General features: G+C 43.4%; 2 protein-coding genes across 3 annotated transcripts in view; both read right to left on the bottom strand.

Annotated features, from left to right (window-relative positions):
- Window positions 1–12,020, bottom strand: part of XG (Xg glycoprotein (Xg blood group)) — a 26,055-nt gene extending 14,035 nt beyond the window's left edge. Inside the window, exon 1 of the mRNA XM_075441184.1 lies at window positions 11,960–12,020. Coding sequence (XP_075297299.1) covers window positions 11,960–12,020 — 61 coding nt within the window. The remainder of the gene's footprint in view (window positions 1–11,959) is intronic.
- A 4,728-nt stretch (window positions 12,021–16,748) lies between these two features.
- On the bottom strand, window positions 16,749–52,178 carry LOC104326407 (CD99 antigen). Of its 2 annotated transcripts, none has more exons than XM_075427828.1 (11): window positions 52,003–52,178; window positions 27,491–27,526; window positions 27,077–27,127; window positions 26,558–26,590; window positions 24,915–24,956; window positions 24,718–24,759; window positions 23,562–23,633; window positions 22,169–22,210; window positions 21,485–21,595; window positions 20,604–20,660; window positions 16,749–18,640 (listed from the first exon to the last, which is right to left on the bottom strand). In XM_075427828.1, exons 1-11 carry the CDS (start codon window positions 52,061–52,063, stop codon window positions 18,615–18,617), a joined length of 573 nt encoding a protein of 190 aa, XP_075283943.1. In that variant the 5' UTR covers window positions 52,064–52,178; the 3' UTR covers window positions 16,749–18,614. The 2 variants fall into 2 exon arrangements, with proteins under 2 accessions (XP_075283943.1, XP_075283953.1); XM_075427838.1 differs by having other exon boundaries at window positions 20,604–20,657; window positions 52,003–52,177.
- Between the last annotated feature and the right edge of the window lie 19,911 nt (window positions 52,179–72,089).

Here is a 72,089-nt window from a genome sequence, read left to right as displayed (position 1 = left end):
GTCATTCGTGTGAGTTTTACTTTCCACTCTCTATAGTCTGCCTCTTTCCTTTCAGTATGCAGCCTTCATGAGACACCTCTTTGCAGAGTATGTATCCATTAGTCTTCATCCGAACTGAAACTTCGCTGTCCTTGTGTTTGCACACCAAATACAAGATCAGCCTGCACAAACCCGCAAACAGTCACAACGTGCCGTGGCTTCCCTAAGCAGAAACGTTTTACTGTGCTCTATCGAGTAAGCCTCTTGGTCTGCATCTGTTTCTTATCCTGTCTAAAAGCCTTAACATCTAACTCTTCGATGAATTGTTTTTCTTGGTAAGTCTTGAACACTTCCCGGCAAGAAAGGCGTCATTGTTCAGGTGGGGAAACTGAGGAACGGAGAGGGGTGGTCAGAAGTTCTCCAGCGCGGCAACGCTCTGCGTTCAGCTCAGACCTCTCTTCCTGGCAGGTACTGTCTGTCTTCATGGCATTTGTCACATTAATCACTGTTCCTGAATAATAGCTCTCGCCTGTGTCGGAGAGCTCCTGGAGAGATTAATTATCAGTGGTAAAGCACTGTGTGATCCTCAGATAAAAATCAGCACAGGGGCATAAAGTAGAAACGTTTTGATTCCCGCGAGGATTTTTACGTAAGTCTGTGAACTTAATTACAGCCGGTGTCTGACGGGAAAGATAAAGCGAGGCTGGAATGCAAAATAGGGGATGGCTTCTGAAGCAAACTGTCCCTATAAAATAGCATGACAAACCCGTGTTTGGAAAGGAAAAGCAGATAACAGCGTCAGGCTTTCCCGGCAATGTTATTAGAGCAGCATTTTGTCTCTTGTTATTTGAACTGACCTTGGAGTGTCACCTCATCCGACCACCTCTCCTGCGCCTGCCTGGGCCACTCTGCCAACCCAGCCAAGTCCAGTAGCCTTTGGACTGGGTCCTTAGATGGATAATATTCCAAGACCCTGACAGGTTATTTTTTCTGTATGAATCCATTAAAATACATAAATATGTAAAACTGACAAGATATTCCCTGCTTGAGCCCCGAGGGGACCACTGGCCCTTGCTGGCCCTGAGCCCCTGCCTGTGGGCCGCCACAGCCCTGCTCCTGCCCAGCCATGGGACCGTTCGATCCCAATGCAGATCCCCACCTTCAGGCTGACATCCTGGCATTGCCTCAGCTTATATGGTCAAATTATATTTTTCTGAAGCATTTCTTCAGTGCCAGCAATATGAGCAACTGAAGTTTGACTGTCCTTTGATTTTGTCCTCTGGATAAATCTTCACTTTTGATTGGCATCCTGAGTGCTGAAGGAGGCTGTCTGATCCGAGCCCTGCTGCTGCAGGATACTGCTGGCAGGATTCAAACCCTTTCATATCAGGGTGAGTCATCAGAAATAATTTTGCAACCTTGAAGAGCTGTTGGCCAAACCAGGTCCTTTGTTGCGGGTTCTGGCACTCAGGAACTAACAATATGGAAAGCAGCTACCAAGGTCCTAAGGCTGTAAAGAGAATGTGGCAAAATCATCTTGTGAAGGAAGACTCTGAAAAACTTTCAGGTACAATATTTCTTTGAAGTTAGGGAAAAGAAAAGAATAGGAGGAGGAATCTAATACAAAGAGATTATGGACTTTAAACAAGATGGTGCAGTGTTATGGGTTTGCGTGGCAAGGTTTTGGTAGCAGGGGTGCTATAGGGGTGGCTTCTGTGAGAAGCTGCGAGAAGCTTCCCCCTTGTCTGATAGAGCCAATACCAGGTGGCTCTAAGACGGACCCACCACTGCCCAAGGCCAAGCCAATCAGCGACGGTGGTAGCACCTCTGGGATAACATATTTAAGCAGAGGAAGAAAAACGTCTGCAGGAGAGACAGCGGTTGAGAGAGAGGAGTGAGACTATGTGAGAGAAACAACTCTGCAGACACCAAGGTCACTGAAGAAGGAGGGGGAGGAGGTGCTCCAGACGCCGGAGCAGAGAGCCTTCCCTTGCAACTCATGATGAAGACCATGGTGAGGCAGGTTGTTCCCCTGCAGTCCGTGGATGTCCACGGTGGAGCAGATATCCACCTGCAGCCTGTGGAAGGGACCCCATGCCAGAGCAGGTGGATGCCTGCAGGAAGCTGTGACCCCATGGGGGACCAGCGCTAGAGCAGCCTGTTCCTGAAGGACTGCACCCTGTGGGAAGGACCCACACTGGGGCAGTTTGGGAAGAGCTGCAGCCCGTGGGAAGGAGTCACGTTGGAGAAGTTTGTGGAGAACTGTCTCACATGAAAGGGACCTCACGCTGGAGCAGGGGAAGAGTGTGAGGAGTCCTCCCCCTGAGGAGTAAGAAGTGGCAGAGACAGGAGAAGTTTGTGGAGAACTGTCTCACATGAGAGGGACCTCACGCTGGAGCAGGGGAAGAGTGTGAGGAGTCCTCCCCCTGAGGAGTAAGAAGTGGCAGAGACAACCTGTGACAAACTGACCATAACCCCCATTCCCTGTCCCCCTGTGCTGCTGAGGGGGAGGAGGGAGAGAAACGGGAGTGAAGCTGAGCCCAGGAAGAAGGGAGGGGTGGGGGGAAGGTGTTTTAAGATCTAGTTTTATTTCTCACTATCCTACTCTGATTTGATTGGTGATGAATTAAACTCCCTTTTCTCCCCAAGTTCAGTCTGTTTTGTCCGTGACTGTAATTGGTGAGTGATCTCTCCCTGTCCTTATCTCAACCCCTGAGCCTTTCATCATATTCCCTCTCCCCTGTCCAGCTGAGGAGGGGGAATGATAGAGCAGTTTTGGTGGGCACCTGGCATTTATCCAGGCCAAACCAAAACATGCAGACACTTCCAACTGCATGAGAACCAAAGCAAAACACCATACCGAAACAGTTACTAACATCTGCCCTTCGCCTGGATGATACCGACGTTTCCCTCTCCTGTTGTCTCCTCTGTTATTGAAAAAGTGGGAAAAGACAAGAGGTGTTCTTTTGAGACAACAAGGGAGCAACAGAAGACAACTACAGAAATTTTAAGATGACAAAAGAGAAGCCTGAAAATCCCCTGCAGAAATTACTCACATTGATTTTTTAAATAGTACTTCTCATGATAAACCAAGTAATAAAATAAACAAACACCAACACAGAATGACTGATTGGGAATAAAACAGGAATCTACAGTGCAATCTCTTTGACTGTGTCAGTATAAACCTTGACAGATGGGCAGATTGTATGTGGACAGCTGTACAGCATGGTAAATGATATTCCAATAAACCAAAGATTGCTTGGGCTTCCATCCCGACTTCCTCCAGTAATAACATCAAATGGCCGCAAGGAGCAAGATTTTGTGGAGCAGAATTTTAAACGCTCATTACCATTTCTGAGATTGCACCTAGACCATTTAAGAATCTAATCTGGGAAGGTAACAGATGGTTAAATAGCTGAACAGCCCAGATTTCATCCACAAAATGGTGGGTCTAAAAACAAAAACACATTAGAGACTCAGAGAATGTTTAGTTCAGTAGGAACTGCAGTCACTTCAGGGAACTCTGAAGATAAATGACAACAGAAACAAATTATTCAAGCTTCTTCACAGAACAAACAGACTGAAAGAAATTAATTTTCCACATATAAAAATGGTCTTTTTTTTGGAACCAGCTTCCATAATAGAAACAGCTGGAAATCTACTGATGAAAATGAGAATGAAAGAAATTTTAGTAGGAAAAGAACAGATTTGTTCCTTTGGGTTTTTTTGTGTGTGGTTTTCATTGTGTGTGTGTGCTTTTAATTTGGATAAAGTTACGAAGAGATTTAGCTGTGCAGGAGGTATTATCTCAGAGTTATCTCTGTTATTACTGCTTTGGGCTAGTATGCTATTTCTTGGCATCACTTCTAGCCTTTCTTCTGTGAGTATCCTGTTTTTACATAGAAAAAAAATTATTGTAATAGTGTTTCTTGGGTGGTCGACAATGATTCATAACAGAGAATTTGAGAAAATGCTAATAGGCTCCTGCCTGACACCACAGAACAGCCTTAATCTGCAAGTGAGGAAATGCTAAGCTAAGAAAGCAAGCCTTCCAGGTGGATATACAGTTTGTATCGCAAAAGGACCTGTTTTAATGATGTTTTTACTAGCTGCTCAAACACAATGAACTATACTATCAGCAGGAATTTCACTGGCACTGCCAGCCTTATTTGGGATGTAATTCCCTCATCTCCACCCAACTCATGTAGCTGTGCCTACAAAAATCTGAAGTGTAGACCTGGCCTAAACAGCTAACAGGAGACTTCTCTGTAGCAGACAGACAGGGGAGAATAGACTCCATAAAGCCAAGCATCAAAATATATTAGCTTAAATTTCCAAGTTACTATAGTTATGTTTACAGTCATGATTCTTTTGGGTAGGCCACTGCCTTTCACTAATGCCCATACTTCCTATGAGCCTGTTAAATATAATGTGTGGAAGACTGGTGATATAAAATCCTTATTAGTCCCTTGCTCTGCTATGGAGACTGTTACGGTTGCTGTTTGCCACAGAGATGCTGAGCCAGGTTTTAGTATGTTCCCTTGAATATAAGAAACATCCTGCTGAAGCATCACGGAGCTGAGGCTATCTTACCCCACCCAGGCAGTGCTCTCCAAAGTTGTGTCTTCAGGCACATGCACATTTAACGTTCACAAACTTTTGCCCATATTAGTTTTCTGAAAATGTGACCCAAATATCCAGGCCCTAAAATGCAGACAGCAGCGTCCTTTGCCTGTGGTTGAATTTGTGACCTAGATGTTAAAGGGATCCATCACCCTTTAACTGTGAGCTGATTGATCACAAAGGTCTGAGGTCCCACAGTTTCTGAGGAGGATTTCCGAGGAGCAAGGCTGGATTCTGCAGGTGGATGTTGCCTATTTGTCATTACCACCGTACTCGGAAGTTTTCGGACAAAAGGCTACAATGGCATCACTCTGCAGTTTTTAGTCTCTGTAAGTAGGCTCAGTCCTGCATCGGATCCACATGAACAAAGCTTGTAGCTATTAAAATGACACACATTTAAATAAGACAGTATGAATATTGCTCAATGAGAGTCAGGTTATGCAGCAAATGAAATTAACTTCTCAGGCATTCAATATGCATAGTCTACTGTTAAAAACGAAGCTAAGATCCATGAGAAAATATTCCTATATGTGTATACACATTTGTGTGGACATACATCTTAAATGAATACATGGACATGAGTGCTAGATAAATCCTTTTGTCATTAATATGATTAAATTAATGGGCTTTGAGTGCATTGCTAACAGTCATATGATCGGGATGAGATTACCTGTGTTACAAACAAATTAGAAGCAACTAACTTAGAAATGTGAGCTAAATTGAAAGGGAAAATAAGTCAGTTTTACATTATCTAAAAACAAGAACAAAAATCACTTCTTCAGTGTAATTAAGTAAGAATTGTTTTGTGAATACAATGAGCTTAAAATTTTATGAAGCTGGCAGAGACTGAGGAAGAAGGGGGTGACTCACAAATGAGAACAAAAATTTTCTAAAAAGGAACAATACATTACAAAAATCTCTCATGGGACTCATTTTATGTTCTTTTAAGCTGAAATGGTATGTTATTCTTTGTATACACAATTTCTAATTATTGTACAGTCATGAGACATATTTCCCCTGTAACGAGAAAGTAAGATGTATTCTCCCAGGTATGTGATTCAGAACATACCTGTTTACTGGTCCAACCTTATTCAGGAAGTAATTATGTTTGTTTAAAGGAAATCACTCATGTAAGAAAAGTTTGGGGAGAACTTAAAGGTTTACGCCCCAGAGTGGACACTTTGGACAAAATCTCAACAAGCAGGTACTATGTCTTTGATGTAATACTCTCATGATCCATATTTCCTGATGAGGTTACTGCAGATATTTTTTTTCATCACGGCCCTTCCATTCCGTAAACAATTATTGTCATTACAGCCCCTTGATGTTGGGGTAGAAAACGAGTATTCTTTAAAATCTGTAATTAAGATCTAGGTTCCAGTCCATAGACCACAGCATATGGACCTGCTTATTGACTTCATTTTTTTTTCTAGGCCACTTCTGTTTACAGTTTGAATTCAAGGGAAATGAAAAGGTCTCTCTCACTTAATCATACAAGAACACATTTAAATAATTACCAGCAAATAAGATGCACTATTAAAACAAGAGTGTCAGTACTGCATTAGGTCTGTGCAGTATGGGCTCATCAAACATGAAAGAAAATCTTCTGGTTCGACGGCGTTTGCTTTGCTGTGGACAAACAACAGCTGTTCAAAGGTAGCTGCTGTTCTCTATGATGTGATATACCCTGCACACATAAAAAAAATGTATAATTTTCTAAATTTTACTTCAGAATGAGTGCAGAGGAAGCTGGTGTGTGCTGTAAAATTACAGGCTGAGCAAAGGAGTTGGAATCTCCAACGAAGCAGCACCATATGTCTGCACATCTTACCAAAACTCAGACTTTCAGCTTAGCGTCATGAGGAAGCAGAGCTTAGGCTACAGCATGGACTGTTCAGCCAAAGCCTCCCCCTGTTCCTGTGTGGTTCCTGAAGCTGTCAGTGCTGGGCTGAGAGTGCCAGGCTCAATGACCATCACATTACGTGTACACGTAGATAGGGTCAAATGTGAGACCTGTACGAGTGTTCTTACCGAAATCCTGTAGTGTGGCACAAGCAACAGCTGTCCTGGGCTTTCTGAGTGACCACTCACTGCCTAAGTGCCAGCTGGCTAATCCACACTTTCCCCAGCTGGTAGTTTAGACACAGCACAGGGAGATGAAGATAATGCGGGAGGTGAGGGAGATGCCAGGCTTTGTTGCTTCTGTTACTCACAGAGTGCCTTTGAATGTTCCTGATGCCACCTTCATCCCCAGTACGCTGGTAAAATGCACACAGAATATGTTTAGCTCTTCAATAAGGGTAGCGCAGATCTCAGTGTTTCAGAAGTTCTGTTTTACAACTAATCCTGTGCCCCCTGAGGTCACAGTAGTCCATTGGTATAATTATTTATCTTGCTTCCGAGGGGGTTAGCAATACTGCCAAGTCAAAGTGGGTGATCAGGGCATTTCGTACATGTTTGCTGTGTGGCTAAGATGCAAGATAGCAAAGAAGCGACGCCTGCATCTTCTCTGTTTCATGCCATTAAGAATGAGTTTTCTGGAAAAGAAGAATGCTGGAAAGAGTTGGTGGATGTCAGCAAGCAGGTCTGTTCAGCATCAACGTCTCTGCGGAGTCTTGGGAGCCACCTCTCATCTCATTTGGACTCAAAGAGCAGTGAGCAATTAGGCTCACTGTGCAGAGCTGCGGAAGCCTCTGCACAGGCCACTGGAGTGCACGGCGAAGCCTCTGCATGACCCTGGGCAAAGGGTGATGGAGCATCGGCTGGTACCTGAACTTCAAAAGCAGGTGACTCAGAAGAGGATCTGTCGGCTTAGCCTTCGGAGGGAACAGAGATCAAGAGTCTTGGCATGCAGAATGCTCTGCAGATCTGGGTTGGATTTCCAAATAAAGAGCCAGCCTTCTTTTTGTTACCATTACGCTCAAGAAACAAAACGTTCTGTGCGATCTTGGTGAATAGAAATATCTGGCTCATATCTCAATGGTAACCTGTAAGGTAGAGTTGCAGATTTGATGCAATACAGATTGTGATCCGGGAGGCTTTGTTGCTGTTCATTCCTGGTGTGGAGTGTGTGCTCCTGGGTCCTCCACGACTGAAGTTATGAGATCTAAGACATAAGGAGGGACTTTGCTTGAAATCGTTTTCTAATCTTAGTGCTTACTGTGGGCTTTGTTTTCATTTAATCAGGAGCACTGTTGCCCTTTCAAAATATTTTGCTGCAATTTAGCTTTGTAAATAAATTACTCAGCAATTAAAAAATTCATTGATGACAAGCAAAGCTTATACAGTGGAAGTGGGACTCTTCTATTTTCCTAACCCTCTCAGGCCCTTTCTTTCAATTGTGATGGCCTATTTGCCTTCAGGACATACTGTAAGGCAGATCAGGTTTTAGATAGTATTTTGCTGTAACATTCATGGATGTCAGCTGCCCTGTGGAAAAGGAGGAGGACTCTGATCAAAACAATCTGAATCACTCTCCTGCTAACCATGAGGCAAAATGCCACCGAAAGGCATATCTTTACTGATTTTTAATTTGGAAAGAATTATGACATTTATTTGTTTATTTATTACCCTGAATGGGATGGAAAGGGATTGACAGTCGCTGATGCAAATGAGGGAAAAATCTGTAGTGAAAACAGGCAGTTTGAGCACTGCTACCAGGCTTGCAGTGTGGCAGCAACATCTGAAAAGTGAACCCAAGAAGCTGAGTAACCAGACCGGTTTCTGGCTTTTCCCAAGCTCTGGTGTTGCAACAGCTCTGCTGTTGTTAGTGTGCCAACCAGTTCAGGTATGTCTATTTATCAGACTGCGATCACAGCCTGGGATGATAGCGCGGAGATGCCTACAGATGAGAGCAGCTCTGGTATTGGGAGTGGAATATCTTTGGCACCCAGTAACAAGAGAATTCATTGTCTGGTGTACCCCTGCTGATACCGCGAGTGCTTCGGCACGTACACAGGGACCTCACACGGAGAGACAGCGAGGCCTGGAGCTTGATGGAGGAGTAGAAGAAAAACAGGACTGTCTTTTTCATCTCTCCCATTCTGTCTTTTAACTCCAGTGAAAACTACATTATTCATAAAACGAAGTCACATAGTGTCTCAAATCCAAACAGGCCTGTAATTTTCTCCCCACAAGGTGCCTAGCAAATTAACTGAGAATACAATTAGTTTTGAGTCAGCATCTTTGTAAGCCTTAGCTGGACAGTGGTACATGGTTTACTGGCTAGCAATAAGTGCTGTTCCTTTTATCTGCATAGCATGCAATACTTGATGCAGTAAAGTTAGTCCCTCTTAAACATCATCAACCTTTGTGCTGTCTTTGTTACTGACTAAACGTGCCGCCGATCAGTTGGTCTTAAAGACCATGGATATGTAGATTATATCTATATCGGGAACCTGAGGAGCATTTCTGAGCAATCAGGTCAGAGTGCGAGTCTCACCTGCTTTACAGCTCCACACAGGAGAGAGCCCTCGAGTTGCACTGCTTTCCCACCACACACCAGCACCCACACCGGTGTACGGCCCAGACGGGACCCGTGGCGTGTTTCAAAATAGAGGTGTATGGCCCAAATGGCACTGCAGCGTGCTTCAAACAGGTGCGTGATCTCAGCTACCAGGGGACTCGGACCCAAGCTGTGTCTTACCACACCCTAAGTGAGCCGTGCAGACCCAGCCAAAGCTGAGTTAGCACAGGTTACCCCAGCTGCAGGAACCCACGGGGGATGTTAGCATGAACTTCCGTGCAAGAAGTTTCTATGTTGTTCTTTCATTCTGGCTGGGCTAACGGCCACTCAGACAATTCATAGTTGCAGCTCAACTTCTATGGGAGACCTCAAGTCTCATGCTGTGCTGGTTTTGGCTGGGGTAGAGTTAATTTTCTTCATAGTAGCTAGTATGAGGCTATGTTTTGGATTTGTGCTGGAAACAGCGTTGATAACACAGGGATGTTTTAGCTCTTTCTGAGCAGTGCTTGCACAGGGTCCAGGCCTTTTCTGCTTCTCACACCACCCCACCAGCAAGGAGGCTGGGGTGCACAAGGAGTTGGGAGGGGACACAGCCAGGACAGCTGACCCCAGCTGACCAAAGGAATATTCCATACCATATGACATAACGTTCAAACATATAAAGCTGGTGGGAGGAAGAAGGAAGAGGGGGAAGTTTGGAGTTACGACATTTTATCTTCCCAAGTAAAGTTTACGTGTGATGGAGCCCTGCTTTCCTGGAGATGGCTGAACACCTGGCTGCTGATGGGAAGCAGTGAATGAATTCCTTGTTTTGCTTTGCTTGTGTGCGCAGCTTTTGCTTTACCTGTTAAACTGTCTGTATCTCAACCCACGAGTTTTCTCACTTTTACCCTTCTGATTCTCTCCCCCATCCCACTGGGGGGACTGAGCAAGTGGCTGGCTGGTGCTCAGTTGCTGGCTGGAATTAAAGCATGACACCTGCATAAGTTTGGAAATAACAAAAGCCAGAGTGTAGATAAAGGTATGGAAGACTGAAGTGAGCGTGTAAGATTCTGAACTACATCAGGTTTCACTTTCCTTGTGCAATGTGGTCCTTGGTTATGCCACACTTCTGTTCAGATGTATCCATCAAGGTAGTGTAGCCAACTGACTGATGATAGCCGGACATAAAGGAAATGCAAGATGGTAACGGGAATGATGTGGTCTGGCCTGGCCGTGGTGGCACAGTAGTTTCTAGAAGCTATCACAGATGGTTACAGCTTAGATAAGTTGTATTAAGAATTAAGGCTGCATATAAAAAAGGTGAATCGTGCCATAGACATTCCTATCACCAGGACTTTGACCAGCTTTTCACCAGCATGGCCAAGCCTTTCTCATATTGTGTACTGATTAGAACTGAGAAGTCGTTCCTGTATATGTCCCCTGAAACATGGCAAATACTTTGATGATACAATTCAGTGGCTGTTGCCATAGACCTAAAATAATTAATTTTGCTTTTCAAAGTGGATTAAACAGTTTCCACCGTCATAAGACTGTGCCTAAAGCCCACAGCAACTTTCAGCAATGACTTCTTCCCCAAAGCAGAGCCTGAAATGGCTCTAAGTTAGCACACGTGCAAAGCAAGAACGGTTAGGCTGGCTATCCTTGTAATTACTGTGATAGAGCATATGGAAATTGTGTTGCCCACGCTCACATTGTTTGAACAGAAATACTCAATGTAAAAGAACAAGAAAGTCTGCATGCCAGTGATGAGAGACCGTGTGAATCATCGCTGTTCGCAACATAGTACGGGGCAGGCTAGCACAGTCCTACTGCTCTGCTGTTCCCATGCCATGTTACTTGCTGAAGACCACCAAATAATTCCTCATCTCATGTTAAAATGCAACTATGGCAATAAATTAAGGCAAGTTTTTTTTGCTGCCCATCACTGCCAGGTCTCCTAAGGACTCCATTTAAAGCAGGGGTGGTGGGAGGATCAGCAGCAGCAACTATTTTGGAACTAGTGGTTGATGACTGATTTCTTCCTGCAGTCAAACACTGTGCTACAAGTTTTTGAAGTAACGCTAATATACAAAAAAGAAAAGGTTACAAGTACACTACATGGCAGATGCACACGAGGATGATCTTCTTTGGGTTGACATAAAAAAAAGTTTTACACAATGTTTTGTAAAGGGAAAATTATGTTAGAATGTAGAAAAACCACTCGATATGAAAGGACTACATTTTTCCAACTGCTATTCATTTGTCAAAAAAAAGAAGTACAAAATATATTCAATTTTTCATTAATCCTGCATTAAAAAAAATAGAATGCTCGTGTGTGGATTTTATATATTCAGGAACATGTTAGCTAAGGTTAATGAATTATTAATTTAGAATTATTAGAGCACGAGAACCAGTGTGAAAGCATGACAATCCTTAAAGTGAATCAGAATTTATTTTTAGAATATAACTAGTATGTTTCAAAATATCAATAACCAAGAAAAGCTCTGAAAACATGAAGTTAGCATTTGACTAAGGATCTCTTTGCAAACTTTAAGTTCCCCTGGAAGCTCTCATTTTACAGCTTCCATTTCAAAAGTTGATACTCAAGTCCAAGCTTGAGAACAATTTTAGAAGAGCAACACTAAGGAGAAAATAAGAAATAACAAACAAACTCAAAGTAGTGTGGCTATTATGAGCAATCATCCAAAAGATATGTATCTCTTTAGAAACTGCAGAAATACTTATCTAAACACTCTTGAATACTTCTCACAAAACAGTAGCAGCAAAAATTAACACCAGCAAGCATTTTAAAATAAATAAACATCTTTTTTTCAGGGTTGGGGTTCAGGGTTTTTTTTTTTATTTTTAATAATCTCGCCCTTGAAATAAGCCAAGGCAAAGGACGCTTACCTCTTACATGGACTAGAAGAAAGCCAAGGCACAGAAGAAGAATACTTCTGAATTTCCCCATGGTTTTCTCTGCAGCGCCTTGATTGCACCGGTTATTTTTTTGCAAGAGATGATGGTAGATGTTGCAACCACAGTGCCAAGATTTGGGGGATTTTTTGCTTGGAATCAGCAGCTCTGTCCAAAGAGTTCCCTCACCATCACACTCAAGCACTGAGGAAGCGAGAGAACTCCCTAAAAACCTCTTCTGGAAGGAGATCAGTAACGAAAGGCGATGACCTCTCTACGGTCAAGCCGTGAGCAGCACCGTAGGTGCCACTCGCCCCCTAAGAAATCTATTTATCGCCCAGACAGGGAGCGTGGAGAGCCGGGGAACCAGCAGCAGCACCCAATGAAGAGGGAGCCAGCACTGTGGATCCACCTCCCTCCCGGAGGGAAAGCCAACCTGTTTGACTTCCTCGCCTTCAAAGCAGGGCGTGGTGCTGCGGGAGCTCAAGCAGCTTGCGAGAGGAGACCTGCCTTCTCTGCAGCACGCTTGAAAAAAATCTCTCAGGTACACTCTGTCCTCCAAGCGCTGCTTCCCTGCTCAGTTTTTGGCTGATAAAGGCAACCCTGTCAGAGTCCTCACCGCTAACTCCAGCTGCTGAGCGGGGGAAATGGAGGCCAAGAATATGCTTTGCAGAGACTCAGGAATTGTCTACAGAGGGATGACAAAACCCCCTGATTTTATAAACTTAAAATGGGATGCTGGACTACTGAACTGAAGCGTGCTCAGCCCCCTGGCGGACACTTGCCTGTCCTAATTTTTTTCCATTGATCTAGATATATTTTTAAATATAAATATCTGTGCATATCCCACATGGAGAGAGAGCTCAAACAGTGCTGAGTGTGAGAACACAGAGCTTTCGACAGCGCACAAAAATCACGCATCCATCCACACATGAACACTATTACAGTCACTGTTGTGATTTAAATCCAGTTTTGTCGAAGCCTGTCTCTAGCCAACGCGTATGCCCGCGCGCCTGTCAGCTGCGCTGGGCTGGCACCCGGCGCCAGCAAGGGGACGGGCGTGCGTCCTCCCTCCCGCCGGGAGTGAGCTGCGGGTACTCTTCTCCGCGCTGTTTTGACGAGGGCAGCAAATACGGACTCTGCTACCTTGTATGGCCCTTCTGTGTGCTCGCGGTGCTGCTGGGTGATTCAGTCCGACGCGGGGCGCAGGCTGGCCCCCAGCGCATTGCTGTTGAGTTACCCAGAACACGCGGCACAGTGAGTGCACGCAACTCCGGCTTTTACGGTAATGACAAAAAACTGACGCGACAACGTGAACTGGACTGACGGAACCCAGTGATGTTGGATCTTCAAGAAGTCTGATGTTCAAGTAGGTCAGCTTCACTCCCCCCTGCCAAATTTGAGCCAGCAGAACGGTTTAGAAAGGCCTGGCTTATTGTGTCACATGGCTGAACTATTTTTAAGCTAGTAATAGAAGCTCCAAAGCTCAGCTGATGCATCATTCTTCTCCTTGTCAGGGCCAATTGCTCAATCTCAGAAGAGTTAAGGACATTTAGGTTTAAGAGGTGACTTTGGCAGCCATTTAAAACAAGAATTATACCATGACATGAGCAATCCCATAAGTCCACTGTTTATTTTTCCCAGAATAACAAAAGCAGGCACACATCCTAATCTTCATTTTCAGTGACGAATTTGCCTGAAGGGAACAGGAAAGTTAGCGAGGCTACGTACTAGTCCCAGGCAAATCCAAGCAGCTCACAAACATTCAGTAGCTTTACTTCAACACAGTTGTTCTTGTACATGAAGTGTTCCCAAAATGCGTTATCTACCTATCATCTCACCTGTCTGCTGATATCAGTTCACCGAGATACTGAACATTCCTAAATTAAGTTTGAAGATGATGCACCCCTTGTCGAGTTCTTCTGATGCCAGCTACTGCTCTGTCTAGCTAAATAAAAAAAATCAGGCGTTGGCACAGGAAGGAGCAGACCCAGCGTTGGAGTTGGGATGTCTCAAATACCTATCCCACTTCTGTTCTTGGGGGCATTGCAGGAACCTCTGAACCTCAGCTCCTTCTGTCAAAGCTGTGCAACTGCTTGCCCAAGATATCCAGTAAATGATATTACCTATTAAACACAAATGTAAGGCCTTACACCTGACCATAAATCACGGTTTTATCACTCTGAGAAATCATTGACCCTTCTTTTTATTTTTAAAGGGAAAACAAAGTTCTACCTAATATTCACCTTACAAGGTGGATGACTTGCCTATTTTTATATATATATATATATGAAAAATATCAATAATTTTTCATATATATGAAAAATAGCAAATGGGTGGAGAAAAGGAGAAACAGAGCCAGTGTGTCTGTCTGTTCTCTACACCATACACTTTTAGCCCATCAGGCCTCTCTTAGATGAGACAAGCTGAAAGAGGACAGTCACAGCTCTCCACAGTTGCAGCCCCATCCTTCCTGTGGGCAGAGGTTAGACATTGCTCTCTCTGGCACGCGTGACCTGCTGTGTGAGTCTATCGGAGATGAAAGAACCAAATTATACACTAGTACTACTGGGGAAAGCCACTAATATCCTACAGTATTCATCTTTTGTCACAAAAATGGAAGTATTTTAATTCAAATACTGAAACATCCGGTAATATAGACATTAATTTAAATGTAAGCCAAATACACAAGTGAATCAGTGATACAATTTCTTGGTAATGGAAGAATACAATTACTACATGCTAGCTAGAATGTAAGTGGTTTTGCACAAGCAGATGGTGCAACATGCATTTTAACATCTTATTTTTGTGGTTCTTCAGGTACCCCAAATGCAGGTGCTTGAAAAAAACTGCGGTTTTTTTCTGCATTCAAGTCCCTTTCCTATTCCTAATCATCTCTTCACTTTCTTTCAAATGTGTCTTTCGCATCTGAGTAACAGAAAAGAGCAAGAAGAAAATAATCTTTTCAGTTTATGAAAAGGGTAAGGTTTGTTTCATAACCTTGTCAAGTGAGAAACAGAGAACAGTACTGTCTAGATAGTGGCCTCAGATAATTCGTGAGAAAACCACTGAAATGCACAATTGGGAGTGTAATTCAGCCCAAGGTACACTGAAAACTGAGTGCATTTAAAGTTTTTCTTAGCATGCAAGATTTGGCACAGATCTTGAAATGAGCATGAATAGGAGCTACAGTAAAAAGCTGCCAGATTTTATGCTTGAGACTGGCCTGCTCCCATTTCCACAGCCCGATGAATGCGCTTGGGTAAGGCTGGGCAAGTATTTGAAATCGACATCACATTTGAAAACCGACAAAACTTTTTTCACCCAGTCCTTTCGCTGATGGTTAGGACGAACTGAGCTGCCACCTCAGCTCCCTTGTAGAAGCTGAAGTGACATGATACTCTACAAGAAGATCCTGCTTTGCTTTTTTTCCACCTATTACTGAAGGTGGCTCCTCCTCCTCCTCAAAGGAGGGAGGAGACTGGAGAAAAACCAGAACGGAAGAGGGTGTGCCACAGGACGGGCACAGAGCTCTTTGTGGCCATCCATTTAAACCCAGCTTAATGGTGAAGGCACCTCACCAGGAGTGAACTTGCAGTTTGGGCCCGCACAGGACAGTAGTTTTTCATCCCACTGCAGAGCCTGGTCGAAACCCATATGGAAACTAGAACGTTAATTCCCAAATTAGGATCTGAAAGCCACTGACAGTATGTAAGGCCATGATGGGCAGCAGCTGATTCCTGGGAGATAACCATAAAAATACTTCAGTGGGGTGAAGAACAATTGTTAACCGATAGTGTTTCTTGACCCAATGAATGTGAGAAATCACGATTTCGTATATTTAGTTACGCAATGCAAGAGCATTTAAGCTAGGAAGGCACAAGATCAAAATGTCAGTGGGTAGTGAGGCAAATTGCAGTGTAGAAATTAATACCCTGATAACTGAAAAAATAAGTGAACTGCTACATTTTATCCACAGATAAGTAACAGAAACCCATAAATTGGCAGTTTCTTGTTCACCGAAAGAGAACAGCCTCAAATTTCAAGCCTTCTCTTTAACCTTTTCTTCCTAGGTGGCAGCAGCCAGTCTTTCCTCCTTCTCTCACCACCCCAGCCTGTGAAGCCACAAATGGACAAAGCCAGGGGAGATGAGAGCTGCTGAAATCAGCATTACAACTGCCATTCCCTCCCAGCATCCTCTTTATCTTTACCGCTCTGGGGAGTATAGCTCTGTCCAAATTTCATGCAGCAATCTATGCCTGTTTAGACCGAAAAAAAAGTCAGTAAATTTGTTACTATTTAGTTATTTGGCAACTCCTGCATTGCCACCTCATTTAGTTATGGTCCCCTCATATCCGAAGGTAAGACAATGACACACGGCCCCGCAAAAGTGTCTACTCCTAAAGGCTGTGATGATGGCTGGGCGAGGAACACTCAAGGCAAACATCGTTATGTTTGCCCATACCAAGCCTTCTGTTGCTGTGCATCTCTTCAGTAGGTTCTGTGTTACCAAATCCAGGGGTTCTTCACCGAAAGCCATGCCCGTCCTTCACACAGATAAACGTCTTCTCTGCACTTCGCACTGGTAAGCACCCTGTGAAGGCAGCTCACAGCTTTGTTGCTACTGGCCAACTTCCTTCTGAGGTGATGAAAACACCTGTAAGAAATAAACCCAAATTGCTGATGGAGCAGGAAGACAAACTCCCTTTGAAGACCTCTTCTCTGGTAAAGCACCAAAATTTTTGTATTTCTAGAGCTACTAAGAAGGAAAATACATAGACACTTTCTTCTTTTTTTAAATTTATTTTTAGAAAAATCACAATGTTGACAGGAGTTTTTAATAAGTAATTTTTAGGCTTGCAAAAGCTGAAGAAGGATTCAAGAGTCTGGTTAGCTAAAGGTAGTTTGCCCTTCCCCCACCATTCTATCCCTAACAAACACTGGCTTATTTCTGTTTTCTCTACACTTAGCATTGATATGAGACACCTGTTTATTCATGCAGGTAAGCAGTACATTTCATTTCTTTGTATTTACATAGATGAAATGCTTATACAGAAATCACTTTTCCACCCTCAGACACACTTCAAGGTTTTAGCACTTTTAAACTAAAAGCAGAAGTGGGGCAAAAAAGAGGTTTACAAATTAATTCCATAACAAAATACTAAAATCTGTGTAAAGCTTTGTTGCAAGCTAAGAAACATATACAAGAAATTCTTAAATGAATTATCCTTGGCATACATTCCTATTTGAATGCACAGATATATTTACATGTTTAATATCCACATTCATAACAACTTCTAAGATGTTTCATGAAATGTCATCTTTTTGTAGAACTTTGCCAGGTGGCTGAAGCACATTCATAAGACAGATATTGTAAAATTGCATGAAAATTGGAAACATTTAGAATGAAAGCCAAAAGAACTGGTCAGACTATTCCTTCCAGACAGAACTAGTTATTATTCCAGACTTCGTCTTTTAACTGCCACGATTTGCAGTTTTCCACTTTTCCACAGATCCTTGAAACCTCCCTGTGGCTTTGAAGAGCCACAGCAAAGCCGACAAGTGCTGTCAGTTGAGGATGCAATCGCAGGTCCTCATCCCGATGGCAACCCTTCACACGTCCAACAGCCTTCTTCACACGTGTGCCATTTGTACGCTTCAATGGATGCTTGTGGACTGACGCCGGGTTGTTCTGGTCGGTCTTGCTATTCTGTCCTTCGGAGCTGCGGTACTGTTTCTGTCTTTTAAGTACGTATGATAAGCCTTCTGAATTCAAAGCATCACATTATTTTCTGTTAAGTATTTGGTTATGGAAGCCTGAAGATGTTAACCCCCACTGCCCACTACTTCATCCACAACTGTTCAGACAACTGCCAAACAGCAGTCTCACCAGATGTACAAAATCCAGTTATGGTTCTGATTTGCACATCAGGCTTTTCCACGTCTGACCAGCTCAGTACTTGCTAAGCAGGAAGAGCCAGAAAGGATGAAGGGTCTGTGTGCACTAGTTTGAGTGCTCTGAATCTGTACCAGACAGATGCAACGAAATAAATGCAAAAAACAAAACTGAATTTTTGTCTCTTGGATGCTCAAGAGCAAGTATCTCTTCCCTCGTGGCTGACCCAGGCAGCTACACAGATTATATCAGCAGCACCCAGCCCCAGACCCATGACCCACACACAGTGAGCCATGTGCACTCAGGTGCCCACAACATACACCAAGTTGTTTGACTGCGTTCAGGATATTAAAAAAATGTTTGCACTGCCTGAAAGCAATGGCACAACAAAACATTAACTGCTTATTGTTTTTGGAGAGGTAAGGAAATGTTAAACATACTGAATGCACTTGAGACACACCCATTTGTCACAGGAGTAAAGGAAAGAATGTAAAGGCACAACATACTTCTACGCTCCTGTCATTAAGGCCATATATTGGTGTGCAACAATGCTTCACAGGGCTAACCATACAGAAGTACTCAGGTATAAGTCACACTCCCAGAGGTGTTTCAGACAAGAACGGTTTTCTCATGCAACTTCAGACTCTGCTGTTTACACTACGCTTTTTTTGTTTCCTTTTTTTTTTTCCCCAGGCAGAATGCAGGCTCTCTATCCAGTTTCAATCATCTGTTCTTCATCATGTTTTCTTTAAGTTAGTTCTCCAGAAGTGTGCGCTGAACTGAAAAGTGAAAAACAACTCAAGATTAGGACACTAAGTTAGTATACATCATAAGTTATGTATTACTATGTAACAGTATGTGTTGCCAACAGACTTCTTCAGTAGGCATTTGAAACTGTGGGATGAATTCAGGTAAGCAGAGGCTTAATTCTGTGAAGCCAGTACCCGGCATACCAAGGCATGTTACATCCCAGATTTCTCACTCAAACAGTCACATCCTACTAGATCTGTGCAGCTATCTACACTTGCAGTGCAACCCAACAGGCAGTTTCAGACTTGCAGTTTTGCGGATGTAAAAATGCAATGGAGCCTGCGTAACTAACAGAAAAAGCGGGCTACTGAAAGAGAGCGCTTGCCTAGGTTATCTACGTTTTCAAGTCAAAGATAAGTCTACACAAAATTTTAGAAACGCAAACCTATTCTGCCATGCCATCTGACCTGGCTTAATGTGAGACGGCTTCTAACCAGAAACTGTGTAGGTACATCAACACTATACTGCCAAAAGCAGAGCTAATGTCTGCTGACTCCCTGAACTTAGATCAGGAGTAGCATCATGCTGACCGTGGTTGTCCAGTTTCTTGGCCCAAAACATGCTCACACTTGCCTGCAAAATATAACAGAGGTATGAAATTTGGGATGTAACATGAGAGGAGTAATCATGTATGATAACATCCCAACTTTGGCTTTATCAGTTAAAATAAACTATGTATCATCTGATGCATTTCACATCTGAGTTCTGGTGAATCTTGGTCAAAATTTCAGAATATCCTGACTCCAACGCATATGTCAACTGCCTTTGGTGGAGGGCTTTGAATAATATTGCTTGCTTCACTAATGCATATCTCAGCTGAGGATACCTATCTATCTCCAGTCCTGATTTCAACAGCCAGTTACAAGAAAATGCTTTTTCCTTGAGAGTTTTATATATTTAATAGCTTAAAGGAAAAAAGTTTATGAAGAGGATCATAAGCCAAATGGAAGTTTTTAGCAAACTGATAAAATACCTGAGAGAAACAAGTTTTTTTAATTACAAAAAAACAAACCAGTTCTGCAGGTTTAGATTAAACCCAGCGAAGAATACGTTGCAAATCTATACCACTTCGAGATTTTTAATATTCAGTGTTTCAAAGACACCCAACAAACTTCAGCATGTACTGCTTCTTCCTTTGTTGACCAGTCACCAGGGCCAGAAGGCCAAGTTTTCACCTACACTGTTTCCTCCAGATCTATCTACAGCTTTCCTGGAGTTAATCACCTGTTCCATCAGCCAAGTATCCTAGACAACCACACCTGGAAGGGTGAGGCTGTTAGGGTTTTTGCTGCTTTAAAAGAGATCCTTCCACAGCTGTCACCATTGCAGAAAGATCTATTATTTGTTGATTTTTTCATAAAAGAATCCTTCTCTGTTCACAACAGAGAATGTTTTAGTTACAACAACATGCTAGTAAATTCAGTCCTCCTCGCCTCCAGTGCAGTTTCATCTCTGCCCAAACACTATTAACATTTTTTAATACAAATTCTTGCAGAGTTCTTTATGGGCTTACAATCAAAGAAGTATCAGATTCCAATCAGACACAACACACACAAATAAAACACCTGTCAGCTAATTGCAGTTATGTATCACACTGAAGGAATAGGCTTGTGTTTTCATAAGTGTCTTTAATAATACTTTTGCAGAGAAAATTCAATTCTTTACTTTCTCCAAGCTCCTGTATTTCAAAGACTCCTCAAGGCAATAAATCAATCTGTTCAAAGAATAAAAAACTAGAGAAGAAAGGCCATATTATGAGAACTGAAATCTTGATTCAGTTCTAGGTTAATTGTCACGGTAGTTATAAACACTTTTTTTAAAACAAAACAAAACGGTGTAAGTAATTTTCTCCACTATGTTAGATGTCAATGAAGTGCATTTAATAGGATCCCCACCAAAAAAGTTGATCTTCCATCTAGATTCTTCTCTTACCAGGTGGCTCAGATTGCGCTCCCCGATGACTTTCCATATTCACATTCTCTTCATCTGCTGGGAAACAAACAGATGTTTAGCATTCAAGTTCTCTTATCTTCAAAGTTGTTGATTAATAGAGATAATTCGAGAGAAGAAACAGCACCAAAGAAACTGGGCTACTGATAGCTGAGTTGCCCTTACATTGCCTGCATGTTCATCTTAACATTCATGGCAGATGTTTACACAGTTGCCAGACTTCCCCAATTAGAAAGCAGCAGTGCCTGGCTGGATGGCTGCTCTATCATCTCCCTTCACCAACCAGTCAGGAAGACCAGAAAGGACAAAACCAAAGCTTTTGCCCCACCTATCACCCACAGGACTCACAAAGTTCTCTGATCCAAGTTATATCTTATTTAAGTGGAAAGGAGTAGACAGCAAGCAACAGAAATAATCATTTGGGGATTAACATTCAAGTAGTTGTCTGAAATTTTGTACGTAGGCAAGCATCTTGTGAAGACACAAAGGCAAGATTTATAAAATCAGAAATGACAAGGTATGTTCCAGCATGAAAATAGTCTCTAATCCCCAACTCCCACTCAACTTTCATTAAAGAAATGTTTTCTTGCAGTGTCTCTTGCTCACTCTTTAGCAGGAAGTGTTTTTATTTTAAGAAATGCAAAGCCGTAAGTCTGTCTGCTTCTGAAAGTCTAAATTTTGGGTGAGGCATTCTTCAGATGTCCTGTCTTAGATGACTAGTAAGAGAGGTTACTCGCTCAGAACACAAATTCTCTGTGCTATTAAAACTACCTTATGCATAAGATCAATTTCTAGCCCCAGTATAAAACACAAAAAAGCATATCTTTAGACAGTAGCAAACAAAACTAATTTCAAATTCTTACCGCTTTGTTTGAAACAGAGTTTCTTCTTCTGGTAAGCAATGAAACTAGATACTGCTCCAATTACAGTAGCAACCACAGCACTTACAATTCCAGCTATTGCTCCCTGAGAAGCTAGAAAGAAAAACAAAAAAAGACAAACAAAACCCCCACAAAACCCAGAAGTTTGTATACATTTTTCAGAATTGAAAGCAATGTCAAACTTGTATTGTCTCAAAGTAAACCCAGTGAGCACTTCCAAAAAAACAATAAACTGAAATGACATCAAACCATACTAATCAATGTGATCAACTCTTTCTGTCTTTGTGAGCAATGAAAAGTGAATCCTAATTTTATAACCATTGATTTCTTAGCAATGTCTACTGTTAAGCAACTTAAGCATGACTGTTGTTAAGATCCACTAATTAAAAAAAACTACCCTTGCATAGCCAAATCTAAGTTGGATGCATGCAATCACTGCACCAGCGTCTCTGAGACCCTACCACTTTCGAATCATTTGCAACACAGAGATTTTAAAGCGTTATGAAAGCAGAGCTTTAAAGTAAGAATTCCAGATTCCACAAAAGTTTTTAAGCTGAAACCCACCACCACAGCTGCCCATTCTAACACAGTATTATCAATACATAAAAAGTGAGAAAACTAGCTTCAGACATGCAGACACCATCATATATAAATTTATGAATTTACCTTCAGCTTCTTCACCACTATTTGGACTTGGGCCCTTTCGTTCTGTAAAAATGAACAAAAGGTTTAGATTCTACATGTCTAAAGAACAGTCACATCATCGACAACCTTTTGCCAATTAATCACGCAAAATTACAAGCCATTCATACAGCTATAAAATAGATATAGTTACATCCACACAGTGCTAAGCTCTCTGGCACTCAAACTTTGTATTTTCAAAGCACAGCTCATGATGATGCCAACTTCAGGCTTGAGAGCTCAGCACTTCTACAAAATGAGTGCAGCACACCTGTGAAATCTGGTTTAATCAACTCGCCCACCACCACAGAATACTCAGTGGAGGGGAACAGCACAGAATTTCAGCATAGCATTCGACTGTATTTCCATGGAACCAATCACCTTTTCCTAAAATCCCAGCCTCATTTACTAAATATTTTTGCAGTTCTCTTAGGAAACAGGACAGAAGTTCTGTAAATACCATTATTATTTGGCACTATGCAATTTGCACCACTGAAGCAGTTGCACCACTCAAGCAGGAACCTGTGCAGATGAAAACACCACACAAGTCTCAACAAATGCTCCTCGTCCCTGCCAGTTTTCACATTACTGCCCCAAAGGAAACTTGGAAGGTGAAAGCTTCCCAAAAAATCAGCATCAGTAATCTCTATCAGGGACAAGTCTCTGAAGAACTCAGTAACCAGTAGCATGTCTCAACACCACATCAAGGCACTGAATCTAACTCTGACCTGGAAATAGTAAAGTTACAGTAACACAGAGGGATGACTAATGCCATCCTAACGGTGCCTGTTACTACAATGCGATCCCAGTGACCACCTCTGTACTGAGCTGTGCCGTAACAATTGGACATGGCAGGTTACTCAAAACAAGTCTGGCTTTTGTACTGCTCAGAGTAGATATAACCTACGTCACTTGGAAGTCTTAAGGATCAATTCATCCTGTGGGACAGATGAAATCTCTGAGAACACAGGTGGGCCCTCTTCTGGCCCACCTCTAGGGTTCCTAGCCATGAGAAGTAAAAGAAACTGAGAGTATGTCACAGAAGATCTTAAGATAACACCTGGATGCCTTGAAGTACTACATTCATGGTGAATTTTGACATAAGTACCACATTCACATCTCAGTTTTAAGCTCCATCTTTCCTAGGATAACAGTAAAAATCATTGAAGCTTCCTAGACCAGTTTTACCTCTTAATTATCTGGGGGTTTTGGCAGAGACAGAACACATCGCTTTTGAAGTGGAAGGTATGCTCTTAAGTTTCAGATACCAGAATCAAAGGTGTTACAAGTTAGACCATGTTAACCAGCTTCTGAGCAAGCTTTTATCAAAATCTCATGTAGCCATAGGATCAATACGAAGCACAACCAACTGTCTTACCATTGCTGCCACCAGCATCGCCTCCTCCTTTTGGTAAACTGCCACCAGTTAGATCTGAATCATCAAAGTTGCCTATAAAAAATAAAAATAATATTATCTTACATGTTTTAAGTTCAGTGAAAAGATACCTCAAAGCACATAATGACATGGAAGTTTTCTCTAGATCATACAGCTGAGTTCATGGTGGGTTTAGGCTCAGCATGGTAGTCACGACATGTTCACATTTCAAAAGATCCACATGTAATTCCCTGCTCTGACCTGTTGCAGGACACTCAATCAGTCCCTCTCCATTTCCACTGGACCCTACCTCATGGGGCCTGAATTCTCCTCCTTCCCTCTGCTGCCAAATGAATCTTTAATTTATGCAATGCAAATCTGTTTCACTAAAAGCATTGCATCAGAGGATGTTATAGTTGGGTTGCAAAAGCGCTGTACTGAGGCATGCAAGACCTGAATTCAGGTATCAGCTGCAAATCTGGTAGGAGAAGGAATAATAACCAGGGCCTGCATTCCAGGAAAGGACTCTTTACCACTATATTCCTGGATAATGGCATCATCACAGCTGCATCCATCTGAATCTGTTTTGTTCTGAGTTAGGCAACAACAGAGAAGACCTCTAAAGCAGAACAGGCAGGGAAAGACGTGTATTTTAAGCCTACCTTTCAAATACAAAATAATTTTATTTCTTAACTGGGGCTTTTAAAAAAGTCTAAAAAAAATCCTTTGACTTTGAGCTTTACCTTTAATTTAGATGCTTGAAGAATACAGATCACAGGTAGTTCCTACTTACTTTTTAGCATGACTAGCAGGGATTCAGTTTGTAAAGATGAAAGGACTCAGTCCAACACACTGGTGCTGCACCGTAGGCACCCAAGAACAGCACTGCCCCAAGCACACACGCTCTTGTCCCATCCTTCCTCCTCCCCACACCTTCCAGGTTTTAAGTGAAAGTGACGTGACTCAACAGGTTTGTTATGGAATTTCAAGACTGCTGCAAAGCTTATTTGCAAGACAATTTTTCCTCAGTCCTCAGTGTTTATCCAGTGCAACATCTAATATACAGAGCAGCAGCCAATTAACCATGAATAATTATTATAAGTTTAATTGAGATGGCAACACCACGTCATGATTCAGGAGTTTGCGCTGGAAGCCTTACCAGTGTCTTTACGATCTGCAGGTGGACCTTGCTTGGGGTTATCTACACACAAAAGGGAGATTTAGGAAAAAAAAAAAAAAAGATTAAGAGATCAAAAGGATCAAAAGCAGACTACAAAATGGTAACTTTGAAAGGGACTAGGAAAGATTATCGAATACTTTTCTACTGTTCAGAAACATGTGTTAGGTCAGTCTTACCAGTGTCTCTAGGCTTTGCAGGCGGACCAGGCTTGGGGTCATCTGTAGACAAATAGAGTTAGAATAAAGTGGCCAAAGTTACTAGTGTGAAAAGACCAAAAGCAGAGCATATAGTGACCTTGAAAGACTTCTCTTCCCCATGTCATTTTCCTTTCCTTTCCTTAGCTAATGCTGTATTTGTTTGGTTATTTTAGGTTAAACGCTGTACTGTAACACAATGAAGTGTTTCTGCTACTTTAGCCTGCATGTCAGACCCTTGCTATAGCTGAACGTATACAGAAGAACCCACTAAGTGTTATGCAGCATTTCAGTTTGCAAATCTGATTTCAAACACTGAATTTCTTTAAATTTTTCTACCAGGTATAGATTACTTGTCTGCTTCCTCTTTTAAAACTACCAGTTTTTAACCAATAATAAAGGTTGGTACCTCACTTTAAAAAAAAAAAAAAAAAGAAAAAGACAAGATACACAGAATAGAACTATAAATATGGTCCCCACAATGACACTTCATTTAGTTCGCCACAAAACAGGAGACTAAGAGATCTTAATAATTATCTCTGTACTGTTTGGTCACAGTCTTTGTTGCCTACATCAAATTAACACACCAGCAGTGGTTTTCTAAAACTGTGTTTTCACCAACAGCTGAACCAACCCAGCGGCCCATTTCTCCTGGGTGCTACTTCCTCTTATAGAACCATAGAATGCTTTGGGTTGGAAGGGAACTTTAGAAGTCATCTAGCCCAAACCCCCTGCAGTGAGCAGGGACATCTTTGACTAGATCAGGTTAAACGTTCTTGATGTTGCAGTTGTTCTCTTGCCTCCTCCCAACTCTAGCACACGTTAGATCAGGACTCCTTGGGCTCTCTGAACATTCAGAGTAAAGAGGCAGGCACCTCCGGAGCACAGCTCCCAACGTAGTCTTGCTGTCCTATAAAGGATCCTGCCTCTTCACATACCTGAACCATCTGATTCATTCAGCCAACTGTTTCTCAATTAGCCAACTCTGTTTTCAAAAATGTCAGCGACTGGAAACAGACTGCTTTAAGAGAGGCAAAACTTCAAAGGGCTAATGCAAACAGAGCTGCTGTACTACAGCTGAATGCCCTATGTTAGGAACGCTGTCTATACTGCAACAGGTCTAGTGGTGGTACTTGAAAAGCTGCTGTGCATTATCTGCCTAACTGGATGCACCTTTTCCTGGCTGAGTGAAAACAATACTGCAATTTCTGCTGCTGCCCACACTGCAGAACTGCAAGGCATTAGACAGAGTACCTTCCCTCACATTATCTCAAACAGATTTATGTTTCCTTGTGCTACTAAAAGTGCATGCTGGAAAGGAAGAGAGTATTTCAGATTTTAAAAATACTTCCATAAGTAATAGTTTATGGAATTAGTGCCATCTAGTGAAGACAGAGCAATGAAACAAGTAGGACTTGGCTAAGAAATGAGTGAAATAATACATAGTTTTTGTGATCCAGACCCTTAAAAATGAAGGTAAACAAACACTACTAGACTGAAATTATTTTTCTGTGGAGTCTGTTACCTCAGTCGACTCAGTGCCCTTATTACATATAGGTAACGATGGATGGACAGACACTGCACCAAGTACCACTGAGCAGTATCCAGGAAAACATGATACTTACCAGGGTGAAGAGCATGTTCCAAGTCAAAATCATCTACAAAGAAAGAAGGGAAGTTTTAAATGTAATGCAAAAACTGAACTACTTTTAAACTATTTTTACACAAAAGGCACCTCACAATGTTTTCACCAAGACTATAACGGCATACTCATTCAACAGTGGCACACAGAGGAACACCACAGAATTACGAGGCATTATCTGCCAAGCTACACGCTGCTTTTGGTGACTGTGGTACATGCCAAAGGCCAGCTCAAGGTGAGCAAGCTCAAAACGTGCAGATTGAAAGCCAAGAAGAGATTCTCACAGGGTCTTTAAGCTTGGGAAAACCCAAAATAAATTTGTGACAGCACTAGCAGAAGACTCTGAAATGCGGAAATTCTTTTACTACCAGTGAATTGCTTTCTTTTATAGAAATATCACACCTCTGTGTGCCACTAATTGAAAAATTCAGGCTCTCAAATTAGTACGTACAACCATACTTGACTTTACAGTAAAAGGCATTACAAGCCAATTACATCTCACCGAAATCTGGTGGTGGTGGCATCTTTGACGGAAGAGGCTTCTTTGTAGGTTCTGCCAGGGATGGTTAGGAAAAAAAAGAAGTTTAAATACTATTTAATACACTGTTCAGAAGATACATGAAGGATGAATGTAAGCTTATGTTTATACAATGAAAAGCACAAGATCAAGTTTATACAGCAAGACATTTTGCCCGTAAGAGGAATCCCTGAGTGTTCCCAAAAACAAATCTCAGTTCTGTGCGGTCAACATTTTGACATACCCACAACTGAATTGTTCCACTGAGCTTTAAAACAAACTGTATGTGGACAAGGTGCCATGCTTGGTCATGAAGTGATACTTGGAAACAAGCAAGTCAAAAGAGCAGCCACTATTTTCCCACCTCCCTCTCAAAATTTGCAAAAGTGTAATAATTACCAAATGCATCTTGTAAGTTGAAGTCGTCATAATTGCCTGTAAAAGACGAAAGCAACAGTAAGAACACTTGTTTTTTCTTACTCAAAACCAACACTTGTTACAGTCATAAACACGTCTTTGATCTATCTTGAGATATGTTTTCTGCTTCCTGTGTCAGACTAGAATATTTTGAGTCAGGGATGAAGACAGACACTCTTCTCTATTTCTCCAGGCCACTATCCACACATCTCTTCAGAAAAAAAACACAACAGCACTAAAAATTGTGTCTATAGAAAGGATCTGGAGGGCCAGAACACATACAGTCAATATAATGCACTTAATCCTTTATTCTTGCCACTGCTATCGCATGCTTTCTTAGTGCCATCCACAGTATATTCTTTCCGAGCCTTCTTTCCACTGAACCACAAAAATGAGCAGGGGTACAGCTTGAATTCACAAGAATTCAAGTGTGAAGAACAGCCTTGGAGCACAAAGGCCAATATGAAAGTTATACAATCAGGTAAAGGATTTAATACCTTGGCATTAAAAATTAATTTTCATGGGTTTATAAGACTTATCTTTTCCCCTAACAAAGGTTAACAGTATCAAGGTGGTTAAGTTATTAGCACAGATGATCTTGAGCAGTCTCTTCAACTTCCTAAAAGCTAGATGCAGCTGTCACCACTAAGGGATCTCCACTCCAGGCACATTAAGTTTCATTTTCAGCCCTTAGGAAAAGAACATTCTCTCTTGCTGTATTAGGCCAGTTACTAGAGCTACTGCTGCTTACCCAGCCAACTGCAAACACACTAATTCAATATATCCATGATACAAACTGGTTTCACAGCATGAATACAGTAGTGTGATCGCAGCAGCAGAGGGTTAGAAGATAAATGGACAGCTAAAACAACTGCTTGGGATATTTCTGATAGTTCATCATTCCTACTTTCACTGAAGCATGGAAAAAGAACAAGGCATGAAAGTAGATACCAGCTATTCAAAGAAAACACATCCAAACATAATGCTCCAGCCCCAGAGAAGCTGGAAGACCTTTTCTACATACTGAATATCAAGCCAGCCAGAGCAAAACCTAATGCCAGCCAGAGCTACAGTAATTCAGAAGATACAGGCATACAGCATTGTTGTGTCTGGCTTTTCCTGTGAGAATGTAGCTACAGCAGAGGAATCAGAACTGGCTACTGCAAAGTCTGAAGAGAGGAATAAAAAACAAGCATCAAAAATCCAACCACAAGCAGAATGATCCTTTTGCTTACTTGACAGTCCAAGTTAAGACAGGGACAAGTCACAGGTCTAGCACCAGGAATGACAGATGCTCGTTTACTTGGTGACATCTTTCATCTCAACTGAGGTCAAAACTGAAATCTCTTTTCCTTCTCAGATAATTGCACTAACAATGCCTTTCTTTTTTCCAGAGAAGAAATAAGGCTACGGTACATTTTTGGTTTTTTAATATGGAAGCAAGGAATGACAGCTGGAATTAAAAAATCAAAGGCAAGCTTGCAGTTTCCTGAAAACATGCTTCAAGCTAGTCTTCAGTCTGGCCAACTGAACACTACAGCAGAAACTGAAATCTGAAGTCTAAGCAGCAGTAACTGTAACATTTAAACTAAGTACCACCTTGCTCACAGCCAGGTAGGGAGGTAGCACTGCCTGGTCTGTGACAGGGCCCTTCATGGAAACAGAGGCAATTCATGGCTTTATTTTGGTGCACGAGCAAAGTGCTGTTAGAAGCTCCTGGATAAAGTCATTAGGTATAGATCTTGGACAGAAAGCAGGAAGATACTTCACTTGGTGTTCTTCACTCCAGGTGGAAACCATAAGCTCTTTTAGATACTTAGCTCATGAAAATCTGTTTCACAAAATGCAAAACATTTGCAGATTGTTTATCTGAAACCTACATCATCTTGCAATACAATCTTAAAAACCTCAGTAAAATAAGCAGTTGCTAAGACCCAAATCTCAGCTACCTCTGAAGTTACCCCTTTGTGTTTAGACTACACCAAGAAACCTTCATATTAGCTGGCAAAAAAAGGTCAAAACACTGAAGAGAAATTTAAGCAGGTATTTTCATAGTTGTTCCTCAAACTTGAATTCAGGTTTGTTTGTTTTCTCAAGTACATACATCTCTCGGGCTACAGTCCTCCAGGAAGGAATGCCTAAGACAGGACCTGATCAGATACTTGCTAGTCTAACTACAAGACGGTAGGCAGAAGGATCTATTGAAGACGCATGCTCCTCAAAATGCTCTACCAGAACAGCACCCAGAGGATGGACCACCACCATCTGTCTCAAGGTTAAAGATGTATCACTAAGTCAATGAATGTTACATTGGTGGCTATATTTCAAGATCACTATTTCTTTTTAGAGGGAGTGGCAGAGGGAAAAACAAGCACATATGCTCAACATTATGCTTTGGTGCAGCTTCAAGTTTTACCTAGAGCAGAAAAGAGGCTGCTTGAAGACTCTCGCTGCAACCATGAAACTTAGTCTGAGAACTCTGAATGGTTCCAGCTGCAGTGGTTTCCCTCAAGAGGAGGAAACCAGTGTAAAAGACCGTGCATTCAGTGACAGTGCTATTTTAAGGGATTGTTTTCACACATGATCTTCATGGAGAAATAATTTAGGATAAGACTGCTGACTGCCAATCTCACATAAGACAAGCTTTGAGAGAGCAATAAACAAATTTGAGAGTAAATAAAAGAAAAAAAATCATTCTACATTGACTAGAATTATTCAATATTCTGTGATCACAATTCTGTTTTCCAAGCATGCAGCGAGATGTCAGACTCTTCAAACACATTACTTTATCTCAATAATGGCAGCAGAAAATGTCAAAACCTAGCTTTAGAAACTCATTACAATAATCTGCACTCTGAAGTGCTGGCAGTCCGCTTTCGCACCAAAGACTGGGTGTTTCTCCACTGTTCACGACAAACCCTCATATGTGTTTAAAGGACTTGCTTTTACAACTGCATTCGCTTAGCTTTTAGTATGGCTGGGTCCAGCTAAACTAGAAGTTCAGTTACTTGGTCTGAAAGGAGAGAGGCTCAGTACCAACGATTCAGCTAGTTCCAGGGAAGAAACAATCAGACAACAGAGATAAAGCTACAAAGCTAGAATAAAAGTGGTAGCAGGATCCGAGAAGAAAAAGTCAGCAAGAATATACTGCACTCCCTACAGGTTTAAGGAGCACCCAGAGTAACTGAGCTTATGAGCATTTTCTTAGTCTGAGCAAAGATAATTGCAAGTAAAGCAGATATATTGCATATAAAGCACAATACAGCAGGTATTTCTAGCTCGTGGGGGCAGGAGAAGATTCAAGAAAATTTCAGAAGTATTTACACTCTCTTCCTTCCATGTCCGTAGCTCAAATACCAGGATCTCAAGAGGCAGACCTTCAGCAGGCTGTCCCCAGTAACCTGATAGTTTGTGTCAGATGGGTGAGAACCCAGCAGGTAAAATAAAAGAGCAGACATAAGCTTTTGAAGAGCTGATGAGCTAGACGGTATTCAAGAGAGCAAAGTAACTACACAAATAGGAGTCCTTTGCAAAGACCCATCACCGCTCTCACATACTTACTGCTACGAGATTAGTCATATTTACATTCCATTGCAGAAGCCAACACGAGCTTTGGAAAGTTCCTCCATTAGTCACGTGCATGGTGACACACCAAGAAAGGAGACTGGTGATGAATCACCACAAACAACTTTCTCACTTGAGGAAGACTGCTTCAACTTTTCCTAAAAATGCTGGTGCTCTCCTCCTTCCCTCCTCCCCAGCACCCTCCGCAGCACAGGGTGTCACAGAGTCTCCATGCTGCAGCTGGTCTTCCAGTCATAGGCCTACAGACCAGGTGGCAGTGGTCAGCTTGTCCCTGTCCCACCAGCTGAATGTTACCTGACACTCCATCAGTGGCCAACTAACTTACAAACACAGAGTCATAGAATATCTTTAGTTGGAAGGGATTCATAAAGATCATCGAGTCCAACTCCCTGCTCCTCACAGGACTACCTAAAACTAAACCATATGACTAAGGGCGTCACCCAGACACTCCTTGAACTCTGACAGGCTTGGTGCCGTGACCACTGCACTGAGGAGCCTGTTCCAGTGAACGACCAACCTCTCAGTGAAGAACCTTTTCTTAATGTCCAGTCTGAACTTGCCCTGACACAGCTTCATTCCACCTCCTCGTGTCCTATCGCTGGTCACGAGACAGAGGAGATCAGCACCTCCCCCTCTGCTGCCCCCCGTGAGGAAGCTGTAGACGGTGATGAGGTCACCCCTCAGCCTTTTCTTCTCCAAGCTGAACAAACCAAACGACCTCAGCCGTTCCTCGTAAGTCTTGCCCTTGAGGCCTTTCATGGTCTTGGTTGCCCTCCCCTGGACACACTAATAATTTCACAGAATCACAGAATCATTTAGGTTGGAAAAGACCAACCTTAAGATCATAAAGTCCAACCACCTGATGTCCTTACATTGAGGTGCCCAAAACCACACAGTACTGGAGGTGGGGCCGCGCCAGTGCAGTGTAGGGTGGGACGATCACCTCCCTCAACCGGCTAGCTATGCTGTGCTTGGTGCACCCCAGGACACGGTTGGCCCTTTCGGCTGCCAGAGCACATGTTGACACAGGTTCAACCTGCTATCAACCCAGACCCCCAAGTCTCTTTCCACTGGGTTGCTCTCCAGCCTCTGGCCCCCCGGTTTGTATGTATAACCAGGATTATCCCATGCCAGGTGCAGAATCTGGCACTGGGTCTTGTCAAATTTCATACAGTTGGTGATTGCCCAACTTGGATCTGTGCTGCTGCCCAGGCACTCATTTTCATGAAATCTGCAAAAATCTTCAGCTCAGAGAGGCCTCTTATTTCTGTAGAGCTTACATCAGGTTTGGCAGCCCTCTTGGGGGACGAGGGTGCTGGTAACCACAAGGGCATAAACTCTTTGGGAACGAGGCAAAACGCAGCTTCTCCAACTTCCAGCAGGGAAACTGGATTTTACACTCCCATGTCTTGTGCTCCTCCCCCTTGGGGGACTGAAAAGACAAGGAGTGGAAATATTCCAACACCTAACCATAACAGAAGCTACGGAAAATAGAGGAAGGCCAGCACATTGACATTTGTTCATGAAACACTTAAACTAACAGTGCAAAGCCATCATGATTGCTTTTTAAGCTTACCAGCACTTGATTTCAATCCAGGTTTTGCCCCAACAGCATTAGTTATCTACAATAAAAGACTCACACTGGTCAGCTCACATTCTGACAGTTATTTTCCAACATGTCCTAAGCAGGCAAAACCAAGAGGTGCAACCTAATTACAAAAAAAATGAGAGAAAGGTGACTTGGTTCTCCACACCTTGCTGTAAGAACTGCCTTTCTAAGGTTTTAAATGGAGGACCTGGAACATGAAAACCACTCACTGCAAGTGGAAGAACGTACTTCAAACTGTACTCCTCCTCCCAGCCAGGGCAGAGGTTTTCAGGCAAGATCCCTCCATGTCAGGCACTGCAGACGGGATGTTTACTCCCACTGCCAAGCAGCAGTTTATAATTAGCCCTGCCTGGAGTCTCATGAAATTAAATCCCACATGGCTGGTTTCAAACCCTGTTCCTCCTACAAGTACCCACCTATTGATGCTGCTTTTCAAGTTTAGTTTCTCTGCAGAGCAACAGAAAACAAAAAGCTTTGCATAAAGTTCTGTTTAGAGGAATGAAGCCCCTTTCTACCTAAAATAAATGCAGCCCAAATACAAATAACAACTGTAAATCAGCCAAAAAGCAAAGATAATTTTCTGCATCTGGGGAGTGTCTCCTTTCTGCACATCTGGAGTGTTCACTAATGTATCTGATGGGAATAAAGTCAGCTAAGCCTCTGCTGCAACCAATAAAAAGATTTATTTCCTCTTCAAAAAGATGCATAAGACTACCCTAATAACTATCATATTTAATTTTTGTACAGTGATCCAAAAGCTACTTCACTGAAAAATTACTTTATTTGCAGCAATCTTGAAAAGACAGTACGGAAAAAGTTAGGGAAATACGTGGCCTAATCTTTTTCTGATCTGACTGCTAGAAAATAGTTTTTAGACTAATTTGTAATTTATTTTAATATTTGAATTACTAACTATTCCGTTCATCCAAAAATGGCAATTTAATATTTTTTGAAAAGTCTATAAGGTCACATTTTGACTCAAAAGTGTTTACTTAGTTAACTGTCATCACGTGAGGGTTTCTTAACAGCTCGTGTTACAATAAGCCATTTACTGGAGAAGAAAAACCTGTATTTTGAAGCACAAGTTGAGGAATTTCGCTTGTCTAAAAGTTTCCTGTGTATTGGGCAACTTCTGTTGCTCCTTTGAGCTGTAGAAAGTAGGAAAACACAACGGGGCTCTAAACACTAGCTGTAAGCAGAGTTTTCCGGGAAGGATTTTATACAGGAATAAGAGGACAGAATGAATAGCTGTAAATCAGCAGAAAGTACACAGAAGAACCAAGGCAACCACGAAGCTAGAGAATCAACATGATAGCAACAGTCCTGCCAAATGGTGAGCTGCTTATCCAAAATCAGAAAGGGTAAAAGAGAACTACACAAGAGTTATAAAAGGTCTAAGAACTCCTGTGAGCTCCTTCAATCAAGTAGCAAAGCTAAGAGCAAACATTTGGCATCTTTATCACAACCTGCCCAGCAATGAGTTGTCTACCACAGTCTCGTTGTTTTCTTACAGTTTGTAGTTCTGAAGGTCCATAACTGATGTGACCACCTTCCCTCCAAGCAATGGTCTGGACACTTGTGATTGTCTTCTGGTTATGACCCTCAGTGGCAAACCAACATCAAATATCGAATGGCAGAGCCACAGGTCCCAGATCTCCTCCTTAAGCTTAAAGGAGCTTCGAAAGCACTGTCACTAACAGCAGCTTGGAAAGAGCTCAAGTATCTTCCGTGCTTCAGGGAAAGTTGTTTCTTGCAGAGAGTACGTTCCTCACATATTCAAAATACTCAAAATCCAGCTGGCCATGGTCATGGGCAACCTGTGGTGGCTGACCCTGCTGGAGCAAGCTGTGGGACCGGAAGGTCTCCAGAGGTGTCCTCCAGCCTCAGCACCCTGTGGTGCTATGAAAAATCACTCTGTCTCTCTGCAGTTCTTTTCACAGCTGCAGAATGAAACACACTGCTTCGTCTCATTGTCGTGGTTTAACCTGGCAGCTGGCAACTAGGATCTGACAGCCACTCGCTCACCCCTCCCCTTCCCCACAGCAGGATGGGAGGAGAAACAGATGAAAGGGGAAACTCGTGGGTTGAGATAAACACAGTTTAATAAGGCAACAAGGGAAATACTAATAATATTACTCTTAATAATATTAATTATAATAATGCATATGCAAAACTAATGATCTACACTACAATTTTCTCACCGCCCGATGACCGAGTTGCAGCCGGTCCCCGAGCAGAAATCACGGAACGCCAAACTCACGAATTTTGTGAGTTTCGCAAAACTCCTGAAAAAGACTGAACTCCTGGAAAAGTTCGAACTCCTGACAAGCGACAATTCAAACTCATGGAAACGAGTAAGCGAGAAAAGATTCCTGCCCCTGGCCAACCCCCATTCATAAACTGAGGATGACGCCCACGATATGGAATATTTCCATTGGCCTGCTTGGGCTCGCTGCCCGGCTCTGCTTCGCCCAGCTCCTGCACACCTGCTCGTTAGCTGAACATGGGAGACTAGGAAAGCCTGATTTCTTAGCAACAGCTGAAAACATCAGTGCTATCAACATTACTCTCCTACCAAACCCAAAACACAGCAGCTACTGGGAGGAAAATTAACTCTACCCCATCCAAAATCAGGACACTCATGAAGTTTGTAAGCAGAAACCTAAGCCACATTAACAAAGGCTGCTTTGGATGACATTTGGATGTCAGAAGCATGGCACTTGCATCAAGAAATGACAAGTTTAGGGGCACTTTGATAGTAAGCGGGAAGAGAGAAAAAGGGTTTTGCAAAAAGGGTGGGGTTTTTTTCCTGAACCAAACAGGATGGGAAAATTTTGAAAAATGAGGTGCTTTAGTAAAGGTGCTGAATCCAGACAGCAACAAATAAAAAGATATTGGAGATACTTATCTATTTTCGCTCATTTCTTCTTACTTGTAACTTCAGGAGAGCCTGACCATGCTTCAAGACCGCAAATGCCATATACTCTGCTTATTGCTAGTTCACATAAGTACTTGGCCTTACCAAGCACAAACTCATAACTAAAATTAGTCAGTATTTTAATAATGTATTTTCTAAAAAACAAATGTTAAGCTTCCTCTCATGTAAATTCAGGGACTAAGGCAAAATATAATCAGCAGAGAGAAGCACAGTCTTGCTTGCATTCACGTGCAGCATACCCTCAAGGAAGGCTGGAGGTGTTTGATTAAACAGCATCTAGCCTTATGTTATTTAAAGCCTGCATGTTGGTACTTGTACCCACAAGTGCTAGGCACGCTGAAATTTTCAGTCTTCTAGGTAAGTGCTCTTGAGTTCTTGGTACTCTTCCTCCTAGCAGTGCTAAACCACAGAGGCATCACTCTGTGCATGAAGTTACCCGATGTCAGCAATGCCAGCCCTGCAGCCACTGCTGCCACTGCCTTCTCTTGCTTCAGCACAGCACCTACAGGCAAGCAGCACCTGCTGTCCCTCTTCCCAGGTCTCAGGGGCCAGCACAATCACTGTTCCCCCAGGAAAGCTCACAGAGCAGGCACAACGGGCCAAGACACTGCTGCTCAATCATTGCCTTTTCAGAAATCTGCCAGAGCTGGACCAGGAGCTCTGCATCAGTCTCAGGAAACCCCATTCTCAAATCTCACCAAGATCAAGCAGGCAGCGTGCAACTACTTCACATTCAGCTACTTCTGAAATTCTGTCTTGGCATAAGAAATGTCAGCAGTTACTTTTTTATAAGCCAACGAAACCCAAATCCTTTAAGTACACATTACTTGCAGCTTCAAAGTTTAAGCTGCTTGATAGACAGGACTTTAAGCTTTCATAAAGCTGACAAGCCTTGCAGCTACTACTCACACAGCCTAAATTTCCATAACCAGGTGCATTCTTACCACAAGGCTCACATTTACTTTTGTTACAGAAGTTCCCTTCCCTAACTATTGTATCAATCAGTCTTTATAGTATGAAAATGTATTAACTTTGTTAATAAATATTCGTTCACATTATACATTGCCATGTAGTGAGGTAGCGGAATTTTATTGGAGACTTTGGTACTGTTCATGCTTAAGTAAAAGAAACCAAGGGACAGATCGGCCCTGTAAGGATGGACTTTATTTCTTGGAAGCTGAGAGATGTCCTTGTAATTCTGTGTTTTGGTCCTAGCCTCCCACTAGCAGACATCTAGCAACAGCAATAGCTTCAGCAGTTCTTGGCAAGAATCTTTCCGCAGTTGACCGACATCTTGCTCTGTAGCATGTATTTCAAAACAGTGGGCATATCGTAGTCAGAATGGTACACTGAAAACTGGGGAGCAATGTACACACCAATGGCACAAAGATGGACACCAGAGAGGATGGTTGGGCTGGGAAGGGGCATGCATTCAAGGCCCTTGAACACTCAGTGTTCTCACATTCATGCACAGATTCATGAACATTAAGGCTCATTGGATAACAACTCAAATTGCAGCCAGCACCAAAAATTAACAGTTAAATACACTGGAAAGACTACAGTGCCAGTCAATCAAAAGATTAGTCTCAAATTAAGGAAACCTGTTTTATCCAAGCAGGTTGCAAACTCTTCAGTATTGTATAATTCAATAAATTCATTGGTTCTCTTGAAAGTAACTACACCTGGCATCAAGCAACCTAATGCTATTTTACTGCCAGAAATTTATCTGTACTCCTATTCAGATAGCATTCTAAACTCTCTTTGCACTGGAAACCTCTATATGCATCCGCACAGTTCAGTATCCTGCCCAGCCTTGGGCAGAGAAAGGGAAAAGTGTTTTCAGGACAATTGTGTGATCTCGTGAGCCACGACTTTTAAGAGTTGTGCGCTTTTTCTGCTCAACCCCATATTCAGCAAAACACTTTACACAGCAATGAAGTGTGTAAGATGACAGACCGGAGGATTCCCTCCCCACCAAATGGTCAGGAATCACCAGCATTTTGTTTTGTCTGCCTCCGCATCTGCTCGCACTCTGCACCTCCGGTAGCCCCCTGGATTGGGGCAGGGAGGGACAGAAGGAAGAGCAGTCCCAGAGAGGGCTCGGAGGAACAGGAAAGGGCAGCAGCGAGGCTCAGCTGCAGAAAGGTTAGGGAGGTCTGCACTAGATGAAAGATGGTAAAATTTTAGCACAAGAAAGAAGCATTAAGAAACCAAGATTTCTGATCTGGCAGCCAGTGAAGTAAAAGCTGCAAAAAAAAACTCAACAGTTAGAGTGGTAAATAAGCCTCACTGATCAAGGAAAAAGAATTTAAATTATGATGACCAAACAAATGGAACTTGGCATTCCATTTAGAAATTCCTTCCTTAAAATAAAATTTAGTTGAAATATACACTTGCAACGTGCACAGAACTAGGTGAAGAATATTTTTATTTTTACAGCAATACACTGAAATGATGGCTTGTAGTAAGCAGGACTGTTTTCTGCCTGCTGGTACTTGTAAGCTGACAGTTTCTTTTCACAGCCTGTTTCTTTTACCTTCCTCACCAGTTCAAAACAATTGGTATACTAAAAGCAAAATTCAAACAAAATCTGTAATCTAGTCAGAAGCATTAACTGAACAGTAAAATTCACTTTGTTTTTCTAGACTCTTTTCATCGTAGCTTCTCCAGCAATGGCTAAAAAGATTTCACAGTCTTTTCAATCTGCAATTAAAAAGAGCTACTACAGCTTTTGCTAAAAGAAAGAAGAAGAACTCTTTCAGTGTTATGAGGATTTCCTGTGGGGAAGGCAGGGGTAAAGGAAACCAGACCCAGTGCAGTGGTTTGCAATGATTCAGCTCATATTTTAATCCATTGCTCTGAGATTGAATCAGTTCTGGTACTAGTCAACTCATTTTCTAAAAAAAAAAAAAAAGTTTGTTCTGCTCCAGCCTCAAATGTCGATGTGTTTCCTTAGCACCAGTGACACTTTTCTTCCTCCAGGCATTTACTATTAAGGGTTTAATTGTGACAGAGTTGCAGTAAGTGGCAATTCAGTGAGCCAGGACTTCCCAGCTTGTACTCCACTGCACCATCCCAGCATTGGTTCGGAAACAGGCAGCCTGGCTTCAGCCACAGGACATGTGACGTGACAGCAGCCTGCTTCTCTGGGCAACGGCGAACACCAGAGGAAGACAAGGCTCATTTTTAATCCTTCAACTAACTTTGTATCATGTATTCAAAATTACTACCTATAAAACATTTCTGAAGGACTGCCGCACACACAGACATACTGTGTGCACCCAGGTCAATGTGACTAGCTTTAGTGGCCCAAACTAGACAGATAAAAAACTAAATAGGTTAGTTGGAATCCAACTAAGTGGCAGCCACAGACATACGGCAAGCCACAAATGTGACACAGGTTTTGCCAAATGAGAGCTTATTTTGTGTTTCTTGTCAAAAAATCATTTTTTTTAAATTACCAACCTTCATTGTTGTTACCTGAGGAACAAGATAAATCTTCCCTGTTGTACCAAGGCTACGTTCTTAGTCATTCTAATGTGTTCATGTGCTCAGCAAAACACCTGGAAGGCCTTCACAGTGAAACCTTAAGCATTTCTAGTTCAAGTGCATCTTGTGAAAGCACTTCTGCTATAATTAGACAGAAACTTTTAACAAGAATTCTCCATGTCCACCCTAAGAAATGGTTTAATCATCTCCACTCTGCTTCTGTATCACCTTCTAACATAAACTGGATTTTATACTCCAGTGTTACCACTTGCAGGTAGCTATCACACATGCCAGACTTCTGTCTGCACTCTGAATTTACTCCTTTTGTAGGACACCCCAGGAAAGCTATAGGAGGGGATGGAAAAAAGTGTCCTCAGGACAGGTAAGAACTGCAAACTGAAGGGAGCCGTGCCTGGGTACAGGACTGGCAGGGGAGGCAGTGACAAAGATGCAATGGCAACACCCAAGGGAAAGGAGTAGCAGAAGCAGTGGGCAGGGAAGTGGGAGACAGGGTTGGAGAGGTCTGGATGCAGAGAAGTTGTCTGCTTGCCACAGCCGCAAGCTACAGAATCACAGCTCTTGCCTAAAAGGCTCACGACTCTGCTTAGTTAGCACCGTAAAGAGCTGGCCTTTACAGCAGGCCAAAACAGCAAAAAGGAAAGACAGAAGTTTTTGTGAAAAGGGGAGGGGGCCGCGATGTCGTAAATCGGATTGAAAACCTGCTGGCTAAGACAAGCAGGGACAGCTCTGATTCAAAGGAGTCATAGAATCATAGAATGCTTTGGGCTGGAAGGGACCTTCAGCGGTCACGTATCCCAACCCCCAAGTCATGTCTGTGCAACTGTTTGCAATGTTTGGGGAAGGAGAGGGCAGGGAACAGCTGGAGAACTAACGACTGAAACTGGGATTCAGTCACAAGATGCCTGGCATCCAGGAAGTACTGAGAAACAGAGAGGCAGGCAGAGATTTCTGGCATCAAAGAGGTAGAATACAGATGGGCAAGGATAGCTGGAGGCAAGGGAATAAACAGAAGACTGAAAGATAAAGATAGTAATATAGAAAACGATAACCTTCTCCCAAAGCTTTGCATACAGGCTTCCCCAAACGCTTCCCCCAAACCTTATCCTGAAACTTCCTGTTTCTAAATTTAACGAGAACTTGTGTGCCTCCAGAGCTGTCTGTTTTGTCCAACAATAGCACCAGCTCTAATAACAACTGTATCCTACACGACACATTTGCCTCACTTATTTTTAATTCACCACGTCACGCTACTACTATTATTACCACCAACCCCTCTCCTCTTCATGCAGGTTCAATATTTTCCTCCAAATCACAGGGAAGAAACAAGTTGTGGTAAAATATAAGTCTAAACACTGCAACTCCATTTTTTCCAGACAGAAAAGGTTTAGAGTGTAGTATTTTTGTGGTAGAAATAAAAACAGTAATACCACCAGCATTGCAAAGTATAACCAGACTTGCAAAATTTGCCATCCTGGAAATATCAGTTTAACAAATTTTTTACTTTATTTGTCCTTCAAAATACTGGACTTCTTCACAAACAGAAAAGATACAAGCAGTAATTCCTGTTGTTAAGCAAAAAGAGCACACGAAGATAGTTTCATAATCAAAATCTGAGTAGATTTTTACCAATGAAAGTTTTACCAATTAAATCAATGGGTGTTTAATCAAAAAGAATTTCTATTTCATGGAAAGATTAACTTGTGTGCCAAGTCATAACATTTACCTGATGAAAGAACAACTGCTATCCTAAAAACAAAGTTTAAATTTTACCTAGATTAAAGCTCTTTGGCTCAAAGTGAAATGAGCTTTGCAGATACTTCACACACATCAAGAAATTAATACCATTTCTTGTGAAAAATTTCAAAAAAACAAGAGATCCAACGGGAGTTTTACAGGACTCAAGCTATGAGGAAAACAGGGCAGAAATCATCCCTGCAGTTAATTAACAGTTACTTCAGTCAACATGATTCCCTTTTACAAGAATAAAGACGCCATTTCTTAGATGTTTACAGTATGCGGACTCTTCACAGCTGACTGAAATCTGCATGAAGGAAACCAACTGCATTTGTTATACAGCCAGTGACATTGTGTGATGAGACCTAACTTCAGATGTAAATGTTTTCTTTTAAAATGATCTTTTCCCCGAAACATGTTAGAATGATTCCTGCATTTGACATGTTAATTACATATTTTAAAGGAGCTGTCCTATATTCAGAAAAACTGTCAGCATTTAGACAAACTATTGTAAACAGGCCTTACGCCACGAAGAACTAAGTTCTTGGACTGTCACAGGAATTTGCCTTATGACTTTTTGAAATTCTTTGTAGAAAATCTGGATCCTATTCACCTGGGCTCCCCAGTCACATCAGATGTAGAGACTAAACCAGTTTAAAAGCAGTTTGTGATAAGGATCACTGCAGTAACTTTTATTTTCAACAGGTGAAAAATGTGCTTTCCTGCAGCAAGCAGGGAAATCTTTCCCACACTAGAATTTGCAAGCATATAAAGACAAGAGGATTTTTTTTTATTTTTTAATGAAAAAGCGAACTAAAACTAGTTTTTATGATACCAAGCAACCGTCCAAACACCAACTTTTGCAGTCCCAAGTCTGCAGAAAAGCTGACTCGGCACTGTTGCTGCTACCACATGCTTTTGCAAGGTGGCATGGAGACCTCCTGCAGCAGCTGTTAAGACACAGACAGACAGGCAAAGGCCAAGACACACAAGCTGGACCACTGTTTCTCTGTTATTGGGAATAACTTGCAGGGTCTGATAACATGATGGGCCCCCTGCTGACCAAGGAATGACCTGCTGTGCACCATGCTGGAGAGAGCATGCCATAGGATTAACAGCAAGGCCAGGGATAATACTGACCTTCTGGCAGTATGGCAAATCTTGGGGAAAAATGCCTGGAAAGAACAGGAATTCTGCATGCCCCTATCCTAGATGCTGGGATGGAGCTTGGCTCAACCACGGGCCTCATGCTGTTCTGACAACCCATCTGCATTCACCGCGCTGGGGAGTACCTGCTGTTGGCCTGGCAGCAGGTGCAGATCACCAGATTTATCAGGTTGTCTGGGCAAGGTGGCCAGGTACCATTTAACCTCATTTGCATCGTGCCCTAATATACACTGGTGCTCCATGCATCTTATTGTCCTTGTGTAGCAGTGACGAATGAGTAGTTATACACAGAGTAAGTGAAGAAGACACATGCCTACCTCCAGTGGAAGGGAACCTCGGTTTGAAGAGACAAGACTGGTAGCCCCAGGCAACAGGTACTGCTGCCACTGCCCCTAACGTCCCTGCTCTCCTTGGGCTTGACTTTCTTGACCACTGAAGGTGGACAGATGAGACAGAAAGGCATTGGGCTTTTGTTACAGGCAGCGTGGTTTGCACAGGATGGAACCAGCTACAGGACTCTACTGATCCCAGCAATGTTGCATGCACTCAGACAGACCCAGTTGTTCTTCCCTTAGCAACCCAAATAATTTGCTGAAAGAGGTAATGAACTGATTAAGGGGCTGCTGGTGAGACTGAAAAAGTAATTAGTAGCCTGGAAAAACAGAGAGGAGGGGGGCTCTCAAACACATTTATCTTACAACAGTCCTGTTCAGCCTGCCCAGAAGCATACTGGAGAATGGCAGTTAACAACAGATATCAGAGTTTTGAAAAATCAGAAAATCATAGAACGGTTTGGATTGGAAGGGACCTTAAAGATCATCCAGTCCCAATGCCCCTGCCACAGTCAGGGACATCTTCCACTAGACCAGGCTGCTCAAAGACCCATCCAATCCGGCCTTGAACACTTCCAGGGAGGGGGCACCCACAGCTTCTCTGCGCAACCTGTTCCAGTGCCTCATCACCCTCCCATTAAAGAATTTCTTCCTTATATCTAACCTACATCTACCCTTTTTCAGTTTAAAGCCATCACCCCTTGTCCTATCGCTAAACACCTTTGCAAACAGTCCCTCTCCAGCTTTCTTGTAGGTCTCCTTCAGGTACTGAAAGGCTTCAATAACGTCTCCCCGGAGCCTTCTCTTCTCCAGGCTGAACAACCCCAACTCTCTCAGCCTTTCCTCACAGGAGAGGTGTTCCAGATCTCGGATCATTTTTGCAGCCCTCTGGACCCACTCCAACAGCTCCATGTCTGTCCTGTGCTGAGGGCTCCAGAGCTGGACGCAGCATGCCAGGTGGGCTCTCACCTGAGCAGAGCAGAGGGGCACAATCCCCTCCTTCAACCTGCTGGCCACGCTGCTTTTGATGCAGCCCAGGATATGGTTGGCCTTCTGGGCTGTGAGTGGGTCATGTCCATGTCCACCTTCTTGTCAACCAACACCCCCAAGTCCTTCTCAGCAGGGCTGCTCTCAATCCATTCTCTGTCCAGTTTGTATTTGTGTTTGGGATTGTCCCGACCCACATGCACGACCTTGCACTTGGTCTTGTTGAACTTCATGAGGTTCACATGGGCCCACCTCTCCAGCCTGTCAAGGTCCCTCTGGATGGCATCCCTTTGCCCCAGCATGTCGACTGCACCACACAGCTCGGTGTCATTTCCAGACTTGCTGAGGGTGCACTTGATCCCATGGTCCTTGTTGCTGACAAGTATTTTAAACAGCGCCAGTCCCAGTACTGACCCCTGAGGAACACCACTTGTCACTGTTCTCCAACTGTTCATCAAGCCATTGACCAGAACTTTTTGAGTGCAACCATCCAGCCAATTTCTTGTCCACCGAGTGGCCTATCCATCAAATCCACATGTCTCCAATTTAGAGACAAGAATGTCATGTGGGATAGTGTCAAAGGCTTTGCATGAGTCCAGGTAGATGACGTCGTCAGTTGCTCTTCCCTTATCCACCAATGCAGTAAGACTGTCATAGAAGGCCACCCAGTCTGTCAGGCACGATTTGCCCTTAGTCAAGCCATGCTGGCTGTCCTTATTTTGCATTTGCCTTAGCGTATTTTCCAGAAGGATCTGCTCCAGGATCTTGCTGGGCACAGAGGTGAGACTAACTGGCCTGTAGTTCCCCGTGTCTTCCTTTTTTCCCTTTTTAAAAATGGGGGTTATATTTCCCCTTTTCTAGTCAGTGGGAACTTCACCAGACTGCCAAAACTTCTCAAATATGACGGATAGTGCCTTAGCAACTTCTCCACCAGTTCCCTCAGGACCCATGGATGCAACTCATCAGGTCCCATGGCCTTGTGCACCTTCTGGTTCCTTAGATGGTCTTGAACCTCATCTTCTTCTACAGTGAACGGTTCTTCACTCTTCCAGTCCCTGCCTTTGCTGCCTGTGACATGGGCGGTGTTGCTGGAGCACTTACTGGTGAAGACTGAGGCAAAAAAGTCGCTGAGAACCTCAGCCTTCTGCATATCCTGGGTAACTGGGTCTCCCGTTTCCTTCCAGAGAGGGCCCACATTTTGCCTAGCCTTGCTTTTATCACTGACGTACCTATAGAAGCTTGACTTGTTGCCCTTGACGTCCCTGGTCAGATTTAATTCTATCAGGGCTTCAGCTTTCCTAAGCTGATTCCTGCCTGCTTGGACAACTTCTCTGTATTCCTCCCAGGCTACCTGTCCTTGCTTCCACCCTCTGCAGGCTTCCTTTTTGTGCTTGACTTTGTCCAGGAGCTCCCTGTTCATCCATGCAGGTCTCCTGGCATTTTTGCCCAACTTCCTCTTTGTTGGGATGCATCGCTCCTGAGCATGGAGAAGGTGTCCTTGAATATCAACCAACTTTCCTGGGCCCCTCTTACCTCCAGGGCTTTATCCCATGATACTCCACCAGGCAGATCCTTGAAGAGGCCAGAGTCTGCTATCCTGAAGCCCAGTACAGCGAGCTTGCAGTGCTCCCTTCTCGCTGCCCAAAGGATCTTGAACTCCACCATTTCATGGTCACTGCAGCCAAGGCTGCCCTTGAGCTTCACATTCCCCACCAGCCCCTCCTTGTTGGTGAGAACAAGGTCTAACATAGCACCTCTCCTCATGGGTTTCTCTATCACTTGGAGAAGGATGATGTAGCTGCTGCATTAGTGTTGTCTCACAAACGGAGTTCATTACCTGGCATACAACATCCAATATGCACACAGAGCCAAGATACCAGTTTATTTCTGGTTTTGCACAAAACCAGGTGCTAGGTGGATTTCCATAAAGCTAGCACACCTGGTTACAATCACATCACATATTTACGGAGTTAAAAATGCTAGTTCCGCCTGTCAGCGATACCCTCCTAACTATGATTGGTTAGTTTTCTTCTCACTTTGGTTTAAAGACACAGTACTCATTAAATTTAAGACGCATGCTCAGTGAGTAAGGGTCTCTGCTTGAGCCAGGGTCTCCAGCTCAAGGGGTGTGATTTTTAGTATTATAATGAGGATCGTTTGCTTAAGGGTGTTCTTTATCATTCTTCTGCTGGTATTTCCAAATTGTTCAAAAACAGCTTAATTAGCTTACATATGTTTCCAACCTATACTTTGTTGCCAAAGACAGTAGTTCCTGATTAGACATTCCTGTATCAACCACTCATCAACATCTTGGCCTTCCATTAACCCTAGAGTACATATTCTAGCTAAATACTTAGGTCAGACTGACCTTCTGTGTATACTTGTACAATGCTGAGTTCAGCCGACTACATTAACAGTTCTAGTTCCAGGTGTGCTGCAGCTCTTGCACAAGCCAGAAGCCAAAGAATAGGTCTGGTACGTTACAACTGATGTTGCAAATGCTTTCTTTTCAATCCCTCTGGCTGAAGAAACAAGACATGAATTGCTTCACCTGCAACAGTGTGCAATATGTCTGGAACTGGCCGTTGCAAGGGGTGGAAACACAGTCCTACCCACTGCCACAGCATCAGCCACAAAACCTTAAAGCAACACACCTCTACAGAACCTTTCCACTGCACTGATAATGAACTGATTACAGGAAAAACTCTCGAAGAAGCACTAAGCAATGGGCAACAGGTAATCTTTATCTTTCTCAACTTGAACTGATCAGTCTGTGGCCAGCAAATCAACAATATGAGGAAGACTGAACTCCTCTGGCTATAAAATACCTCAGCATATGATGAACTATATGCTGAAAATAACCAGTGGAGTTTGTTTACTGATGGATCCTGTAAAACCACAGCAGGAAATGAGGCTCCAAGCAGCTTGGAGCCCCGCCACAGGAGAGACTGTCACCTGCAAAGGGACGAGAGGCTGCCATCAGTTTGCAGAAGTAATGGCCTTTGGAGTCACCTTGGAACATGCTCAGGAGCATCAGTAGCCCTGAGTACACATATACACAGACTCCTGAGTGAGCACAAATACAGTGCAGAAACGGCTCACAGATTGGAATCATGATAATCAGCAGCAGTGAGGAAAACCAGTTTCAGCATCAGAAGAATGGAAAGTAATACAACAGCATTATTCTGAGAAACATCTACTTGAACGCATGATGTTAATGCACATATCTGAAATTCAAAGGCAATTTGAGAACAGAATAACAAGGTTGACCAGCTAGCTCAACTTCCCAGCATAGATTTAGGGTGTGAGCTCAAAGGAAAGCTATTTTTAGCCAGGTGGGTCCACAAAACTGCTGCTCATGTACTGGAGCAGAAAATGCAGCTTAGACATGTCTCAGGAAGCCATAGTGCAAGTAACTAGGCAGTGTGAGATCTGTGGAACAATACCACACACACGGAAAGTATGAATGACAAACCAGTATGTGCACTGAGAGAAAGGGAAGTCTGGAGAAGCCTGGCAAGTAGATCAGCCCCCTTCTCTTCAGCAACACCAGCAGTGCTGTGTCCTCACAGTCGCAAAGCTAGCAATGGATTGCTAGCAGCTTTTCTACTTGGAAAGAAAATGTAGGCAGCACCCTACATGGAACAAACAAACGTATTTGTTGGCATGATGGAATGCACCTCGGCTAGACTCAGACAGCAGCAGTCATTTCAAAACCACAGCTGTCCAAGAATGAGGGGAAGACTGTGGAGCAGAGCGGGTATATCATATTCCCTCTAATCCCCATGCATCTGGAAAGGTAGTACAGTACAATGGCTAACTTGAAACTGCACTCCAGGGAAAGGGAATCTCACTTCTACAAAGCTGGGTGGAAAGCAGTTAACATAAAAGTAGGAACCTGTCATAGCAGCCCTGCAGAAAACCATCTACCCCAAGTTCAGCTGGGTGACAAAGTGCCAGCCAGCCCTGGGGATACCAGAATTTAGACACAAGATCGTGTCTATCCTCCTGCAGCAACTGAAATCCCTAAGGAAGGAGTCCTTGTCACTTGAGGACCAGAAATTACCTACTAGGTGGCCTTTTGAAAAGTCATAATGAAATTAAATATGTGTTTTTACATATGACAAATGATCTTAGTCTACTTCATGAACTATGCCGTGTGTTTTGGAGACACAAGACCTATGTCTTTACAGACAAGACATATGTCCAAACAGTTCCTAGGTACACGTTGCTCAAGAATGCACCGGGCGTGATCTGGGCAGGGTTCCAGCAGCAGAAGGCTGCAGGCTGCCCTGTCTGGGAAGAAGCCATGAACTGCCCCGTGCTGCTTACAGTCATGTCACATTGGCACTGACACCAACCGCGTGCACCAAACCTCCAACTGGTCAGAGGAGCACACAGAGTATTCCTGCTTGAGCATATGTAAGAAAGAGCATGAGCCAGCAGGGACAGGAGACGTGAGGAGATGGCCTGAGAGACTCGCAGAGGGAGGGACTGCAGAGGGCACATGGGGCTGGAGATGTGCTCTGGCCAGCAGAGGGTCCATGCCAACAGGGTACATTGCTGAGGGACTATAGCTATAAGCCACCCACATCAGGGCAAGGACAGCCCTGAGGGACTGCAGCTGTGGGCCACTCACACAAGCGCCACCCACACCAGGGCAGGGACAGCCCTGCGGGACCATAAGCGACCCTCGCTGGAGCAGGGACACCGAGAAGCAAAGAGGAGCACAGAAAAATCAGCAGGAAGCAAGCACTAGCAGCAGAAAGAAACCACTGGGCATACAACCTCCCTGCTCTGCCCGTCACCTCACCGAAGGAGCAGGGGATGGGCTTAGGGTAAGCTGCAGCAAAAACCAGGGAAGCTGAGGTGGGGTAGGGGTGTTTGGCTTAAGCTCGAAGTAGGGAAAGGGGGAGGACCTTAGGGGCTTGATTGTCTCTCAGTTCCCATGTCCATGATTAGAAGTTCAAGTTAACTGACCGTAAGCTAATCTAAGTAACAGTTAGAATCATAGAATCAAGTTCCCCAAACTGAGACTGTTTTGCTCATAACATTCTCTCAAACCACTTATACTGGACTCCACAGAGTAGGTTCCCGTGCCAGCAACTGCTGGCTAAAAGAAAGAGGCTTGCCCCTGCCGAGATGATCTTAACTGATGAAGATTACTGTTATTATTGAATTTCACTAACACAGCTGTTACCTGATGAAATACAAGTTGATTGCAGTGAGAGGATCAACATAGCAAGAGTTAAAGCAGAGTCCTTTCGCAACTGCAGGCAACCCCATCACATGCAACAGAGAAACATCAGGAAAATATTGAAATTGGTCTTGGCTGGATGGCAGTAGGCTGAGTCACACTTAACTCTTGCCAAGTTATATCACTGTAACTACAGAAAGCTTAAGGATTGTTGCAGTGATGTCATTTTAATGTAGCAGTGCAGTGGCCATTTTATATAAACAACAACACAAAAAAACTCTCTTACCCATTTCAAATTAGAGGAAACAGAAAGATGAAGAAACACGTGCTGCTCTTTTCAAGTTCATGCTGCCATGTAGGCACACTAGCACTGCTACTAGAATTGTTCAAGTGAAAGAAAGTTGTGTGATTGTTTTTGTTTGTTTTTTTAAATCAGATTTTAAAGGAAAACAACTCCAGAGCCCAGAAAGCAGAGACTCGTCTCCAGGAGTCCCTGCGCCACCTCTCTGCCCCGGCTGAAAGCTCCGTCCACTGTGTTACAGACAGGTTCGTTTCACCGTTTTTCATCCAACTAGTCATTTCTGTCAACACTGACTTGCCTCAACAAGAAGTCAGGGGCACAAGTGTTTCCTTCCCTTTGCTCATAGCCCTGTAATTATGGCAGGCTTACAAATAAGGGATCTCCACTCGTAATTCACCTCGGGCTACTGATCTTACAACACAGATACCTCAGCTTCCAGCCTGTATTTTGCTCACCTCCCGGTGTTCACTACCACTGCTATTTCTTGCGGCAACTGTGTTTCAATCAACAAGCCCTACTCAATTCTTGCAAAGGATACTTAAAGCATATATTACTGAGTCCAGACTAGAGCTCCTCAGCAGGCAGACAGCTTTTCATGCCTCAATCCTTCTACAGTAGGTAAGGGAAACTTTTGAGCCTCGTGTCCGCATGCAGTAGTTTCCTGCCGCTCATCATGTATGGATGTTTTTGTCTAATTCTCCTTCTGCTGCGCTCTTCATATAAATTATATAGAAGATCTGCTGCCTAATACTTCTTTTGCTGCTGTATTTTGAAAACCAGGTACCTAAAATTAGACGCAAGGCTAACCTGGTGGTTGTGCAGACGTCAGACAGCTGAGGCGGCTGGCACCTCGCAGCCAGCTGGAGCAGGAAGCCTCCGGCCCACTCCTCGTCTCCACTCCCCTATGCTCGGCCCTGCCGCTCCCTTGCGCTGGCTCTGACACCCACCAAACGCACCGCACCGCAGAGCAAACTCAGTGCACCAGATTAGTCACTGTCGATTTATCAAGCTGAATCATCTCAGCACAGGGCCCGATGGGCACCAGCCCAAGTGCAGGAGGAGAGTAAGGGAAAGATCCCGCTCCTCAGCAGGGGCAAGCTGTTAGACTGCCTATAGACACTGATGATATAAAAACTCACACTTGACCTTCCTCTGGATCCAGCCCCAATGACAGCTAAATTCCAGCTTTGCCTGACTTGCAGAGCGGATACTTGGCAAATGAGACAACACCTGAATATCAGTTCTGAGGTTAAAATTGCAAGCTCTTTTTCGGCGCAAGCTCAAATAACAAAGTTCACCCTTTCTTAATAATACGATCAAATCCTTATGACACGTTGAATATCATTTTAACACTAATGGCTTTCACGCCCCTAAAATGGATGATCCCATGAAAAATTCTCAGTCGCAAGGCATCAACTTGTCCGCTTGCATCGTGAAAGCAAGAGGTCCCAGTGAAACCAGTTGCATAACAGCTGAAGTGCTTATACGGTAAGATCCTTAACTTTCTATGGCAGTGCTGCAAAATCAAACTACAGACAGTCTGTCAACAGTGAAATTCAAATTTTCAAAAGTATGCATTTCAGGGTTTGCCTTTATTTTAATTTAAGATTGCACCACCACAAATGTGAACTTCCCCTGGAGGGCCCCACCCTCCCCAGGCTGACATTCTCAACAGTTATCAAATTTTTACACATTTTGTTTAAGGAAAAAGTGTCCAAACTAATTATAACCTATCTACTTGGTTCATATTATCAGCATTAACCAGTAACTAGCTAAATCAACCAGCTTTTTAAGAGCAATCTGTTAAAAATGTAGCATCATTTTCCTCAGAATTTGAAACAAAACTGCTGAAGGCAGTTTTTTGTGTGCTTTCCTTCCAGCAAACCAGAAACCAGACAGACTCTCTCCAACTCCAAACTTCTGGGCTGCAAGTTCAGAAAGACTTTTTCTGAGTGACTCCAAATATTCCCACACCTTAAGAGCATCACACCAAAGATCTTGCTGTCTGTGACCGTGAGGAGCAAGCTTTCCACACAAGTAATAAGGTGATACCTGAATGTCAGCAGCCTGAATCCTCTGTCTCTTTTAAAGGCAATTACTGTACAATTCTACTATTTTTCCAAGAGCTCAGCTTTGCTAACCCAGCAGTTAAGATCGCAAGAAGGACACAACAGAAGAACTGAACTGAAACAGGCTTGGAGCCTGGAGTCCTGCATGCAGTATCTGCAGCTTCCAGGCAAAGCTAGGAACAGATATTTTTCCTTCTCTCTTACAGCAAAGAGACAGTTATTTAAGTTTTGAAGCGCTACTTTTACAAAGCACCTGAAAGAAAATACCTATTAATATGGTAAAAAGGAAAAATAAAAAGGGGTTTCAGAAACAAGACCTACAAATAGGAAATGACAGTTTGCCCTGCATATTCCAGTTCAGGGGTCTTCCTCCCGAAAAAAACCTCATATTGGGAACTTTGTTAGTTTTCTACTTACACTTAATACCAATGTGCTATCACATCCACACCGTTTCGATCAGGGTTCAAGAAAATCGTCCCCGACACACGCTGAAGCCGTGAGTGGCTTCTCAGAAAACACACCGGTGTGTTCTACCTTGCAGTTTTTGCCATAATAATTTTTTTTTTCTTTCAAAAAGGCTACCTTGTGACAGCAGACTTTCTGGTGAGTAACTGTCTGTCTGTCGCCCTGGAACTGCCGTAACTCCTCTTGCTTTCCTAAAATGGAAGCCGAGCTCCCGCCGAGCTCCCCCGAAGCCCCCGCCCAGCCTCCCCCCGGCACCCCCGGGGCCGGCACCACCTATTCACCGGAGCCAGTGCCGGAGGGAGGCAGCAAGCTCACGAATACTTCTCCGGTTAGTCAGGAGTGACCAAAAAGAAAGAAAAACCCACACAGAAACGACCCAGAACAGGGCTGGAGGGAGCGCGCCGCCTCCCTGCCCCGGGCAGCCGCCGCCCGCGGGGCCGCCCGGGCTCCCCCGCTCCCCGGGGCCGCCCCGCCGATCCCCCGCGACCTCCGTGCGGGGCGGCAGCGCCCGGCCGCCCGCCCCGGGGATGGAGGGCAGCGGAGCCGTCCCTCCCCGACCCCGGCGGGGCGGCCGGGGTCCGCGGCAGGGCCCCTCCTCACCTCTGACGGGGACCAGGACGGCGAGGAGCACCACCGCGGGAAGGAGCCTCCAGCGCCGCATGGCCGCCTGCCCGCACACACCGCCCGCTCCCTGACAGCCGCGCCCGGAACGCCGCAGCCGCTCCCGCCCGGGCCGGAGGGCGGCACCGCGCCGAACACGCCCAGCCCGCCCGGGCGCTGCCCCGCCGCCGCGGGGGAAGGAGGAGGGCGAGGGCGGCCCGGCCCGGCCCGGCCCGGCCCGCCGGGGCTGCCCCTCCCGCCGGGGAGCCGGCTCCTCCCTGCCGCCCGCCGCGGCGGTGGGACAGCGGGGGTTGCGGAGCCTGCTCCTCAGGCTGGCGGCACTCGTCAGGGCGCGGCGGCCGGGCGGCCTCTCCCCGGGGGTGGCGGCCGTTACCCGGGGAGGGAGGCGGGGAGGGAGGGCGGCGGCGGAGCCCGGCACCCCGGCGGGCCGGAGGCGTCGCGCTGGGGCCGGGAGCGCGGTTTCCCGGCGGGCTGGAGCAGCAGCAGCAGCCCGAGCAGGGCGTCGGGGCGTGCGGGTTGGCGCTGCCCAGCCCCGGCCGGTCCTGCGCAGCCGAAAACGGAGGGCACCGGAGCGAGGAGGCCCCGTTTTCACGGCGGGATGAGCTCCAGGACTCCAACACCGGCCCCGGGGTTTAGCAGCCGAGCCGCACGCTCTCGCACCGCCGCCCTCTCTTCACCCAGGCACCCCGTTTTCCTGCTTTTCCTCAGGAAAAGTTGCCCAGCGCGAAGCCTGGGACGCCCGGTGATCGGGCCCACAGCACGGCTTTGAGTCTCGTGTTCGCAAGCGGTGCCGCGCCGGGCCCACGGCTGACGGGCACCGATGTGAGCTCGGTATGGCGCGGAGTTCTCCTAGCGAATTTTGGTGGTGTGGGAAGATAGATGTGAACGATCCCGCTTCCTCACTAGTCTCCTCCTGCCGTGTCAGCTGCTCCAGGCTGAGGGCCGGTAGGTGCCCCGGGTGCTGTGGAGGCAGCCTGGGCGCTGCCGCTGCGGGTTGGGGCGGGAGCCATGTTGTCGCGGCGGTGCTGAGCTCTGCTGAGCTCTGTTTCTGAGAGAAACGCCTCTCCCAAATCCTGGGTTTCCGCTTGCCGAGCCCACGCCAGTTGTCAACTGGGTCCCACGTAGTTCAGCAGAGCGTGTGGCTGGGAAGGTGGCTGGAGGTGCGCGGCCGGCTGGGATTCACCGGTCAGTGGTGGGCCTGAACCGTCCTCAGAGACACCTACGCCTCTTCGCCAGCGTTTGCAGGACCTTGCCAGCTGGAGAAGTGGAGAGCCACAGAGTTAGCAGATCACTGCCACCGCTTCATAAATTGATCGTTAGATTTTTTCCCCCTTGACAGTGCCTAGTCCACTGATTTTTAGGTTTAACCCGAGGCAATAAAGAGTTTAACTGCAGTAATAAACACAACAAATCTTAAAATTATGCTGCGTTTTAAATAAAGGGTAAGCTTTTCCATTAAAATGTCTTGAGTTTTGCAGGAGTGGTACTGGAGTCAACATTACACTGTTGTTAGCAGCTTCCCTTTTTCTGGACTCCCAGCCTAGGAGGTAAATTGCATATATGCACACGCGTTGTATAATCCAGCAGTATGGATCTGGTGACGGATGCTATGTGCACATACACAGGAAATTATTAATGTTGCTCAAAGGATCTCCTCTAACAGAATGTTTGTTTATAGCTGTTGTTAAGCATCATGCACGAAGTTGCTTTCTCGACAAAAAGAACAAGAATCGGCACTCCGCAGAGTACAGCGCGCTTCCCTATTTCATCGCATCGTACCAAACCACTATTTTTGTCTCCAGGGCTGCAGAACCAGCAGAGAAAGCCTCGTTATCTCACTGGAATTACCACGTCAGACCAGGGCCCTGTAGCTTCCTGTTTCCAAAATTAGTCTCTGTCAAAGTCACCGTCTTCAGATGAGGTAAAAGCAGCCTCCTGTTACAACAGAGGAGCGATAACTGCGCTTTGCTCTAGAGCTAGGTGTTTCCACTTGGTTTGATCCTTGAGGCAGGGGTACGGTTTGCAGGCCCTAGACACTTTATGGTTAGTAAATTTTTCAGATTTATGAATATCAGGTAATTTTTTTCAATCTTACTGATCTTTTGATCTGAAGATTTCACTGACTTCTTGTGAAAATTAGTTTCATTATTTGTGGTTACCAGCTTTCCTGTCTGTGGAACTTTGATTAGAAAAAACCCAGACTTTGTCACTTCTCACATAACACCAACTCATCTGTAAAAATAAAAATAATTTAGTACTGGGGCTGGTTATCTGACTGTGTGGGTAACAGCACAATCTGAGACCCACTTCTTCTGGTAGCACCTGTCCTTGCCCCGCTACAGCGATGGTTGTCCTAGCAGGTCTCTCAGTCTGTCTGTGTCCTGCCCATAGCCTCCCCCAGGAAGCCTCTGCAAACAGCTTGGGCATTTGCCTGCTCTGAAGATGCCTCAGAGGAAGAGAAGGTTACCTTAAGACGTTTCTAAAGAACAGGATCTTTAAAATGCATGAACGCTTTATGATTTGGCCAGAAAAAAAATGTGACTTGTAGAGCAGCACAATGAAGGCTGGAAGTCGTAAAGCCAGATGGCTACCGACCTGTCAGCCTCACCTCTATGCCTAGGAAGATCATGGAGCACATCCTCCTAGAAGTTATGCTAAGGCACGTGGAGGACAGGGAGGGGATTCGAGGCAGCCAGCATGGCTTCACCAAGGGCGAGTCCTGCCTGACCAACCTAGTGGCTTTCTGTGATGGAGTGACTATGTCAGGGACAAGGGAAAAGCAATGGATGTCACCTATCTGGACTTGTATAAACCCTTTGACACAGTCCCTCACAACATCCTGCTCTCTAAATTGGGGAGACAGGGATTTAAGGGATGGACTGTTTGGTGGCTAAGGAATTGATTGGAAGGTCGCAGCCAGAGGGTAGTGGTCAACGGCTTGATGTCCAAATGAACACTGGTGACAAGTGGTGTCCCTCAGGGATCCGTTATGGGACCAGTGCTGTTTAATATTTTCAGCAATGGCACAGACAGTGAGATCGAGTGCAGGGTCCTGCATCTGGGTCAGGGCAACCTCTATTATCAGTACAGGCTGGGGCATGAAGGGACTGAGAGCAGCCCTGCCGAGAAGGACTTGGGGGTACCGGTGTATGAAAACCCAGACATGAGCCACCAATGTGCGCTCACAGCCCAGAAGGCCAACCATATCCTGGGCTGCATCAAAAGCAGTGTGGCCAGCAGGTCGAGGGAAAGGATTCTGCCCCTCTGCTCCACTCTGGTGAGAACCCACCTGGAGTCCTGCATCCAGCTCTGGAGCCCTCAATACAAGAAGGACATGGAGCTGTTGGAGCGGGTCCAGAGAAGGCCACAAAAATGATCCAAGGGCTGGAGTACCTCTCCTATGAGGAAAGGCTGAGAGAGTTGGGGCTGTTCAGCCTGGAGAAGAGAAGGCTCCGGGAAGACCTTATTGTGGCCTTTCAGTACTGAAAGGGAACCTATAGGAAAGAGGGGGACAATCTTTTTAGTAGGGCCTGTTGTGACAGGACAAGGAGTAATGGTTTCAAACTAAAAGAGGGTAGATTTAGACTGGATGTAAGGAAGAAATTTTTTACCATGAGGGTGGTGAAACACTGTCACAGGTTGCCCAGAGAGGTGGTAGGTGCCCCATCCCTGGAAACATTCAAGGCCAGGTTGGATGGGGCTCTGAGCAGCTTGGTCTAGTTGAAGATGTCCCTGCTCACTGCAGGGGGATTGGGCTAGATGACATCTAAAATTCCCTTCCAAGCCAAAGCATTCTATGATTCTATGAAACTGTTCAAACTTGAACATTTTCAGTGATGTCAGCAGCTGAAGAGTTGCCTTTGCCACTAGCTGTCTGTGAGCTGTGAAGGTAAACTTCTCAGTTTCCTTGAATTCCTCTGCTGAAGTCAGATCCTTGTAGCTCTTTTCCTGCCTTGGCGTAACTTTTTTTGCCCCTTTTACCCATGAACTCTCAGCCTTGCCAGAAACAGCAGAGCTCTCCAGATGTTCAAAGAAGCATAGGAGAGACAAAAAGATTTTTATTTGCTAGAAGCAAAGTCTTCACGGAGCAGTTAAAACGTCACTGCTCTGTCCCCCGCAGACACCGTTTGGAAGAAGAGGGCCACAACCGCTGCTAGTGGATGGTGAAGCAGCTGGGCAAAGACAGCGCTAGGGAAAAAAAGAAAGCAGGTGGACAGTATTAGCAACGCTAAAAAGCTATTCCTTGATGCACACACGCATGCGGTTACTGTGACAAAGTTGGTATGAGTACGAAAATAACCCTGGAAATTACGTTGCCTTTTTTGCTTCTACTGTTCACCAGAATTTGGCAATACTCCGGCGATGACTCTTTTTGTTTCAGGAGCAATGCTTTCGATGCCAAGAACCCTCGTATGTAAGGAGTAGCTTTGGATGTGTTGGCGTTGTGGTTGCGTCCTCATCTAACACCACGCATTGCAAGGCCGTTTGCCAGAAGCGTCTCTTCTTGTTTTTAATCAATTGGAAATCAAACTGAAGGGGAAGGTTTCAGTGCTGGTTTCTGCCGTGTCATCTACTGAAGCATGGGTTCTGATCTTTATGTTTCTTCTTGCTGTGAGGATATAAAAGTTAACATTCGTCTTTAAATAAAAGTCAAACACGTGAAACCGTATTTTCATACGTGAGCTGTGAGACGGAGCAGGGGCTAGTTCCACCAGCAGAGTTTCCTGTAAATTGACATAATATTTTAGCAGCAAGTTGAAGTTTTAGGGCCACAAACAAACTGATATGATATAATCAGTCAATACATTAAAGATTTTTTTTAAAAGGATGAAATATAAAACGTGTATCCAAAACATAGTTAACATGCATTTGATCTTTGATTAAAGATTATACAAACTGCATCAGGTTTGTTTGTTTTGTGATTTTGTTTTGTTTTGTTTTTTCTTTTTTTTTTTTTTTTGGGGGGGGGGGTGGGGTGTTAAAGAAGCAGCACTATTATTTCCAGTTCTAAGAGTATATTCAGAATAAGCCAGAGTCCAAAGCGGCTCCAGAATCTCCTGCATAACCTCTGCTGGTTCCCCTGTTGCATGCTGTTCTGTTATGCTCTCTCCTTTGCAGGACAGAAGAGACATTAAGACACTGTAGCCTAAGAGTTTCTTCCTAAGGAATCAAATGAGGTTCGTCTACAAGCAGCTTGTTCAATAAGAAAGATCATTTCAGAAAGGAGTTTCTGCGGGAGATGTGTAGACCCTGAACAACCTCTGCAAAGGCCAGTTGCCTGGTCTTTGTCACCCTCAGCTTCTCCTTCGGTAAACGCTCTCTCTCTGTTGGCAATGCTTGTTCCCTTCCAGTAGCAGCAATTATTGCAGTCATGCCCATATGACTTAAAGTAGCTTGGATAGTAAAGCACCAAGGTCTATGGCCACTGAGATCCCATCTCCTTGAAAGCTCATCATAGAGAATTCTCCTGCTGTAACTATCAGCTGAGTATTGTTTCCTTTTCAGATTCCCCCCAAATAGCTTTACCCTCTGTTTCGTTTTTTTTTTTTATCTTCCAGTAACATCTGTACATACTTTGACTACACTTCCTGTATACTATCCAAAGACCTTTCTATGTCTGAATTCCATTATGGTTTTTCATAATAGTTGATAAAGAGAAATATGATTTTATAGATTTTTTTTCTGCATATTAATCCATATTTGAAGAGATATTAGGTAAAAAGTTGTTTAAAAAGTAGCTGTTTATTTGATGACATGGACAGCATTCAAAGTTTAGTTCCACAATAAAACATGCAGCTTATTGATTAATGAAATACTTATTTTTTACCAGAAATTTTTTTTAGCATTATTCTGTTTTACCAGAAACAGAGGGATATTTTATTTCCTGAATAACCATTTTCAAGCAAATACAGCCTGCAGCAACAACCCTTAACATGTTCTTCCTTGGTTATATGGAGCCTCAGCTATGCTTTTATGCATACATCAGTAGAATACAGGAAGGCTGTCAACCAGGTTCATGGTACTGATACACAGGCTATTTAAGTGCATTAATCTTAATATCTAGAACTGTAGATACTCATTGCTAATTCTTTTCTGAGTATCTTTTCTTAACCAATATACAGACCTTGAGGAACTAACTTTCCTATGGTTTTGTGAGCAACGCCTTCTTCACTATTTTCCTCCCCTTCTCTTAAAAGAGTTTTTTTATTTAGTGCAGACAGCTACAACCCTTTTCCCCTAAAGCAAATTTAATTTTATTCTGGAATAATGCACACCAGTAGAATTGGAACAAGTAGCTTTTTATTAAGATCAGATGTTAAATAGCTAGCTGTCCATCATCTAGGCTTTTGAATTACTTCTACCTAAGCAGTGCTTTTCTTAAGATGTTTTGATAGTTCCTCTAAAAGATCTAGTGACATCAGAGTAAGCAGGATATAAAGAGGTCTTGTTTGTTAGAATTAATTCTGTGCTATTTTTAGGCTAGGCATACCAAATGTGTTTTTTTTAAATTATTATTTTGTATTTGTATGGGTATGTCTTCTGTTGGAATAGATTTTTTTTACACATACTGCAGTGTGTTAAAATTTCTGATATTTATTAATTACTTATATTCAGCTTCTTCAACAGAAGATTTATTTTCTTAAATTCCTATTTCAGTAGACTATAGTATCTTCACTGTATTCTAGTAAGCTGAGGTTTTTTGCTGTCTAGAGAGCTGTTAATAACAGATTATCTTCATATTATTGTGGGCTAGAAATATCTAGTCTAATATAAATGCTGAAAGCAGTCTGATTGTAGCAGTATATGGTATAGACCTCTACATAGGCTTATCATTTACAGCGAAAAGCTTTTATTAAAGATAAAGCCTTGTAAAGGTAAAGCCTTGTAAGGTATGCTGTGGTGTAAATGTGTCAATGAAAGTAACATAGGTCTTCTGCTGACAGGACCTTTTGATTCCTCTAGTAGTATTTCCATTTTATACTAGCTGTATAAATCTGTCTTTGTAATTTAACTGCTGAGATTCAGATTTCACGGTTCACTACATATCTTTTGACACCTGTTTCTCCTTTATCTGCATTTCACCATGAAACTTTGTTTTGAATATTTTAAGTCACTCATAATATAAATATTTGACTTCCTGAAAAGAAAACCTGGAATACTTTTCCTCTGTTTCTGGCAAAGTGACATTTTCAGTAATGAAAAGTTGGTTCCTTTCAAAAAACCTGTGATGTCCATTTTTTTTTCTTTTTTTTCTAAGAACAAAATAATTCAATTTTAAGATGATAACTTAGTGATGGTTTTATATGTTCTTTTCCTCAGTGCTGAATTCTGTTTATCTCTGGTCTGCAGAGAGGAAGGAAGGAGAAAGCTGACTGAAGCAGTTCTTAAACAGGTAAGTGCCACATTCAGCCTATACTGTTTGACTGAGCTGCATCCAAGTCTAAATGCAATTCAATTTTGGCACTCCTGACATATATTAGAGGTGGTTTATTCTATAAAACAGGAACATATGAATATATGTTTTATTTGTTCAGCTACTGTTGCAATTTGCCATATTATTTGAACATAACCTACTTCATATTTTTATTGCTGATGTCTGTATTTTCTCCTTGAAGGAAAAATAGCTCACTTTCATGAACTGTTCTATTCACAAGGAGTAAAACAAAGTTGGAATGCCTTCATTTCCAGCCACGGCTTGATGTTCGTGATACTAGCAGTACAGACATTGTCTAGACAGCAAAGAAAGGCAGAAGGCTTCTCTGTTCTTGAGTATCTTCCTTTCAAGCTGAAGTCTGTATGTCTCATTTTTTCAGAATCATGTTTCCCAAAAGCATCTTTCCTATAAAAATGGGGGAAAGAGCTGTACGTGTCACTGCGTGTGTTCCCCTTCCTTTCCTCGCCTTGGGAATGCAGCCCTGGGGAACAAAGGCTTGCTAGGGCTTGCTTTCCTGCATGCCCTGTGGGCTACAAGGCCACCTGCACCAGAGACGTGAGTTGGACTGGTTGCCTTGAGGGGCAGTTAGTTTGACACCCAACGGCATGAACTTTAAGATGACCAGGATTTAGGAATTTCAGTGGTTATCTGATGAGATAAGCCCAGGTTACGTGCTGTGCTCAGGGCTCAGGTTAGAAACAACTGCTTTAGGGCAGGGAAGAAAGCTGATGTTTAATGAGAGCTACTTATTCTTCCCTGGAGTGTTGTCTTCTTTATCTCCACCTCTGTTACGTAGCACGGGTTATGTGACTGCTCAGTTTCGTAAACACGGTGAAGGTGTAGCTGGATTCTTGAAAGAGGCCAGCAGATCTGACAAACATGGCAAGAATCTAGCAGCCATTTGTGAAGGCATTTTGTTCGTAATGATTTTTGTGTATGCATGCTAGATGCATCACATCAGGGGAAAATCTTCTGAGCTGCACTGGTAAAACAAAAACATCTCTGTATTTCTTGCTTGGATCTCACTATCAGAATTCTTCATTAAGATGCTATGGCAAATGCTGTTGGCAGCTTCAGCCGTCTGCAGTGCGAGACGGGCATAAGCTATTTCAGTTGTGTGTTGCAGAATAGAAGAAGCAGATGCTCCAGCATGTTATGAAGTGTACTGTTGTTGCACTTGGCATTGAAGCTTTTAGATGAACGCTTCTGGCCCAGGCACAGTTTCAGACACAGTGGCCTCCCTCTTTGTATAGCCTGGCTATGGACTCAGTGACCCAAAGAAGCTCAAGCCACAAAAAGTCACGTGTGTGTATAGAAAGACGCACAATTTGGTGCCTCTGCACCAGGACGGGTAGAAGCTGTCCATTCGTGAAAAGACAGCTATATAAATGAATGCAAAATCGTGGCAGCAGAAAACCTGCAATGCTTTAAATATGGGAATACCCAGAACCAATCTCCTTTCACATGCAGGAGAAATAAAAGTGTTTCTAGTCATGCATGGTCTTAGGAACACGCAAATCCATACAGTCAAATGTGCCCCTAATGGGTGGGTGCTTAAAAAGGCCAGTAAGAAACCATTGTTCTTATTTCCCTTTGAGAACTTTAAAATTCTTCTTTAAAGAACAATTTTCAGCACTAGGGTGGATATCCTGCTTTAAGATCTTTCTTCCAGTTTATCTTGTCATCTGTTTAGGAGCAGATGACAGTCTAAGTCTTTGTGCCCAGCGATGCCGATTAGCCAGCTCATGAGGCTCCCTCCTCAGCACATACAGCTTTTTTTGGATCATGAAACAGAAATGCGTGTCTGTCCTCATGCACTTTGCTGGCCAACAAAGTTATTTCCTGCGTTCGGTTCCCAAAAGCTGTTTGTATCCTTTCCCTCGCAGCTGTCTGTACAGCAGTGGCGGAGAGAAGGGTGTAACAGTGGGGAAGTTGAGACACTGGCCTGAGCTGAAAAAAGCAAAAAGTTGAGGTGTTGCTGATATTGATGTCGTGGTCCAGCTGAGAAGAAACCAAGAGCAGTTTAAATTATTACAGTTTACAGTGACTGATAATATATTTAACAAATTCATCAGTTGATTCATACTTGGACTTTCTTTTTTTTGAAACTGTTGATTTAAAGTCAGTTGAAGGTCAGGAGTAACATTGTAGAGGAGGTTTCTACACTACAGAGGGCTATAGTTTTTCCTCCAATTCTCTATTAATTATTTGCTTCCTTTCCGCTTCTGCCTTTCTGCCTTTGCAGAAAAAAAAAATTGCATGTAACAGAAAGGCACTTAGGAAACCTAAAGATGCAAGTTCTGTTTTATTATTTCCTTAAAGCACATCTTATGAATAAAAATTTACTTGTTTATATGTGATTTTGTTGCTGGGATCTGGGGGGCAGATCTACACTGTAATTCTGAGCAAGAACATTCACAATGTTGTGTTCTTCTAATCTTTTCCTGTTACTATCTAAAGGAAAAAGTAGAGAAGTGCAGCTTACTCAAGCAAACTTATAATCTTCTTCATTGTCTAATCTTTTTATTGCATTTTAAAATTATGAAAAAAAAAATAGAAGGAGAAATGGTATGTATAATGAAATACAAACCACAGAGCTGGAACACCTCCTTTTCCTGTCTGTGTAGTTTAGGAAAAGTCGTTAAGTCAAACAATGCAGCATTTTCCATTTGAGCACATTAAATTCGAGTTCATAAAACAAGCTAGCATAACTGTACCTGCCTTGGGAACACGAGCTGTGAATAACTTCTCCATAGAATCTAAGAAATGTGGAAAGCAAGCGTCACTTGAGGAAAATAGCTCATGTATTTGTCATTCCGACATCCATTTTTCTGACTCATTTATTTTTACACTGCTTTTTTCCTAAGTGCCTAGAGTGGTATCAGAAAGCTTAAACAAATGAGAGAAAATCCTCCTCCCTATTTTTGGTGGGGGTGGAGTGGGGAGTTCGAGTGACGTCTCACTGGTCATGATAGGGCCAGATTTTCACATATGAGGCTTGTTATTAGCAGGTTCAAAATCTCATAGCTATTACTGCTTGCCTTTCCTATCATTGTTTCACCTTCTTTTCCCCATATACTGCTCCATTTTGTTGCCTTGTCTCCTTCTTCTGTATCTAGGTAATTAGAAAAGTCATTTAAGCTTGCCCTTGCTGTCTGCTGAGAGCACTAGACAGAAGCCAGCAGAGGAATTTACCATGCCCTTAGTTTCAAGCACCTCCAGCTATGTCTAGTACTGTGGAGTCAGAAAGGAGACCACCTTGAGATAAGACTCATGTGGAGACTGTTCCCCCACACCCTTGTAATGTAAAATCTGAAGCTTTATGCCTGGCAAGATTTAAAAGAAGCTAGAACTACATAGTCATATCAGATGTGGAAGGGGGATCAAAAGCACAAATGTGTATTGATGAGGTCTTGCATTGCAACTGACTATGCTGTATCTCATATTTTGTGCAAAACCAGGCCAAACCCTAATGAGTAAGATGGTTTGTTATGCTTCAGTCTGCACTTTGTTGAGTGCAGTGACAGACGTCAATATTTTAAAATCAGCTAAGAAAGTGCAACATATCATGTTGATCATATAATATCTCAGAGAGAGGCAAAGTTTATGGATCTGCCCAGGGCATTTCTACCATGATTATATATTTTACTATAGACTGTCCCCAGTTCCAATTGACATCTGCTTATGTATATGCCAAGAGAATTTTTTTTTAAATGTACAAGATACTACATAAAGCTATAATTTCTTTCTTCCTGCTCATTAGTAAGAATTAACTGTGTGTACACTTATGTGCTTTGAGCAACAAATACGTGTTTGCCACCTCAGTCCCCTCCCTCCAGATGCATCCTTCTAGCATGGGTTCCTATAGGACAGTGCCGTGTAATGGGACACTAGGGACAGCTGCGGCCTATGGTTTAGGTGAACTTCATCAGAAAAGCAGAGAAAGGTGCACTTAGCCTCTCTCTGCAAATATTCTGTGAGGGAGAGTGACTACGGGGAACGAGCTGTTGTTTTATAATTGAAATAGCCAAGTCCTACGTAGTGCCACTGCTTTTATGTTAGAGTACAGAATGCACAAAATGACTTTTGGTTTGTGTAAAGGTTCAGAAGAGGACTTTCCTCATTCTGAGCAAAAATAGTGATTGCGTAGTGATGCAAACAGGGAGCTTAGTAGTTTGAGGTTCCTGTTTCTACTTCTGATTTGGGACCTTGAAAATATCAGACTCTCTTCCTTTTGTTTCTCTCCATTGCTCTACAAGTGGACTGACAGCCTTGAAACGACAGAAATTTAGCTCTACTTTTTTTAACAAGCTAAAGTGCTCAGGGTGCAATCCTTGCATGCAGCAAATGCCGAGGCAGTGGATGACTTGAGCAGACATCAGGTGGCATAAAAGTGGCTTCATATCTGTATTCATGAATGCAGACCAGGAAGCCTACATTTCAGCCTTCACAGCTGAAGTCAGCACAGCTGAAAAACTGACCCAACCTTTATTGCAACATCCTTGCAGAGGCCGTGCAGTTAGCAGGAGCTTGCAGCCCAGTGGGCCTCAGCTGTGTCTTGTTACATTCTGGTGCTGGGGGGATTGAGTGGCACAAAACTGGCACCACCACAAAAAACCAGATGTTTACAACATGTTGTTTCTCTGACATAGCAACAACAGCCCATTGATTTCGAGAGGTTTAGCTTTGTACAAAAGAGACATCAAATCTCCTCCGCCCTCTACCAGCACTCTCTGCAATACCTTCCTAGCCCACTTTTCTCTTCCTCTTCCGTGCTGCTGAAGACAGCGCTGAGAAGAAGCAGGTAGAAGAAACTCTTCCTTACTGTCTTAAGCACAACTGAAAATGTTTCGAAACACCTTGAGATCCACAGTATGTATCTCTGCTGCATTAACTCACCAGCCTTAGTGTTCACATCCTAAAGCTGGCTAATGAGAAGGAAAATCGAGCTTTGCTTATATATGTGTCTTATGGTAACGAATTTTTTGCTTCAGAAGTAATGCTGGGCAGGTGAGGATGCATGAGGAGCATGAAGTGCCAGACAAACATGCATCAGACCTGACAAGTTCTGTTCTGGCCCAGTGCTTTTGCAGTGAACTTTTTAAACTTCCACACAATGGGATTTAAAAAAACCATCAGCTCAGCACACCAGTTCTGCTGTTTTATTGTCCTCACTTGGCCACAGCTAAATGTCTTGTTTGTGCTGTTCTTGCACATGCCTCTTCATCTTTATTTACAAATAATAATTCATAGAATTTCTTTTAACTTTTTATACAGCTCTTGAAGACAGTAGCATGACTTCAAGTATTTATTTGTTAGAAAATTAATGGCATTGTGACCGTTTGCCATTTAGCATATTTGTAGTTCCTGTGAGCTTCCAGATATGTTTAATTACCAGAGTAATTCATAGTATAGCCTAAATTGTCTTCTCCCCAGCTATAAGCATTTCTTCAGTGAGGCACTCGTATAATGATATAAAGGATTTTTCAAGTATGAAAAGTGAAACTTACACACAAAATTAATTTTATGTGTGTATATGTATATAAATTCTATTATTCAGCTAGTACCACTCTAGACCGGAAGATTAGAAGCTTAAGTTTACATCCTCATTCAAATGTTCTAGTTTATGATATGCAAAGGTAAAAATCAGCACTTGATCACTTCGTCAAACTCTCAGCCATCTGGCTTGTGGATCGTTGATCGACTCAGCAATATTAACTTTGGGTGGAAAAAAATGATTAGTTATACATCCTCACAAGTATGTTCTTTCAGAAGCTGAATTCGGACTTTTTTTTCCAAGGAGAGGCAGATGCTTTTTCTGGGTGGCTACGTGTGCATTGCTGATTATGTCTTGGAGTCTGTTTTCAAGAAAAAAAAAATCATTGATTTGTGTTGCCATCCTCATACACTATTTGGGGAATGTCTCAGAAACGCCTGCGCTTGCTGGAGAAGTGGAGAGGAGTAGCAGTGAACTGAAATCTGATCTCCCCCAAACTGGGGAGGAGAGGTTGCCATTGCTTTTCCACAGAAAGGTGCTTTCTGCTGACAAAAACCCAGCGTAACTGATTTCCCAACTGTGACTGCTGTATTGGTGACCCAACAAGCAAGCATTAGACGCTAGATGTAGTTACTTTCTTTGGTAAAATACAACTGCCTGTTGTAATCTGTTGTTGTCTAACTGTATGTTAAAAGCCAAGCAACCAAAGGCCTGATCACTTCTTTCCGTGCAAAGACTGGGAAAAGAGGAACAGGACCTGCAGCGGGCACAGCACGTGAGCAGCAGGATCTCTGGGAAGCTGTAACCTAGACCGTCTGCAGAGACTACCCAAGCACCACTCTGCAGCTTGCGTTAAGGGATTTCCTGCTCCAGATTTTCAGCTGATTTCACTGTAGCAATATGTGGTACAGGAAAACACAGTCTCGTGGGTAGGGCACATGCGCTGTGCCAGAGAGAACTTACACATGAGCTGAAACTTTACACAAAGCACATTCTCCACCCTCGGATAGAGGAAACCATCAGCAAAGCGCACAGAACAAAGATGCCTATGACTCATGAAGCAGATTAGCGGGGTTTTACTAGCATGCCTAGTTGGAGTTGAGTATAAAGGATAAAAGATGTCTCAGACCATCCCTGGTGAATTAAGCAAATGCTGGCTTCAGCTGTGGTTGTGCTTGCTCTTCATATTTGGAAGCTGATTTCTGTTGGAATTTATCGTATCTGTTGTTTTTCTTCATAAACTCTTTTCAGTGTAGCCAGTAACTGTGGGCCAAAAAGAAAGCATGCACACATACAAAAGCCGTGGGTTTGATTTTAATAGGGATCCCTACTGCTTATCGTTGCTGTTTTATGTAATTGTCTGCAAAAGGTCAGCATAGTTTGTGCTGTGAACAACTGAAGCTGAAAATTTAGAATTTTTTTTTGCACTGGACTTGTGATCTTTGGACTAAATGCAGTATGAAAAAGGAACTGTAGAAAAAAATGTGGCAATTCCAGCCCCAGGCCATTGCACCTTTCTTCTGAAATTGTGAATCTTACTAACAATGCTAGTCCCAAATAACAGTTGGTTACAAAATATTTGGTTTAAAGACAAAAAAGTGTTCAGGTCTTTAGCTACAAGGCCAGTCCCATAGTGCTTGGTTGGTTTGTTTCTGTATCTCTCTCAAAAATTCTGTGCTAGAATACCTATAATTTTGATTTTCTTTCTCTAGCATATATGCAGTTACCTTCGGCGTGACTTTTTATGTTGATTATAATTCTCTAATTACTTCTATAGGCTTAGCATAGAATTTAAAGTATGTGCTTTGCTTTTAATGTTGTGCAGTTGTTCAAAGCAGCTGGATGGTTGCTTATACACACTGCAGAGGAGGATAGGGCTGGGGAAGGTCCCTGCTGTTGGCTGTGTGAAGTTGGCCTCTACTGTCATGAGGAAGATCAGGAAGAAAAATTCAATGCCAGCTTTTATTTGAATTGAAGAGCACTCTGGAAGAAGGCTCTGAAAGAGATCTGGGCTTGGCACGTGGCCCTTGAGGGACTGGGGAAGGAAGCCAGCCCTCGTGTTGGATTGAGAAGGCATGCTGACAGCTCACCTGCAAAGCCAAGGCAAGCTTTTGTCTGCTTGAGCAACGGGGACCCAGAAGTGACTTCTGGCAGTGGAGCTATGTTATGGAGCTGCAGTGTGAGGATGTTTAGAGCAGTGGTAACCAGACTGAAACTGAAAGCAGTCTAGAAGGTGGCAGTGGCAGAGGGAACCACCTGTAAGGTTCTTCAGCACTTTTCACCCGTACTGTTTAATATGTAAGAGACGGAGTGCAAGGGCTTTTCTTCCAGTGTTCCTGGAGAAAAGCATTATTGATTTCTCAAGTTCAAATTACATTGTCATCAGTCTGTCATTGTCATCAGCTGTGGAGTATGTCTGTCCTTTGGGGTAAACAGTCACGGATGTTCAAAAATCGAAGGTGTGGTTATTATGTAAAGTGGCCTTCTACACGAGTAAGGAGGAAATAGTATCTAGGAGGGTTGCTTTGTCATTGCAGAGGCAGCCATAAAGCGTGCCTTTGGACACACCTGATGTCGCTTTCATAAAATGTTTAAAGAAGCAAGTGAACAGTGAGCCGTAACCAAAGCAAGAAGCAGCACTCTGACAGCGAAGGGAGGTGCATGGCAGATTTCCTCCTAACAGCAGAAGCTGAAAGACAGCTGTCCCATCAGAATCAATCCAGTAGTGAAGTCTTTGTTTTAGTAGGATCTATGTATTTGTTTGGGGTTTATTTCCTCTGCGTAGCCTTGTTTTGCCCCAAATTGGATACAATAAAACAGGTTAATTATTCATATTTGAATTATGTTGCATAATGAGTATGGCTTCCTGGGAACAGGACACCTGTAGTTTCAGTTAGAGAATAATGAGCCTATAAATAGGGCAGCCAATCCTACTTTCCCTTCTCTCAGGTTTGCCTTACGATTATCAGGTATTTGCACATATGTGGCTACAGCAGTGCAAAGGCCAGAAAAAAGTCTGTAACACCACCTGGTGTACTTGTGAAGGGGCATATCCTTCAGCAGAGGTTAGTCAGGACCATTGTAGATAACACAGATTTGTAGAGATATCCCACATCTGACAGAGGTGCTGCTTCTCCTACCAAAGCCAGAACATGCAGAAAAACACAGACAGCTAAAAATTCAGTGTTGGCAGGAGAGTGCAGTCCAGAATTTGTCCAAGAAGGAAACTTTTCTTGGGAAAGGGAGAAAAAAAGTGGGCCCTTGACTGAGGCTCCTGTGGTCATCCAGTGCCAGGGATGGTCATGGAGTGCATATAAAGGGGCCCTGCAGGGTAGGTAGAAAGAGCTACTGGTGATATCTTTGTGTTGCCTCCTGAGCTTGTCTGCTTGTTCTGAGTAAGTTTGTGTCCCAGCGGAAAACCCAGAAGGAAATACAGGCACAGAATTTAACTCTCTGTGTATAAGGGAGCAAGGCTGGGCTCTGCATCGGAAATAGGGAGGATCTGAAATTAGTCACGACACAAAGTGGCTTTTGTGTGATCTAATTTCCCAGGGAGGTTGTAGAGTCTCCTTCTCTGGAGATATTCAAGACCCGCCTGGACAAGATCCTGTGCAGCCTACTGTAGGTGACCCTGCTTCGGCAGGGGGGTTGGACTAGATGATCCACAGAGGTCCCTTCCACCCCCTACCATTCTGTGATTCTGTGATTCTGTAATCAGCTCATCCGTGGTTGATAAGACAGCCCTTCAGCTGTCCTAAAACTGCCTGCTGGGGACCAAATGGCCACTTTTGTCGAAAGTTCAAATGCTAAATAAGAAAAATCAACATGTCAGAAAAATTACCCTCTGGAAATGAGTGAGGGTATGGCAAGATAAAACATCAGAAAAAGGCAGCCTTGTCTAAGTCAAACTGGAAGAAATGCGAGGGTGTGTGTGGCGAGTGTTAGTCATCGGGATTTTCTGTGGTCCTGCTACACGCCCTGGCAGATGCCGGCTGCGTGCTGCGGACAGATGCAGCTGTGTGGAGCCAGGCGCTGGGCAGTGCACAGCCCCCAGCTGCATCTCTGGAGGGGTCTAAACTTTCCACCCGAATAAAGACTGAGCTTTCTTCCCTTCCTCCAGAGAGCTTTGCTCGGCAATAGAAGAACTTCGGAGTACACGTTCTTCCAACAGCGTGGAGGACCTCACTTCCCACAGGATTTCTGCATGCTCTAGGTTTAGTTAAAGACTTCAGAGCAAAACCTCGAAACCTCAGTCAAGTGAATATTCCCAGAGTCCTAGCTGGTACTGACTAAACGTCTGCTGAATGGCACAATACCAAGAGCTACAGTTTATGTTATTATTCCCTTGGAAGGAGATTTGCTCCTCTATGCAACTATGAGGCTTTAACTTTGTGTCAGTGTAAGTTTTTGAGAGGCTTTTAACTAGCAGCAAGCTGGAGTACTACACTGGTTGACTGGATTCTGACTTATCAGCAGTGAGAACAGCTGCTAATCTTTTCCTGAGTTATGATTTATTTATTCATAGAAGCTAAAAAAGACCAGATAACTGGAATTCACGGACTGTCCATTTAAGGCTGCACACTCAACAAAGCCCAAATAAATCAGAAAGTCTTGCCAGGGTGAAGGTACTCTTTCTTTCCCTGCTGCAGTATTTATGTATGGCAAAGGTCCAGCTCCTACAGCACCTATGGTTTGTAAAGCAGCTTGACCATCTAAGTCCCTAGCCCTGCTGCAAGTCACCCCTCTGTGAGGAGTGATGAAGACCATCATAGTTGCAGTGCAGGGGCTTTCTATTTCTGTCCTTCCCAGACATCACCCAGATAACAAAATCAATTTATCACCACCTGACAGCTTGGACAAATCACATTTTTCTTTTCCTCACCCCTCCCTTCCCCTTAGCTAATGGGTTTAGAAGAAAATCGTAAACATCTGTGTCCAGATACGGGCTTGCCAGTGAAGGAACGGGTTCTGTTGCCCAGTGGACTCTTGGTTGTACGATACAACCTTTCATCTCTCAAACTGGAGCTGAGCTAGTTTTCTGGGAGGAGCATGCAGTACCTTGGGCGGAATACAAAAACACTGCTCTTTGATAGTAGGTTATTAAGTAACCGCCTAGCTTCTCAGCGGCATTAGCAAGCCGAAAACTTTGTGCTTGAGGCAGTATTGGGCAACAGCAGCTCATTTCCACTGCAGTTGGTCAGATCCTCCTTCAGTTCACGGAAAATCATGATATTTAAACCTCATTGCTGGGCCTCCAGCTCTTCCATGCATCCACAGCTATCTGGGTTGATGTTGTTCAAGCTAGTGAAACACAGCACTAAAAATATATTTTGAAGCTACAATGACAGACAAGCTTTTAGCAGATTTTCAGTACAAACAGCACTGACTCCAAGCTTTTCTAGTCCCCTCATCAAGATTATGGTCTTAAAACTGGAGTCCTAAATATGGGTTTATGTAAGTCTCTGTCTTTATCTGGTCCTAGTCTATGAAATCCTGAAATATTTATCTGTTACAGTTGTACAAATCTAGGCAAATCTAGGTCAAACATCCTGTGACCTGTTGCTTTTTTCACCTCGTGTCAGTGTAATTAAGGAAAGAGCTAAAAGAATAATTACACCAAATGAGAAGTTAAGAAAGTCATGCTGAAGAAGCATACCCATCTGTCTTCGTTAGTGTGCTATGACTCACACAGATGTCTGGAGATCATCCCGTTTCCTTCCTGCCCCAAGAAAGAGGTTTTCACAATTAGAATGTAGCCACTATGTTTTAGAGTTAATTTTGATTTCTCTGCAGGAAATTCCTTCTAGAGAAAATAACATGGGTGCCAGCTGCTAATTAGTTAAGGAAGAAAGCAGAGTAATAAAGTATACTTACTTTCTTACTTTTTATCCTTTTCTGTACCTTGCTTTAGTGCTTCTTCCAGAATTGTTCAGGAGTACTAAGCTAGCATGATATGTCTGCTGTTCCTCATAGTCAGTGTCTTCACCACCTGGACGTAGGATGGGTGAGAAGCACATTTCGAGGCCTTATAATGAAACTACCCACAAAACAGCCATGGATGTAAGAAATAGAAGGGACAGAGAAGGGATTTGTTAGTCGGTTCAGAGCTTTTACCCTGTAGGGGAGGTCAGGGGAGGTGTTCGTCTTTGGCCTGTTTCTGTGTTTTGCATGCAGTAGTCATTAGGTAAAATGCAGAATGACTCTTGGGACTAGTGCTTATGCCTCTTCATCAAGCTGGCCTGTACTGCAATAGAAATCCGTGTATTCAGATGGTCAATAGACCATAAATATAAACAAATCTATTGTAGAAGTGGAGGGAACTGCTAACTGACAGTGATTCTACAGCTGCATTTGCACAGAGAAAGAAATGTTTGTAAAAAGAACTGGCAGTGATTATTAATAATCAAAAATTATTAATAATTGCTAATTATTCTTGATTAACAGAAAGAAAATTTCACTTCATACGTAGATATAAACATTGAAGAACTATTCAACACTGTGGTAGTGTGTCTGAAAGAAACATTTGGCTTTTGGCCGTGTGTTAAGAACTACAGTGTGTTCCCAGGATGCAAGAGAAAGCATCCCATAAATATTTACTATGAACGTATTGTTAATACTTGATTAATGTGAGTGGACAAGAGGCAAACGTTGGTTGTTCTGTTTAATGTTGTGGATATTTATGCTGCTTTGTTTTTCCAAGGGAAAAGGACACACAGAGTTTAAGCAGTTTCCAGCAATGAAGCTGTCCTTGCAGCTAGAAGAACTGTTCTGTTTTTTCAGTAAAATGATAACATGCAAACACTCTCACTATATGAGTGGCAAATTAGGTAGATGTCATTGTGTAAGACTTTCGATATGGATGTATTGAATGTGTCAAATAAAACAACCTACCATTTGGTAGATAATGGTTTTCAAAAAAGATGACTGTATTCACATTGCTGGATTGCTATTGGAAGAGCCAGATGAAGTTGATGCAGTTCCAGATGCTAAATATGAAAAGTTTATTGGAAGGCCCAACTGCATCATTTACAGCCACAGACTGGCTGCTGAGGTACCAGCTAAGTGGGTTTTGTGGACTTTCAATGTGGAAGCACTGCAATGCACAGCGTAATACATCAGGGAATTGTTAGTCTC

The sequence above is a fragment of the Opisthocomus hoazin genome, chromosome 1, assembly GCF_030867145.1.
Source record: "Opisthocomus hoazin isolate bOpiHoa1 chromosome 1, bOpiHoa1.hap1, whole genome shotgun sequence".
NCBI classification, from domain to species: domain Eukaryota; kingdom Metazoa; phylum Chordata; class Aves; order Opisthocomiformes; family Opisthocomidae; genus Opisthocomus; species Opisthocomus hoazin.
This window is presented reverse-complemented; position numbering and strand designations above follow the sequence as displayed.

Excerpts from the sequence above, each read along its gene's own strand:
- LOC104326407 (XM_075427828.1), bottom strand. The coding sequence starts at position 52,063 with ATGCGGCGCTGGAGGCTCCTTCCCGCGGTGGTGCTCCTCGCCGTCCTG. Across the intron at positions 27,527-52,002 it reads CGTCCTGGTCCCCGTCAGAG|GCAATTATGACGACTTCAAC; the intron begins GTGAGGAGGGGC and ends CGTCTTTTACAG. Across the intron at positions 20,661-21,484 it reads ACTCTGTTTCAAACAAAGCG|CAGATGAAGAGAATGTGAAT; the intron begins GTAAGAATTTGA and ends TTTGTTTCCCAG.